General features: G+C 47.6%; 1 protein-coding gene and 1 long non-coding RNA gene across 2 annotated transcripts; both read right to left on the minus strand.

Moving 5' to 3' along the window:
- Positions 1-26428: 26428 nt before the first annotated feature.
- Positions 26429-30583, minus strand: LOC144119277 (uncharacterized). Its single transcript, XM_077651944.1, has 2 exons — positions 30285-30583; positions 26429-26808 (listed from the first exon to the last, which is right to left on the minus strand). Exons 1-2 carry the CDS (start codon positions 30570-30572, stop codon positions 26557-26559), a joined length of 540 nt encoding a protein of 179 aa, XP_077508070.1. The 5' UTR covers positions 30573-30583; the 3' UTR covers positions 26429-26556.
- Positions 30584-42637: 12054 nt separating this feature from the next.
- Positions 42638-43613, minus strand: LOC144122005 (uncharacterized). The gene is made up of 3 exons (XR_013312773.1): positions 43514-43613; positions 42923-43302; positions 42638-42715 (listed from the first exon to the last, which is right to left on the minus strand). It is a non-coding gene; the product is annotated as an uncharacterized LOC144122005 (long non-coding RNA).
- Between the last annotated feature and the right edge of the window lie 28476 nt (positions 43614-72089).

A 72089-nucleotide genomic window follows, 5' to 3' on the forward strand; every position in this document is an offset into this window, starting at 1 on the left:
CCGCGAAAAGCTCCTTGTAGCTCCAGACTTGTCCATAGTAGCTCCAATACACGCTCGAGACAGCCGTGCTATGTAAGCCAACACGACCACGAGGCTATGACGTGGTATCACATGGCCTTACGACACCCCCATCGGATGTCATCACATGGGTTCACATCACCCCTTTGGATGTTAAGGTCAAAGTTCAACCTAAATGTCACAAAATGTCAAAGGTTAAAAGTTAGAGGTCAGAAGTTAGTCAGAGAACAAAGGTCAAAGAACAATGGTCAAAGCTTAGAGGTCAAATAAAGTTCAGGGGTGAAGGGTTCGACCCCATAACTGTACCACATATGGTCATGCACGGCTAACGTAGTTGGGCTAAAGGTCGATCAATGTCACTCTCCCGCCTACTCTACTACTGCTTTATTGAAGCTTTTGCTTCAATAATCCCTGTACTGTCTTTGAACAAGTCATACGTACCTTTCGAGTTGAGCTCCCATTCGGAACTGAGACGCACGTGCCACCAGACCTGAGTTGCGCCGCGCCGTGTTCAGGACAGCAAACGCGTTTGGGTCCGAGTGATCGAGGAACTTAACGCTAACCAGGTTGTAGTTGCTGGCAATGCCTCTGGACAAGTGCTTCGGGAACAGGTCCGCCATCCGCTGTTCTACAGTCACACCGAGTCTTCTGATGTTATCACTAAATCTGATAACATCGGCCAGTTCTTCAATGTCTTCCGCCTCCTCGATGTGCGAGTCTATGCGCAGCTTTGAGATGCTCTGGTTTCTTGAGAGCGCCTGGATGGTGGCTTTCCAGCATAAGTTTGTGTTGTTCGCAGCCTTATCGGTTGCACTCACAAATAGACGCAGCGTCTTAAGCGTGGTTGTTGCTTCGATGAGGCTGGCGATGGGAGACAAAGGATCCATCTCACTGGGATGCGGAGAGATGCTCAGTGTTAATGACGTCACATGATTTACAGCAGAGACCGCGGCTGTCAGCTTAAGTTGTTCAGCATTGTCTTCGCAATGAGCCTTTATGTCGACGAAGCTCTTGCACCGAATGAGGCTGAAGTCGTTACCGTAGAGGGAAAGATCGAATGGAGGGTTGAAGGTAACTCTCTCTTCTGCTCCACTTTGGCTAATTACCATGCAGAACTCGTTCAAGTCCGACACGGACATTTCAACCCAACCTATGGTGATCTTTTTGAGTCTCTGCTTCAACGATAACACTTCAAAGCACTGAAACCACTGCAGTGGCTGCCAGATCTGAAACGGCAGCGTCATTTCTTCAAAAGTATCATTTCTTATCAGACTGGGAAGCCAGCTGTCACAATGTCCACCCCCATCGATGACACAATTGTAGGCAGGATGAATGTAGAAGCTGCGAAGCACGGTGTTTTTTGCGAACACACTGGCCATGAGGTCGAGCGCCTCATTATCTAGAAAAATTTCGTCCAGTTTCAGACTGAGGATGCTTTCGTTATCGCGTAACGCCCGCAAAACACCCTTCCCGCAGGCATTACGAAAGTCGCAGTCTCCGTCAAGGCTCAGCGTCGTTAGTGTGCCGGTGTTCTTGAGGTACTCGCAGAACTCGTCGCTGCAATCGTCGAAGGTCTGCTCCAAAAACGTGAAGTTTAGCGCAAGCTCTCTCAAAGAGCTATACCCGGCAATCGTAGCCAGAAGGTCCGTTGAGTCCATGTCGTAATTCCAGAGTCCGGGAACACGAAACGACTCCAGCGCGTTTGTTTTCTCCAGAGTTGACTCAAGCGCTCTCAGATGTGCGCCGCGGAACTCTGCGTCGGTTGTGTACTTAAAGTGCCTTAAATTCTTCAGCGACGGGATCACAGAGAAAAATGGCTTGAATGCATTGCAGTCGTGCGTGAAATCCAGGAGGGTGACACTCTGGATGTGCTCGTTGTCACGCAGGGCGTCGCAAAGGAGTGCGTCGTACTCCTTCAGTCTGCCAATGACGACGTCAACCGCTGTCAGGCAGTGATGTTTCTTGATTAGGATGTAGAGGAGCGTGGCTACCCTCAGCAGCCTCTCAAGATCGTCAAGTGAGGCGGACGGATCTACGAACGCTAACTTCAACTCAGGATGTGTTCGCGGTCGCTCGCGGAGTTCATAGCGGCCTTGGAGTAGTGCATCGTTCCATGCAGACAGGCGGTGAATGATTTGGCAAGCTCGGTATTTGGTTCCGGTGCACGGTAGTGTGCAGTCCAACACTTCACCTGTGAAGGGAGTCGTGAAGCCGCCGACGCATCCCAAACAAATTTGACACGCATGCAAAGTTGTCGTTGGGTTTAACGACAGCGGGTCCTGACTTGGGTCTCTCCTTCTAGCCATCTGACCTGCGAGAAATAAGCGTTCCGTGATGGCGTAGCGAAACTGCAGCTTGAGTTTTGAAGGCGTGTCGTGGATGCAAGCTGAATGTTTCTCAAAGAAGGCAGGTTGCGGTTAGGACACGCATGATTTAATATTTACGCTATTTATCTTCTCTTCTCGCAAATGACAAGTTTCCACACCTCGCAAGGAGATGGGTGCGCAAATGAAAAGGGCGCTTTCCTTGAAACTCCTTTCCTAGAATCGGCGCCATATACATAGAATGGTTAGTTAGTTCTACTGAGTGTCATCGCACAAAAACGACTAAGGCTATGGTACATATAATGATATCTGCGTCAATAAGACGCGTTCCTAAAGGAAAGCAGAGTCCCAGAACCGACTGCGTTCCAGAAATTTTCCTATAGTACGATTCTGAACCATATGGCCGAGTATTTCTCACTTAACAATTATCCGTCACAGCGAAATGCATACAAGCATTAACGGGATAAAACAATTGAGAGGACAGTTAAGCTCCGCCTTAAGGGTATGACGCGATAGCGTAGTGCGTTAGGCATCTCGTCCTGAGCAGTTTGGCACTTTTGAACGCAGTTTTTAATTTTTTTCTGTAGTTTCAATTCATTTATCGCTCAATTGCAATATTTTTTAATTATAATCATCAAGCAGTGACTTTTCATTCTGACACCTTTGAACGTTCCTTTTTTTAGTTTTGCATTAATTATTCAATTAATTACAATGGCTTCATTAACTCGTCATTGTCTATCACACCCCAATCAATCATCAATCACTAAAACCACAAATTACCATGAGATTTTTTTTTTACGCAGCAGCCGATTATTTCCGACACGAGGTGCCGGCTACGCCGAAGGCGTTCGACCGAACGAGCTATATACGTTGTTGCGTAAAATGCCTCATATATTGGCATGCTCGGTCAATACGATGGTGGATCGATACAAGAAGCTCGAAGTCGGATTGAGGAAGACTGAACGAAATCGCGACGCCAAACAAACCGCGACATTTTGTAGCTTAAAGCCCCCTAACTCTAAGTGTGCTATTATAAGCCCGATATTTTACTGACATGATCCACTAAATGTCCACTGAAAGTGATCTTAAAGCTGCCAGAATTGGCCTTATCGAAGAACGAAAAAAAAATTGCGAAATAAGCCCTGGGGAGCGAGAAAGGGGTCGAAAAGGGGCGTGTGCGCGCCAAATTTTTCAGGACTGCAACTCAATCGACCAAGCATCTTGACATAACGAAAATATTAAGATCAATAAGGATAGCGGTCGCTGCAATTATCTGATGCGCTGTTTAGGAATGTGTACATCTTATTTTGTTTCGATTGAATTATTTCAGCAGCAAGCTACCAATGGTCAAACGCGACATCGTGGTGCAGTTAACGGCTGGAAGAAAAAGTATTGGCTTCATTGCCAACTTTTAAGCTCCGCAGGGACATGTCTGTATTTTCGTTTTTTGATAAGGTTCCAACGTAAAACAAAGGAAAAGAATGACTGCCGATTGGAGGGACCAATACATGAAAGCACTAAAAAACATCAAGCAACGCTGCGGGAAGTAAGTTTCTTGGTCGCACTAAAGGCATACACCACAGAACAGTATACAGAGAATGAATGTAAAAAACAAGAAACAGGTTTCTTTTAACCTAAACTGCGCTCTCTTTCTACGAAATGTTACTTGTACAGGACATTCCGACTATGTAACAAGGTCTGTGAGGTCTAGGTTGCAATCACGTCCAAACGCTCGTGGTCACGTACTGCGAATCAAACCGAATAGCATGTCTACGATGCAGGGATGAAGAAAAAGAGCAACAACAATGAAACTAAATATGAGAACACATTTGGAAAATGCACAAAACTGTTGAAATCAAGTAACCAGGCTGCACGCAGCACATGCGTGTAAAACTGCCTAGCCTGTACCTGGCCATGGATCAGAGTTTTGCAAGAATCTAGTGCTTGCCATATTGATAGGTTCATAAATATTGTGTTGTTAGCAGTGGAATCCACTTCGTGTTCATTCTCTGCAGTACTTCGTAATATTAGGATTTCGGATAGACGCCTCAGTTTTCCTTCAGCCCAGACGCATTTTGCCACAGTGACAGCACTAACTTAAGCGGCAGTGTTAAGGGACCTGTTCAGCGGAAGAGGCAGGGCCATCCCATCGGCGGTGTCCGGCATTGTTGTGTCGCGAGACTCTAAATTGGTTGAAAAGGTTTCAGGTCACACGAGCAGCGGCGGAATTGAAAACTGACTAAAACCATACATAAACCCGCCTTTTTCACAAGATGTCCGCCCTCTGCCGAGTGGGCGAGAACTTGTTGAAAACCACGCACATAGCGCGTACCAAGGGGGCTATAATTTGAACGCAACGGCTGCGACGCGCAGCGCAGCTTTTCTAATCGGGTGAAGAAAGGCGGCTAGGGAGCGCTCGTACAAAGCAAAACCGGTTCAGAAGCGAAAGCGGATGGCTTTGGCCAGCGCATGCGCAGAGCGGCATGTGAAAAAGGCGGATTGAGATTACAAGGTCGCAACGTGACTCGAACGTGATTGACGCGCGTAATTATATGCAGTACAAATTTGCGCTCTAAAGAAAATTGGGGTAATAAGTGAAGGATTGAACCTCTGACCCCCCACCCAAAAAAATTAGTAAAAAGCCCATCCTGCCTCGCCCTCGGCGTATCGCAATTTCCCCCTTCCTCGCCGTCTATCACTTGTGGAAATCTGTTCCCACTGTGCGCGCAGAAAGAATGCAAAAAGGAAACAAGTCTGAAGCGATGCGAGCCAACGCGCTCCTCCGTTTGCTGCAAATATTGAAAGCACGTGCGGTCATACTTGCGATGGAGCGTGCCTGCAATTTCAGGAGTGTTTAGAAGTTTAAGAACAGTTCCTGCAGTTTCAAAAGCGGAATGACCCTTTAAGTATCATTTTGGCTTGCAAAGCAGCCAAACGACTTTCTAACGCAAGCGGCAGGAAAGCACGAGACGGCTGCCTCCAGAGTGCAGGAAAGCCAAAGGACCGTGACCGGCCCTCACTGCCACAGGCTCGACTGTTTCATTTAATACCGTTTTTATAGCTGTGCACGTCGGCAGGGCTCCTCGAGATTTTCAACGTAAATGGAGCACGTAGGTCAGTAAAGCAGCGACACACAACGATCGCTTAAACAGCAGCAGAAGGGAAAACGGCAGCGGTGGGCGGTCAGCACGGAAACACAGGAGACCAGAGCCGTAGGTAACTCAGTGCGCCGAAATGCCATGTCCGATATACGAGGCCTCACATTAGCGTTGCTGAACACTTCAACATGCAAGTTCGCGTGCGCGCTGTGAATAGTACAGAGGTGAGAATAAGCTTGTCTACAGTAACCAAGCGATCCGATGCGGAGCGAATAAATGTCTCGAAAAACTTTGTAGCGCAGCAGATGGAAACACACAGTACAGAAACGAACACCATGGGCGCTTTTGTTTTTTTTGCGTTTTTGTCTGCTGATGCGCTACAGTGTTTTTCAAGTCTGTGATCCAACAAGCCCACAAAGCCACACTACTGAAGAAACAAATGCGCAGCTACTTCGCTAGGCGTAAGCTGCTTATACCTGCAAGGTATGTCATGTCTATTCGGCTGTTCTCGACCGCCGCTATTATCAGTGACTATCAGCACCTGCACTAAAAAGTCTGCTAATTTCCAGCGCGAAGCACCGCCCCAGTGCTCTAGACAAGTGGGCTGGCACCTGTACAAGATTCTAAAATATAGCACAGAAGACAGTTTAATAAAATGACGCGTAGAACTCCTTCAAAGAGCGTGATGAATGGGGAGCCGAGAAACTGCTTCGGAAAAGTGTACGCACCGAGGAACAGCCAGAGGCTGAACAGGTTGCTCAGTTTTCACGGAAAACTGAACAAACGAAGGAATAGCGGTGCAGTCTGAACGAGAAGCGCCCAATGCCCATGGCAAACGCGTCAGTTCAGCCGCTACCACTGCTACGCGCGACACAAATAGCGAAGCTGAGGTCACACGACGGAGAGAATGTAGCAGCGTTTAAATACGTGTCTCGGGCCCTTTTGTCCACCGTCACTGTGCAGCAACCAGCCTACATAAGCCCTCTTACGCAGTACGCGGCGGGACACGTAGTGTGAAGAAGACCGACAGAAATTACGCTCAGCACGAGAAGCGTTAAGTCAAGCAAAGTCTGTTAACTGGTTTAAGAGGTTTAACGTCCCAAAGCGACTCAGGCTATGAGGGATGCCGTAGTGAAGGGCTGCGGAAATTTCGATCGCCTGGGGTTCTTTTACGTGCACTGACATCGCACAGCACACGGGCCTCTAGAACTTCGCCTCCATCGAAATTCGACCACCACGGCCGGGATCGAACCCGCATCATTCGGGCCGGCAGCCGAGCGCCATAACCACTCAGCCACCGCGGCGGCTAGTCTGACCATCTGCCTAAGGGAAATGATGGCTGGCAGTTTTTAGCTCTACCTAGGGCGACTAGTGAGGCAGCCGTTAGTATATTTTTACTCTTTCCTTGCAGCGGCTTTATTTTTTCACGGCTCATGTAGTAAGGTAACAGGGCCCACACATTCATAACCCGCTAAGGAAGACACAAGCGGACTCCCTGCAAAAATAGTGCCGTAAAGGAAGTACTCACAGCAGAAGGAACGGTACGAGGCCTTCGGCTGGTTTCCTGCTCCACGGTCTCTCGAGCAAAGAAAACTTTCCCTGCGTCCGTCGTCACAGCCTTCTTTCGTGCTATGCCCCGTATCATCACGTGATATCCCTCCGAGCGAGCCAATTTTAAACTGTAACCAAAAAATGACGTCTGATTTTCTTTTTTTCATTCGGGCACAGTTTTTCTCAGTTCGGCCCTGCGGAACAGCAGCTAGTGTAATCGCGCCATGCTGACACAGGCTAGGAAAGGAGGAAAGGGAAAATATTGATTATGGCATAGCTCTGTTAGGCCAGGATATAAGTAGCGTAAGCGCGGCGACGTCTGGTTCGGAAGAGTAATATGAAAGGCGCGCATTCACTGCATGCGCCTTTATTCACGGTTAAACCATGAGCCGTCGTGGCGGAGTGGTAGCGCCTCCGCCTCAAACGCCAAAGGTCGTGGTTCGGTTCCCAGCCTCGATACAAAGCTTTTTTTATGCAGTGAGTGTGCGGGGGCGAGGGAGGACCAAGTGGTCGGTCATGTGGTGCGGCGGAACAGCTGCCGGCGGCACGGCACCGTAGCTGGCCAGGTGGTTCGTCACGCGGTTGGTCACGTGACCGGTCACGTGGCTAGTCACGTGGTGTGGCTTGATGCGCTGACCGGCGAGTCGCGGCGGCTCCGGCGCGCCAGCTGTGCGCCGTGTGAGGTTACCGCTCCTCGCGCATGCGCAGCCCGGCTCTCCAGGAGCCGAAGATGCTGAACCTCGCCCAGCGCAGCTTACGCTACGAAAGTAAATAACGATAAGGTAGCTTTGTATATCTACAGTTCGCCTCCCGCGGACGAGCCAGTTTCATTTACAGGGAACGACCAATATGCGATGAACATCGCCATGATGGTCGACTGCGCCGAAATGCGTGCCGGTCGCCCATTTCGTGGCGGTCAGTAACTACCGCATAGTACGGCTGCGCCTCCCATTCTACCGCAAGTGTCCTAAGAGTAGTAAGTTTGATAAATGACAATTTTAAAGACGGTGACTGCGCCCTTTTCATTTCTCTGGAAATGATTTCTCTCTATTTTTTCAGTCCTTCCTTGATTCCTTTCAAAGATAATTTCACCATCGGAAGCCCGAGACACCAGGAGAAAAAGAACACATGACAACGCTGGACTAACAACTGCAGCTTAATCGAGAAACGGCCAACTTAGGACAGCAGAAGACGCATTCGTATCAGACACACTAAAAAAAACTAAGAAACAAACGCATAAGTGGCAATTCACCAATGAGTGGATACACGCTCCATATCTGGCAAACAACAAAAGGCACATACTTTGCCTGTCAAACTTGCACACGCACACTTTTGCTTAGGTAATTAAATTCCTTGCTAGTGAGATATAAAGACGGTGCACTGACGCATGTGTCACTGCTTTCAACCTAATATGGTAGGCTTCCTGGATTTACCTCTCCTCCCTGTTTTTTTCCTTTTCCGATGCCTGACATGTTGTTAAAAGTCGGAGCACAATCTTTACAACTCCTGCACTGACGTGTTAGATAATGTGCTCCGGCCAGCGCCTGAATATGATGCGTCTTAGGTGCATCGAAGTTTTACCTCTGAGGTTGTACATCATCGCAGGCACGGCTCTCTCTCTGTTACATATATACTGCACATGATTATTCCATGTTACATGCTCAGCAAATATTATTCCAAGATATTTAACTGAAGGCGCCAACGGTATGACTATAAATGTGCACAGATCACAATGCGAGCCATGTAAAAAAAGTGGCTCATTTAGGGCATTCGCTTGTGCGGGTTTCTAAAACAGGGAAGCTTCGTTTTTTTGTCGATTTGAATATATTGAATTTTGAGCAAGCCAGTCTATCACCTTGCACATACCCTGCTGCAACTTTTGCTCCCAGATTGAAGATCAGTGAATTCTATTGCTAGTGCTGCATCATCTGCATACTGAAAAATTCTTGAGGTGAATTTCATAAAACCGACTTCAGAGACGTACATATTGAATAGTAATTGGCCCAGTGTACTTTCTTGAGGAACACCAAATTTGATCGCCTGAAATTCACTGTGTTTTTTCATCAATTCTTACACACTGTGATCTTTCTGTGAAATATTCCTTGAAGAATAGATGAAATCGTCCCTTGAAACCCATGTTCTCTAACTTTCTCAACATTAATGCGTGATCAATAGCATCAAATGCTTTTGATAGGTCTATAAATAGTGCTAATTTAACGTGATTGTTTTCTATTGCGGTGTTAATGTAATCCAAGAATTCTTCTATGAGCGCAGTTGTATTCCGGTCCCTTGTGAAGCCATATTGTGCTGGGTTTTTCAAAGAATATTTCTCGCAGAAAGACTGCATAACGAATGCCACGTGTTTTTCCAAAATATGTGCATAAGTAAATGTAATAGAAATTGGTCTGTATCTTGTGCAGTCATTTTCCTTTCCGCTTTTATACACAGGCCCCACTATTGTGATTTTCAATTCTCTGAGCACTAATCCGGTTTCTAGTATGCCGTCTAGTATTTTGAGAATCACGCCTTTTAATACGCTAAAGTTGCAGTACAGATCGCGAACACGGATCTTATCAAAGCCTGGTGTCTTGAACAACTTAATTCCACTTATTATGTTCCACAGCTCCGCCTCTGTTAACTCGGGAAGGCAAGCTGTTTGTGCGCATGTACATATCGGCTTATATTCTAGACGTTTTTTGCCATGAGCAACACGCAGCTTATCTGTCGCGTGAATGAATGTGTCGTTAAACAGTTTACACAAGGACTGTGTTCTTCCTTGGGAAAGTTTTTTTTTTTCAATCGTCTCCTCAATCGTAGCCTGTTTGATTTGGCCCATTCAACTGTTTGCTAATTGAGTTGAGTTTGTTGAGATGTTGAATGCTAGAGGCGGGGTTAGCCTTGCTTTATCTGCCGGCAATTGCTCCACCGTAGCGTCCCATCTATATTAATAATGTCCTAAAGCCTGTCGCATCTACCCCGCTACGCGCACAATCTCTTATAATAGCACACATTCTCTCCCGCAATCACCATCTATGCACACAATCAACCCATACAGCCCACATCACAGTCCACTCCAGAAGTCGCCATCTATGCACATATTCAGCCACAGTAGAACATAGACCATTGGAGTGCCACAATCCATACACACATTCACTCACAGTATAACATAGTCCGCTCCGGAAGACGCACACATTCAGTCAAAGTAGACCATAGTCCGTTCCTGCTGTAACCATTTAGAAACAAGATCCGTGTCCTGTAGAAATGTTAAAAGAATGCCTGCAGCCTCCCTTCTGCATGTCTGGTTTCCACTCGGGTAGACATTGTCCTGAACTGTGCTGTGAAGGGTTCCTGTCTTCTTGAAGGAAGCGAACATCACATACCTTTCCGCATTGTACTATGGACAGTACATAATATAACGTTCGATATCCCCGCACACACCGCATAAAGAGCGGAACGGAGACGATGCTATGCCCGTCTTATGCATCCAGGCCGGAGTGCGAGCAGAGGCCGTGCGAATTCGATGTAGTAGAGTGGCCTGGCATCTTCTCAGTCCCTTCGTAACACACGGCTCGTGGGGCGCTCTCCACAGGGTACGGAAATGATCGAGCATCGTTTTCCTGTAGAGACTTTTCCCATCTTGATATACTTTTTTTGATGGAATCCTTGAGAGAGCTTTATGGGCGAGATTGTCTGCCACCTCATTACCGTTGACTCCTATGTGAGAGGGCACTCATTGAAAATATAGAGTAAAGCCTCTGCTGTGCAGATTCTACACCAAGCGCAGTGAGCTTATAGATAAGGCATCATTACGGAATCCGCGCCGTAACCTTTGAAGGGCAGATTTTGAATCAGTTAGGATGACAACCGGTGTAGCCGAACAAGACCCTAACTTCCGTAAAGCCGCCTCAATAGCTACACTTTCAGCCGTTGTGGAGGATACGACAGCAGCAAAGCGTACGGACCACTTACAGTCGAAAGAAGAAATGTAAAAAGCCGCTGGGCTAGCTTGTTTGACCTTGTCCACAGAACCATCCGTGATAAATTTGAAGATTGAAAAACTAGAAAATTTGAAGATGGCTGGCACACTCGGTTTCCAATTGTTCAAGTACAAGCGAACGCGTTGCTGTCAAAGGAGAGCTGCGCTTTGCGCTCACATGGGGAAGTGTGACCTTAAAGTCGGGGGTCGGAGAAGACCAGGGGGATTTCAACCTTTTTCTTTGCCTTCGGACATTAAGGCCTTAAGAACTAAGAGTATTGAGTGCCAAGTAAGCCTTCGACTCTTATCTCTTGCAGAGCCGCTGGAGAAGAGATCGCCCAGTTACTGTCTCTCCTAGGCGGCCAAGATGCATTAGTAGTCTCTGAGCGGCGACAAGGCTAAGAGGTTTCGAAAGAGACTCATGAAGTACTGCCTTATTCGCAGCCGCCTGAGGAACTACAATGGCTCTTCTTAGGCGCTTTCTTTGGACAACTTCGAGACGATCAAGTTGTGATGCCGAGAGGGAAATTAAAGGTAGTTGATACATTATGCGACTGGCCACCAGCGCTTCATGAAGTTTGACCATTGAAGAAGGATGGTTTCCCCATTGCTCACGTGCAATTCTACGGATCACATTGATACGCGAAGACATAGATGAAACAATCGCGTCTACAGCTTTTCGCCACTGTAGACGGGAGTCAATAATGACGCCCAGGAAACGCATGTGGTTGAATAGACGGATGCTAGAGTGAGCGAGGTCTATCTTAAACCGTGATTGACGTCTCCTTACACCTGGAAACAGAATAAAGCCGGATTTTTCTAATGACAGAGAGAATCCCACACCTTGAAGGTAAGCTTGTGCCGACGGTGGAGCCTGTAGAGCTATCAGGGTTAATCGCTTGTGTTGGTAGCCAGTAATCCAAATAGAGATGTCGGCAGCATATATCGACATACGCACTTGCCTGCAACTTTTTTCACCGAATCGGGAAGGCCAGCCATTACGACGTTGAGGAGCGTGGAGGAAAGAACACTTCCTTGAGGCACACCTCGTGATAGAACCCTTTTGGTGCTTAACGTATTCCCTAACCGTACACGAACCGCGCGATCACTTATAAACTTATAAATGAATCTTAACATACAGCCCTGAATGCCCATCCATTGCAAGCTGTATAGAATTGAGCTCTGAAGCACGTTGTCGTAAGTTTTCGCGACGTGAAGAAAAATGGCTAAGGTGGAAAGGCCGAAAGCTCTCTGGTGTTCAATGTGATTCACTAATTTAAGACGCTATCTTGGGCACTAAGACCTCGGCGGAATCCTGTCATTCTTGTTAGCAGTGCCTTGCTGTCCTCAAGCCACCATGATAAGCGTTCATTTACCAGCTTCTCCATCAACTTAGCTACACAGGAGATCAATGACACAGGGCGATACGAGGCAAGGTCTGTCATGTCTTTGCCAGACTTCAGTACTGGAACTACATGCGCCACCTTCCATGAGGGAGGAACATCGCCAGTCTCCCAAACTCGATTGATGAAGTTGAGGAGCTCCTTCCTGAGTTGCAAGGGCAGATTATTCAGCATTTGATTGGTAATGCCGTCGGGACCTGGTGCACACCGGCGCCGCAGGCCACTGAGCGCAGTCTGAAGCTCACGAAGCGTGAACGGGACGTCCATGATAGACCTGGAGGAAGCAGATGGTGTATATATATCTATTCCAGAATCAGCACGTACGAGTGCGTCTGCAAGTTCCTCTGCCAAGCATGCAATAGGGTTTTCCTTGCGTATTGCAAGAGCTTCAAAAGGCATCAAAGGGCGAAATTCTCCAGCAAGGCTGCCAATAACTCGCCATATTCTCATCATCGGTGAGAACACAGTCAGACTAGCGCAGAATGAGGCCCATTGCGACCTGTACAGCTTGTTCTTGTGTCGTCTAATGGCAGAATTCAGCCTATTTAAGGTCGTCTTGAGTTCCTTGTCGTCTTTCTTCCGCACGAGTTGGCGCTCCGCTCTTCTTGCTGCGCAAACGTTCCTGAGTTTTAAATCCGGTGCCGGAAAATGATCACGTAACTTTACTGCCGTAGTTGCTGCTAGCTTACTAAAAATCACTTTGTCAAGAACATCACCAGAAAGATGTTCTAGGTGCTCTCTGTACTTGCCCCAGTTGACCACATTGCTAATTTTAGGATCATGCATACGAAAGTCGGCAGCAAACATGAAAATCGGATAGTGATCACTTCCCATGCGGTCAGGCGCTGTTGACCACCTCACGCGGACGTCAGCTGAATGCAGTGTCAGGTCTATAGCGGTCGCTGAGGCTGGAGGCCGGAAGAAAGTTGGGCTTCCGTCATTGGCAACACACATGTCCAAACTGTCAATAACGTCTACGAGTTTGCATGCACGGGAATCCGTGTTCCTCTCACCCCAGACGGCATGATGGGCGTTGAAATCACCGCAGATGATTTGAGGAGCTGGGCAGCGGTCGCAGAGCTGCTGTAGAAACAAATCCAATGCTACCTTTTTCCGCGGGGACACAAACACGGATGCAATAGAAAGGGTTCGGGAGCCGCTACCTCAATGTCATCCGTGCAAAGATAGGCAACGCTTAGAGAAACATGTGGAATTTCTCTTCTTATGTAAAGCGCAGCACTTCCTGCAGGAAATGACTTTATGCTGCAGGTTTTATGGGCGACATACCCAGTCAAACTTCTCCCGCTTGGCAGGCCAGCTTCTGACAAGGCCAATACTGGAACGCAAGTCTCTTTCAAGAATAGTTTTAGTTCAGCTAACCGACTTAAAATCCCAGCGCAGTTCCACTGCAATATAAACGGCACTGATCGGTGCATGCGATATCCACGAGCTTTAACCCCATCCATATTAGATCGCAAGGAAGTTCGCTCCGAAGGTGGTAAATAGGGACTCAAAAGAAAGCACTAGCTGTAGGAAGTTCTTCAGGTTACCAGGCGCCATCGCTGGAACATGTGAACGCAGGGCTCCAAACAAAACATGAAGAAGGTAAGACATACCTTGATTCTAGAGCCCGTTATTTTGCGCAACGCACTCACTTACAATATCGAAAAAATATGCGGACCGGTACACACTCTTGGACGCAGTAGCTGGTTTTTTTTGTCACTTCTGCATATGAGAGTCCCCCTTGCTGTCGAGTCTGGCAGTGATCCGTTCGCTCAGGAACATGGGCACTTTTTGCTCGAGGTCGCACAACCGACTCGCACGCAGTGGCCCTTGGCGTCCTGCTGGACTCAGGTCTATTAGGGACATTGTTGGGTAACGCAACAACATTGAAACAGGCGTCTCAGTCGGTTGGGTTTTGAAACCAGCAATAAAGGATATTCGACGCTGCAGAGCACTCACACGGAAGGGGCAGCCTTTGAAACTCGCTGGATGATCACCACAGCAATTGGCGCAAGATAAATCGGCCGTGCAGGTTTTAAAGTCGTGGTCACCTCCGCACCGTTACCGCGTCGGTCCTTTGTGCAAACTTTTCCACGTGCCCAAACCGTTGGCATCTAAAACACCGTGGGGGAGCTTCAGTGAAATCTGCAACTGCGTGTTTTGTGAATCCCAGATCAAATTTTTCGGGGCGCTCTAAGTTGGGAGCAAATGTCAACATGACGCACAAGTCGTTTCACGTGCAGTACACCTTGTGGTTTCAGATAATCAAGTAGGTCGCGTTCTGAATACCACTTTGGTACACCCTTAATAACACAGGTGTTCTTCATTTAGGAATGGGGCAACCGCACGTTAACTATGATGCCAAAACCCTGAGAGCTCTGCAGGAGCTTGTCAACCTGCTCTTCCGTCGAGACATCCTGCTGAAGAGCCCCGTGCATGGTGAACCGACTACGAATCGGAGCTGATCCCAGCAGAGATTGAAAGGCTGCGAAAAGTAAGATGAGATTCTTCTCTCTTAAATCAACCCCTTTCTCTGTGGGCTCAACCATTGCCGGTTCGTTCGTTGCTTGCGATGTCTCACCAACTTGAAACCCTCGTTGTCCACATCAGCCATATCAGCCACTGACTCGTCACCGTCCACGATCGTTGACTCATCCCCACTGAGCAATGAGGTCTCGCTGGACGGGTGATCGTCTCCATGTTCTGGTCGCTCCACAGCCCGGGAAGCCATGGCCGCCTCTTTCGAGCCAGCCTCCTTAGATTGTCGTGGTCCCTTTAGGCTTGCCGGCGCCGGAGCAGCCGTACTCTTCCCATAGAGACAGTACAGCCTTGAAGATGCTGCCGTCCTCGAATATTCTAATAAATCTAGGTAAATTAGGCATAGTTAGGTAAAGAAACAGTGCTGCGGCGACAGTAGATCAAACAACGTCTTCGCCTTCCTCTTCCTTCCTGTTTCCTAATTTCTATGTTCTTTTTTCATCGTGCCGGTTCTGTGCAACCTGCTCGGATAAGTATCTTCTTTTAGCCAGTCGTAGTTTGGCTGTTACAAGATTTCGCAATGAGCGAAATTCTTGCCTATGTACGGTGCTTTCTGGGTGCTTTCTACCGTTCTGCCAAGCTTTATCCTTTAAGTAACATAACTCCATGATTTCCTGCGTTATCCAGTGGTTGTCTGGTTTTCTTTGTTTAATTTTTACTGGTTTATATGATGTCGCGTATATTAGGTGGAGCTTTGCAAGAAATTTATTGTATAACGTCATGTGATCTAGAGATAACCATGCCAACATTGTCTCCTTTCTCGGTGCAGGGTGACGACTTCGTTATCTTATGCTGTCTACTTTCACTAACGCAGAAAATTACTGAACCAGCTAGAATATCATTTAATGTATCAAACACTCTTGGTCAGATAGATCCTTACCACTAAGCTGATTTTGTATCCGGTATCTCCACCTAGTATTGCTGATCATTAACTACCTTCGTCCATTAATTACGTTCCAAAGTAAAAAGTAAAATACGCTCCTGTAACATAGGCGGTTTTATAGCAATAAATAACGAACTATGCGTATTCATGGAGTCGTTTTTTGCAAACTTTTATGTTCGTTCCAATCAGTCCAACTTGGATATTTTTGTCGCTGAGGTTTACCGTATAACAAACATCTTCCAGTTTGCAACATCGCCTCTAACTGGCACGTGTCATTGTACAACAAGCATGTCTTCAAAAGCTATCAAATAAGAAAAGACGATTTTATCGCGCCTCAAGACTATTAGCAACTAATTCGCGCTACGCTGCTTCCAAAGCTGCCTCCAAAACAAACATAACGGCCGTAAGAAATGCCAAAGGCTACTTCTTATTTAATTCTTTCCCGGTCATGCTACAAACAATTCATAGAAAATCTGGCGTGCCATTAATCCTATAGCTAGCAATTCTATCGGTTTGTAAAGATTGTGGGGTGATTCAATTCATGATTTCGGGGCTACAGTATAAATGAAGCTTTCGTTAACAATTTTTAATCATGCATCCATGCCATCTTCATGACATACGTCATCATGAGTACTTGGTGATCCCTCCAGTAGCTGTTTCCTAAGCTGGTGTTGGTCGCCTAATTAATGCTTCAAAATATAACTCTTGCCCATTATAAAATTCTCTTAATGCTAATTTCGTATAAAAAATCCTTGTGCCCAATTGATCAGGTACTCAAACGCATATCTTGAGCAGTCACTGAACGCAGGCACACTTCCTGAAAAGTGTAAAGTTAAGAAGATAGTTCCACCTCACAAATCTGGGAACAAGACTTCTCCTATTAATTATCTCCCCATATATCTAAATAGTATATGTTGCAAACTGCTTGAGCATATCATATTCATCACATTTATCAGCTTTCTAGAGGGCATTTCGTTATTCTCGTTTGTACAACATGGTTTCCGCAAAGAATATTCATATTATACTCAACTAATGCCTTTCACAGATAGTTAAGACTTTTAAGAAGCATTTCATAAGTTTTTTCATCATTTGCTTCTTCATAAATTACATCACTTAATTACTGATTATAACTTGTTCAAATTCATTGATTTCTTTCTAATTAGTCACCTCGAATTTGTCTCCCCTTGCGGTTTCAACTCAACATTTGTTAATCCACTTTCTTGTGTTTCACGAGGTGATGTTCTCAGACGGTTACTGTTCCTAATTTATATCAGTGATCTTCCTTCTTATATGACGTCTAACATAACTTTACTCGCCGATGGCTCGTTTTTCGTGAGATCGAAAGCTACAATAATAAAAATATCCGACAGCTCGACCTTGGAAGTCGCTGTCGCGTTGCAACTTCATGCGTAAGTTCTGCGTGTGCTTCGGCGCAAGTACTCCGGCTTCACACATATCGTGCATGCCCAAAGTGGAACAGATTTCTCGCTGTTTAGCACCTCCTTAGCTGAGCTCAGAGATCCGTCACTGGCCCAGGCGACCAGACTTTCGCCGGAGACACAGGTCGGCACGAGAAACCAGCTAGCATAGCTTTCCCTCTGCAGTATGGCCACGTGAGAATGACTACAGTAGAGTGGAATCTAGACATTGCTATAGATAAGATAGACGTTCACAACCGAAACGACTGCACCAGCAGGCAACCATATTACGGAGGGCGCACTGGTCGCTGTCCTGAACTCCGCAACAGCCACGCTTCCTAAAATAGACCTGACAAGAGCTCCTGCCAGTATTCCCGTAATCTCTCCACTTTTTCTCACACTTAAAAATTGCATTTTCATACGCACGAATTCTGGATAAAAGAATTTTTTAACAGGAAGCAGTTTATGAACGCCATTTTTTTTTCATGCTCGGTTTCACTATAACAATCAACGTAACCGCGGATCTCTCGTCGGCAAGCTTGCATTTTTTGCCTATTAACGTTTTTGCTATCGTCAAACGCGTACCCCATTTGTTTTCTATGGCAGTCTTAACAGCTCGACGCGAGCAATGTAAACGCTACAAAAGAAAAGCTGAGAAATAGTCATCAGAATATATCTGGACTTTTGACTTAACAGTCACAATCCACACTTACTTTTACAGGATAATAGTGTGAAGAGGGACATGTAGTAATTACTGGATGCCAGTGCATGTTTCTTTAAAACAATTATTCCTATGTTCACAGACAGCATATGCCTGCATAATGGACGCGTCATGAATCCAATATGCTCAACCCTTGACATTGCATAATGATAATTCGGTCTATTAAGGTTAGCCATGCGTGTTTAGAGACGTTAATCTCAAAAAGATTTCATTTGCAAAAACGCTCATGATGCCAACAACGTGTCTTCATAAATGCTTCACCAGAGGTCCACTTATTATCAAGTCGATAGCAACATGGTGTTCGTTTCCTGTTACAAACAGAAAGCGACTCCAGGATCCGGTAACATTGTCATTATAGTTTGCACTGCGTCGTAAAGCGGTCGAATGCGCGTTCGATGCGAACATTTTTCCAGCCACGTCCCCAACCCACAAGCCTCCAACAGAGTGCGTTTTACGAGCTTCACGGCGAAGTAAGAGTACGGGAGCACTGTCTATAAGCATGGGCGAGGCGCGTGAGTCATGGGACCAGAACGAGGCTTCATGGCGCCTAAAATCCCTGATACCAGTGCAACGCCAGCCTACGTTAAATGCCGACGATAGGTACAAGGTAAACCAGCGGGAAGCCGAGCTCCTTGACCGTATACACGTCGAACACTGTGGTGGCCCTTGCAACTATTCAACTGCGGCGTCAGCTCTTCTTCACTGCCATCTATGCAGAAAGTTCGCAACGCGCCGTCATCCTTGGCGAGCGTATATTCGAGAACGATTTTTTCACCTCCCTCGAGGCTTGGCTGCCAGTCGATGTTCACGTCTTGCACTTTGCGTCGTGCTTCAGAGACACTTTAAACGGCGTGTACCTAATGGAACCTAACGTCCTCGTGACATTCCTGGATGACGGAATCCTGTGGACAAGCGACATTCCCCTCGTAATTATCCGTGACTTCTAGCACTATCTGGACCCGAGTCATCCATATTGCAAGATCATAGCCTCGTTTCAAGAGAGTCGACAGCAAAAAGCGCCGTCTACATCAAGACTTCTAGAGGTAGCGGAGAAACTGGACATCTGCAACCTTCATGATCTTGAATCAAACCTTAAACGTCTGCGGACACCAGTGAACCTGGTTTGCTGCCTCGGAATGTCTGCAAGGCCTTACGCGAAGGATGTCGTCATCGAGGTCCGCCTCGTTCGTCTGCGTCACCACTCTCTGGACACAGGCAAGCTTCCCTGCCTCGACGAACGCAAACTCCAGTCAGTCGGTGCAACGCTACGATAGTGTGGCATCTTGACCGCGCGCCGACAAGCCCAGGAGATAGTCGCCGGCAGAACTGTGAGACATCTTATCACACTACAAGGGGCAACTTATTGAGGCCAAGGCTAAGGCTGTCGTAGAGGGCGTGCAAGGCCGGTCGGTCGCCTTAGTGTCTGCTGTAGCTTCTCAGATCGCGTTGAAAGATGATATCCGCGCTCAGAAGGCTGTGGCGCTCATTGGCGATCCCAGAAACGTTGCTATCGACTCGCCTGCCGTCCTTGTAGCCACCATGGCAGACGTGCCTACTCTGGTAGGCTACTTCTGGGCGCAGTAATGCTTTGCGATGTGCCTGCCGGTGTTCATTGCGATGAACTGTTCCGGAATAATAATAATAATAATTGGTTTTGGGGGAAAGGAAATGGCGCCGTATCTGTCTCATATATCGTTGGACACCTGGACCGCGCCGTAAGGGAAGAGATAAAGGAGGGAGTGAAAGAAGAAAGGAAGAAAAGGTGCCGTAGTGGAGGGCTCCGGAATAATTTCGACCACCTGGGGATCTTTAACGTGCACTGACATCGCACAGCACACGGGCGCCTTAGCGTTTTTCCTCCATAAAAACGCAGCCGCCGGGGTCGGGTTCGAACCCGGGAACTCCGGATCAGTAGTCGAGCGCCCTAACCACTGAGCCACCGCGGCGGGGCCTGTTCAGGAACGCCCATCGTAAGATTACCGTGGCCACCGAACCCGAGTGGATGAGTTGGGAGCAAGCTCTACAGCTTTACGATGACGTGGAGGAAGTTCTTCAGCTCGTGAACGGCTAAAATCCTGATACTCTGGATGCCCGTTTTCTCTTTCTCGATGCATGTCTATTCGGTAGTCTTGCTTGGCCTAGTATCGAATTCCTTGACGGGCATAATCTGCCGCAGCGCTGTAGCATTTGTGACATATATGAACGATGGAAAAAAGATTTTTATATAGGTCGAATGTATTAACCTTCGTGAATGTTGTACCCCTTATGAGTGGTTAACGAGGTAGAAACCTTCGCTGCTTCCTGAGAGCTGACAAGAATTTACTGGCATTAGTAACGCCCCGTGAGGTGTATACGTATTTCTCGAGGCTCACTCTTAGGCGCCTGCCTACAGGTTTCGTGAGACCTCCGCCCGCGCGAGACATACACGCTAACTTTCTGGACAGTGCGGCCTGGGCGTCTAAGCAGTTTCTGTAGTTACACTAAGCGAACCGTACACTATAAACGGAAATACGCCTATATGAGAGTAAAGAGAGAGTAAACTGTCCTCTACTGCACTCTCTTTTATAAAACAGAGTGCGCTAAAGGACAGCTAGCTTTCTTCCTTTTTAGTCATTTCTTTTTAGAGTGTAGCCACGAATGGAGCCTCGGCGCCCCTTGCACCATTCTCTGCATGCTTTATTCCGACCCTGGACTGCAGCGAGATGTGCGACCCACTGAAAGCGTAGCCCAGCCAGTGGATTAGTTAAACAGTAACAATTTTGCAATATATTTTACACCGAAAAGTTCATTTTTAAATTCGCCAGCAATGAGCTTGACATCTTTGCTGGAAGCAAATGGTTTCTCCACCGCCCACCCCCAACCTGGCCCATCTCAACAGGGATGTCGCCATGACCTGCTCGGACCCGAAGGAGCAGTTTTGGATGATCCAACGGGCGAAAGCAATCGGGGAGGCCAGCTGTGCCCTGTACTGAGAAAAGCGACCAGACCGGGCGTCACGAACACCTGAGACCAATAAAGGTTTTAATCATCATTATTACTCGACACTACGGTGACAGCTGGCGCGCCTCAAGGACCTCAGGTGAATCCCGTGGGCCGCTGGACACTTCAGATATAAGTGTAATGGCTAGTAAATATAGCCCATCTGGTTTTAGGGGACGCCGGCTTTTGATGCTACTTGCTTTAAAAAACGATGCAAGGTTAGTGGCAGCAATGCATGCAGTTTGCGTGACTGGCTCGGAAAATGCGCGCTACTGGCGGCGTGATCCATGATCCGCTACCGCGATCGCCTGCCGCAGGGCACCACTACGTACGCACCGATTTGTCCCGACGTGGCAGGCGCGAACGCGGCTGACTAGGGAGCCTTCATGTGCTTTTTTTAGGGTGGGGAGAGCCTTTCCGATTGTCGATGCCGTCGCCCGCTAAATCGCCTCCTAAAATCACTGTTGCCAACATCACGCATGTCGCCATTTTGTTTCACACGTCCGTCCGTCCGCATAGCGAATATCGTCGTCGGCCGCACCTGTCGCAGCACACGCACTCAGCAGCCGCTTGCGCTTTCTTCATTTGGCACTACCGTCGGCTTTCTGCGGTACCCACGTCCTGAAAACAAGTGGACCGGAGAAGAGGTGGAAAGCCACAATGCTCCAGAGCGCACGGATCTGGGTCGGCTAGGCCTTCTCTTGAGCAGCTGATTACACAAACTGCTGTGCCTGTGCGCTTCGAATTTGCCGAAGAAATGGCCGGTTGTTGTGTACTGCTGTGTACCAACAGCGGCCGGAAAGGCGCGTGGATGTTTCGTTTTCCGACGAGCCATTCCCGCAAAGAGCGGCGGCTGGCCCAGATCAAGCGACCTGAAGCGAGTGCACCCTGAACATGGACAATGCGAAAAAATATATTTATCACGGTATTATGCAGCATATTAGAAACACTGAAGCCCTGTGCTATGAGGTGAAGTGTAAAGCCCAAACAGTGCGTGTTACTTTTGCAAGCAATCAATTTTCTAGTAAGATTTTAAGGGAGAGTACCACACCTTCATTTCCGTGGAGGGTTGAGTGCTCGTCCCCTCAACCAGTGAAGTGATATGTTTTTAGTTATGCAGTTCATTAATAAAAGACATCCACCCCATGTAAACAAATATTTACTAGCCATCAGCATGCAAGCCTCCTTGCCAACGAAGCTTACATGCTGATGGGTGCACTCTGAATACTAACACACGTATTATGATCGCACCTTGAGCCTAGACAATGTGAAAGCATGTAAGGTGCCTTGGCAACAGAAATATGCCTTCTTTGGGAACTATCCACACGGTGAAGGCTGCAACAGGCGTTAGTGTGGAACCCAAATAGCTGAAAAATATGAAAAAAAGATTGCCTTGATAGCTTCCTCTAGGCAAAATATGCTCTTCCAGGCTAATGCAACTGTGAGCGAACATATTTCTTCTCCCTGATACAGTTAGTTTGTTCGACACCACTTCCATAGCTCCACGAAGGAATACAATGCCAATGACATTTTTTCTGTCCTCACGAGGACAAGTCAAGAATGTGCTTTTCTGTGCTTTCCTTGTACTTCGTGCTGCTATAAATGAGGATAAGCGTGGCTTTTCTTGCTATTAGGCCTGAAACACGTTTTTTTTTAATTATGGACCAAAAAGCAGGCCAAATCTTCGTCCGAGCCTAGGCATTTGCTAAACTACGGCCCACTGGCTTCACTGACACATAAACGTTTACATTATTGTCAATGTGTCACTTTGTTCTTGTTTTCCATGCTAAGACAGAGCCAGTCTGATTCATGCATCAGCATGTAGGTTCTCCTAGAGAAAGTACACAGCTCCACTAGCAGTTTATCAAAGCTGTAAGAATGGTGAAAAAGCTTGCTTTATTTTATTTATAACAATATTTTCCTGTGAATCATGAGCCTACTAGCCGGTCAAGTGATTGTGTTAGTAGCCCTGGTGGTAAAAAAAAAAACAGCATCCCTGGAAGCTCTTAGGATGCTTGCGACGCCTAGATGGAGTTTTTATTCTGAAGAATAAACCTGTAAGAAGGAAAAACAACCTTGCTAGCCACGCTGCCACATGAAAAGCAGCTTCAGTGGAAGTTTTCAAGGCTTCATCATGTAGAACAGGATTTTGTCTTCAGTTTTGAAATAAGAATGTTACAAAATTCACAAGGTACCCTGTAATGAAATGGGCAGGATTTATGCAGTTAATTAGTAAATGAGAAATTGAAACAACCCCGGGAGATCAGTTCCTTTTTGCCCTCTTCACAGACACCGACAAGTCCAGTGCACGGGCATCATTTTTAGATTTCTGGTAGCGTCATTTAGTGAACAATGCTGTGCAAACAGCACATTGGCATGCATCTTTGTCGCATAGAAGTATAAAAAATAAAACACACAAAAAAGTTTATTTCTTCTAACCTCGACGATATTTCATACGTCCAGAGGTTTTGTCCTGTATTACCGATTAATGGGTCTGTGTTAAGTATGTATTTCCCTACATGCACATTTCCCATAAGAAAAACACATCACAACACATGACTTTAAAAAGCTGGGCCTTAGACTATGCCCAGGAAGATTTCCTGGTTAACTCCCCTCTAAGGCTAGATAAACACTTGGAAAACGTCCGTGTGTAAATTACCTTGGTTTTATTTCGTTCCCTAAGAGGATGCCATCAACATAGCAACAATGCAACCTTGTGATCCCGCTGGGTGAGGTCGACATCCGGCCACAACCTAATATTTCTTGTACTCTCCAGAATGAAACCCAAAACAACGAGAAAAGGCCGTGATCCGCCAAAAAGACACCACCCCAAAATGCACTATCCACTCACGATTACTAAAAACAAACACACACAAACAGTCTGCCCGGAAACTTGTGCACACCTTTACACAAAGCAGCGCTCAAAAACTGCCACTTATTGTGAACGGCCACTGTGCTTAGAAACGCCCGATACTGCAGTTGCTCGTCTGCAGCGGCTACTACTACGAGCAAACGGGCGGCACCTACGCACCAACACACACCGGCGTTGCCTCACTCACATCACCTCAACGATAATGAGTCACTTTTATGATACGAATACTGCCTGATGTTCATGACAAAATGCATGAAACTACCTTGCCGAGCGCAAAGTCGTCAGCCACCCAGGCGATGATACAGGGTAGTAACCGAGGCGATACGACGACCCCGGCGCTTGCTAGCCTGTTCGCTGCACATTACACAACACAGAAGACGGCACACGCCGAAGGAGAAAGCTTCACCGCAGATAGTTTGTGCAGTATTCATGATAAATAACATTAAATGCAAGAAGCGGTCTTGGAGATGCCGGCAGCGGCAGTAGTGTGAAACAAAATGGCGGCCTGCCAAATTTAGCGGCCGCTGGTCGCTCAATGTGACTCACTACCGAGCAGGTGTTGTTAGCCTACCAAATCTGGCGGCTGATAGTAGCAACATTGTCACAGATAGCCCCAATCTAAAAAAAGCACGTAAAGGCTCCCTACGGCTGACAAGAATGTGGCGCCATCTAGTGCCCCCATGGCATACTGCGAAACCGCAGAGGCACCGCAGAAGCGGAACACGGTAACAGATCACAGATCGCGCTATGCTATAACTCTCTAATATTCCACCGTACGTTGAGGGCGACGTCGCATGGTGCGGGGAAGTAAATCGAAGGCTCCGAGAGTGGTACAAATATTTGCTGTCGACAGAACACATTAGACAGTCTTAGGCAGCCGTTAAGCCAAGAGTGTCGTTTTGAACAGCTGTGCGTGGCGCTGTAAGCGAGCAGAACCGCGCCTTTGGCTACGCCGTTCAGCGAGGTATGTCTCCTTTTACGAAGTACATACCCACGCACTTCATTCCTCTCAATGGAAACGCGGATACGGATGTCCAGGACAGGAACTGTCGAAACGGTGCAACTTAGAGGCCTACTCAACCGTTTCAGTCGTTCGTCTGTTTTATGGGGCGGCCGGCACTGAGCTAACTTTGAAGCACGAAGACATTACCGAGAGAAAATATCTGTGTTATTGTACCGGATGCTCTTTCATGCCCTACAGGGCCGTGCGAAATAATTCAGGGCTTGAAACTTTATTTGCTGTGAAAGAGGCTACCTTGATACACGTGTGTTTAAAGGGCACAGGAGAGAACCTGCCATGAGCGCTCCACCCTATTCTTATAATTCTAGTTATTTCGCTCTCCTCATTCGGATCTGCAGTCACTACCTGCTTTAAGTAGACGTCTTCATTTACTTACCACTTTCAGCACCTCGCTACCAATTGTAAACTGCTCTTCCCTTCCGAGACGAACACTAGTTTGGTTTTCTGCGCGTTAAGTTTTAGACCCACCGTTCTGCTCTGCCTGTCTAACTCATTGATCACGCTTTGCAGATCAGATCCTGAGTGACTCAGCAAAGCAGTATCATCAGCGAGTCGCTTATTGCTAAGATATTTTTCATTACTTCTTATCCCACAGCCTTACAATATTTCACAGCTGGCTTACTAGTGAATGTGATGTGCGATAAAGCTAGACATGCACCTGCTTTTACGCCCTTCAGCAGAACCAAAGAACAGGGTGTTTACATCCAGGTGGTTTTGAAGCATGCTGTACGTAATGACGTCAGGACAAGATGCAAGTGCACTTCTAACTTCTCCGATTCTCATATAAAATGCGAAAGCATTTCGAAGCTGGCCCAGAGCAAAATATTAGAAGTAGGCCCACCCCAATGAATTTAGGCGGATTACTGGAAATTAAGGTGAATTAAGATTGCATTAGTGAGAATTAGCGGGTGGATTAATGTGTAAGAGTGAGTCGGGTTGGCATAGCCTCGTATGATCAATCCAAATAGTAGTACTCGAACACACAGATCCCTCTATATAAATCGGGGAATTTCGTTACGAAGAAACTTGGTGTTTTTTACTTAACGATAGCCGAAACGCTATCACATTGAAAAAGTGGCTGTGGTTCAACTCACCTGAGCCAGGATATACAGAGCGAGAGCACTGTTAATTATGGTTGGACACTTTATAGCTTTGGCTAATGCATATTTTTCTAGACTTCAGCGAAAGCAAATCACGTCATCCATCACGTGCCACAAGTGCAAGAGCGAGCGTCCAGGGCGGCGGTCGGCGCAGCGGCGGACGTGACTGCCAAGCGCAAGAGCGAATCACGTGACACATCACATGCTAAAACTGGCGAGCAGGAGCGGCCGAGCAGCAGCCAGCGCAGCGTTGGAAGTGGCGGCCAAGCGCGCATCTATGGCGTCGATGGCACCTGTCACGCGGGCGATTTTGCACATGCGGCGCGCCTCCCATTAGAGGAGAAATCAAAAAGCCAGGTGACCTTCACGATCGGCATGGAAGGAGTAGAGCTTTTCGCTCTAAAACAACCTTGGCTGCTGGGGCCATACAATGTTGACCCCGTTCAGTGATGCCACGAGCGCAAAAAAAAAATTGTTATTTTATGTACTTCTGTTCTGTTAAACACAATGAGAACAGTTGTTTCTGAGGCAGGTCCGCCATTTATTCCACCGTGACGACGTGCTCCCGTGAGGGGCATTGTGAGTGCATCGACTGCACACAGCAACTGTCTCATCAGTCAGCCATCACGCAGTCGTCACGGCCGTACTTCGTCACTTCAAGATTGAGTGCTTCTCGGTCCAACGGCGCGCCGTGGACTTGAAAAGGGCGGGGTCTTTCTTGTAGACAAGCGCCGCTTTGGGGTCGATAGGGTGGTCCATGTCCGGGGCCCGCAAGAGGGAGCCGATGGAAAGCATCACGTCCGATATGGACACTGCCGGGGACCACTGCGACGTGAGGATGTCCAGGCAAACGGGGGCTCCGCCAATAAGGTTTGGATGGTAGATCTTGGTGACGAACTTCACCTGCGAAGCATGACAGCAGTGAGGCCTCTTGGCTATATTCACCTACTTCACATGTAATTTTGGGGTTGTGGCGCCATTTTGTGACCAGGGTACACAGTGTAAGAAGCGACGGTGCCTTGCATATTTGGCCCAAAGTGAATTCCGGGTGGCTAGACTGCACTTCCAGTCAGGTTTGAGTACTGTGCCATCGTCTGCTGTGGTCGCCGTCTTCGGACATTTGAGCAATAGAGTAAAAGCGACGACAACGCCCTTCTTGAAGACCCCCCCTACAACGCAATCGAGTGACCGTGCTTGGAATGACATTCTCAGCTCGTTACAGGGGAAACACCACTGGCCGTGGTGCCCTAACTGCTTAATTTTTTTCATGCGCATTTTTTTCTGCAGCTACAATATACGTAAGTTATTAATTACATATCCAGAAGTATACAAATAGAGTGCGAAATCTGAAGCAGCTAGAGACTACCGCGGTAGCTTGCAGAAGCGAGGTGCCTTTCTGTGAGGTCGGGCTTCTATAAAAGAGCCACACTCCCCTCTCTGCATTTCCACGAAGCCTCTTTAAGACTGAGACGGAGCCCGCGACCGCAGATGTCACATTCTTCAGAACAGTCACACCATTAAGCCACGCAATCCCCCTGGCCTACAGGCAACCGTGGGTAACTCCCACTAGCCAAACTCAGGTTAACGCGAAACCATCCGTTTGGGACGTATGGCGATAACGGGGACATAGGTTAACGATGGAGCTGAGCAGCAGAAAAAATTCAACTTGTTGGAACCTTGCCACGACGGCTCGAAACAGGTTTTTGCGCCGCAGCGGCAGGAATTGCAATGATTTTCGCCTCCCTGTGAAACAGGATTTATGCATCTTCTGTACCGCTGTTGCCGTAGGCGGCGGGTTCTACCAAGGAACCTCACGGAGGTCAAATTTCGATGGAGGCGAAATTCTAGATGTCCTTGTACTGTGCGATGTAAGTGCACGCTAAATAACCGTATAGGTGGTTGAAATTTCTGAAGCCCTCCACTACGGTGTCCCTCATAGCTTGAGTATCTTTGGGACGTTAAACCCCGATAAACCATAATCTTTTCGTAGCAGCTTCCGTCGGTAGTGGCGGCGCTAATGAGGCAAGCGGGAATAGCCGTGCGTTGAACATGGTTACAGCTGCTTCACCTGCGTCCACAGTATAAACTAAATAACGGGTGCTTTAAACTCTGTCAAAACTTCCCAGTAATTGAAAATTGGAAATAGAAAACCTCTTTAAGCCAAAAAATAATTACGAAGGGCACTTACGATTGAAGGTGGAAGCATTATTTTCAAATTATATTCTTTTCCTTCTTTTCTAATGAAACGCCTGCTCATTAGCACGTATTCGTAATGCAACGAATATACTAGATTCACCTTTATTATCCGAAAAGGAACGCGGTTTTGTAGTCAGAAGGTCGCGTGGCCGCCTCGCACTCTGAGTTCAATTCCCCGCACCTTCGGTAGAAATTCTTGCTTTGCTGATGAGGTCGTTGTGAGTTTTCTCAACCCCTTTTCCTAGACGTCGACGGGTTTTGTTGCTAATAGGTCAGATAAGACTGTCACCTTAAAACTGTTAGCCGCACTGGCTGTCAGTTATCACTGTGAAAAGTATCCCAATTATGTAGCTAATTTAAGATAACGCACTACTGAACAGTTTATAATTAGCACAGTCCGGTGACTCAATGGTGAGTTCCAACAAATGGTCAAAACGATGAATAATAATAATTGCTTTTTTGGGGAAAGGAAATGGCGCAGTATCTGTCTCATATATCTTTGGAAACCTGAACCGCGCCGTAAGGGAAGGGATAAAGGAGGGAGTGAAAGAAGAAAGGAAGAATAGGTGCCGTAGTGGAGGGCTCCGGAATAATTTCGACCACCTGGGGATCTTTAACGTGCGCTGACATCGCACAGCACACGGGCGCCTTAGCGTTTTTCCTCCATAAAAACGCAGCCGCCGCGGTCGGGTTCGGAAACGATGCTACTGATGTTTTTCAAATGAACAAAAAAAAATTGGTGGTGGTTTAGCTCTGGTTAAACCAGGTGTGACGCAATAGCTACAGCTGGCCGATTGGAATTTGCTCCATTCAGTTGCAAAGTCAGTCTTTCGCCGCTCCGCTTTGCAGGGCGTTTTTTTTTTTCATCTTCGTCCTCATCTCACTCGCCACGGCGCATGCGCACAGCTGTGGCAGCTCGGTTTCGCCGTCGCGCCGCGCCGCCGGCAGCAGCGGCTGCTCCGCACCACGTGGCTGGTCAGGTGACCAACACGTCACGAACCACGTGACGAGCCACGGCGCCGCGGAGCCGGCAGACGTGACCAACCACGTAACACCGTGGCGGCGCACCCACGGGGAGGCAGCGCAGCCACAGGGTGGCGGCGCCGCCACGCTGAAGGCTCGAAACGCTACCGTAATGTAGCTAGAGCTACAAAAAATCGTTCTATAAAGACTTGCAGCGCGAGGAATTTCGGTGTTATTTTTTTCCGCACTAACGCGAAATTAAAAGTTCGATGCAAACGCAACGTCCGTTAGTAACGTTTTGCAGTGTCTATGGCTTGAACTCTACCTGCCTGCGTCATTATTGAACGTCATGCACGTTATTGAACGCGATAGCGATAACGGTCCATTAAGCTCAAAAGCCCGGTGTCATTATTGTCGTCGGCGGCGTCGGCATCGGCTTGAGGGGAAAAGTAGGTGCTCCACGTTCCACCTATGTCCTGTGACCTTGTGACGTCGTCACCACATGGCCACCGAATTGTGAGCAAACTGCCATCTTGGCAGGTGGCAGTTAATTTATTGATCAGAGAGAGCAACCCGAGTCTCACAAGCCACACCGGTGGCTGTGTTTCAAACAGCCGCCTGCCGTGGCAGTGCCGCCGGCAGTTGGCGGCCTATCTCCAAATTCATGTAACTGAAACTACTGTGCCAACTTTCTCTCCTCGTCCCCTGGTACCGTGCAAACAGTGGACTTCCTGTGTTGCATTCTAACATCTTCTAATGTTTACCTGCTTGACTTGCTTGTTGCAAAGCAAGTCAAGCAAGTCCTGATTTTCTTGCGTATTGCAACCGCAGACGATAGTGCACTTCGAGTTATCGTTTTGCTCTCGCCCAACCTTGTGCTAGCCGTCCCGGTCAATTCAGATGGTAGAGTGATTGTCCCGGTGAATCGGTCGCCCCGGGTTCGAACCCTGGACCAGGAGGAATTTTTCTTCTTCCACAAAGTTTTTGTGCAAGCTGCACAGCTTTCCTTTGTAGCCGCATGGCTGCTGCGCTTGATTGGATACTAATGAGTAATTATATCCTTAATTACAAATATACTCAACCTTCACGATGTCCTCTAATTATTGAACCAAGAAATCGAGGAACGCGCAGAATACCTTTGGACTTAGGCTTAGCAGCATACACGTCACGCTCTCGGAAGGGTCCCGCTCAAAGCGGTGCTCGTATAGTGTATATACTACCTTGGGCGGTTTGAAGGGGTAGTCGTCGGGGAAGCGGATCTCGAGCTCGAAAGCTCCTCCCTCGTACGGCGTGTCCGCTGGCCCCAGCAGAGTGGCAGTCCACCGGAACGGGTTGCTCACGCCCACGGGCCCTGCCGACCAGTTGGCCAGCGGCCGAAAACGCAGCTCCTCGAGGTCGCGGGCGATGCGCGCCAATGCCACGGGCGACGCGGCCTTCGGCAGAGGCCCCGCTTGGTCGCCGAAAAACTGGCTCACCTGGCGAGCCCTTCCCCCCAACCCGGCAGCCATCCCTAGTCGGAACTGACCTTCGTCTTCCTCAACCTCTTCTCTAATGCTCGCGCGATCCCCTTCTGTCAAAAAATTAGCTGCGGTTTAAGTACTGCTGAACCTGGTTACAGAGCGAAAGCTGTGGTCTAGACGCGGCTTGGCGTTGTAATTTGGCATCCCACCGCTGCCATCAATGTTGTGATTTTGAGGTGGTCCCGTAGCGCTCGTCATCCGTTTTGTGACAGAGCGTCGCCAGCTCTCAAGTCAGTGGCGAAGACTCCGATTGAGACGTCGGTGACAATAACAAAAGGGATTTTATACACTTTGCACACGTCATTATACAGGACAAGATCGGCATGGGGGCCTAGAGCTAACATAAAACGCGACTGTTCTCGCACGGCGACGTCCGGCGAGTCTACAACGCGTCATACATCTCACTCAGCTGGTGAGGGGCACTCGGCTGACGGTGGGTCGGTCTCTCTTTAGGTTGGGCTCGGTGGATCGGAGGGGCTCTCCAGGCGGCAGCATTTGGGCTTATAAAGCACCGAGAAACGGTTGTCTCTCAAACGGTCCTATACAAAGCCAGCAATTGACGACCGTCCGAGATGTCCAACCAGCGACCGCGCTGGCCACCCGCGGTGACTTCCACTGGAAAAGGGGAACCGGTGCCTGGCTGTCTAGCAATTTGCGGCACATTTGGACATGTCGCTCGCCGATGCTTCTTGAGAGCTTAGCTTGTTAAAGGAGCGTTAGGGCGTCGTTGCCTTGTGGCGCAGCACCGGGCTTTTCCAAGGGAGTTCGACGGACGGAGAAATTTTACATCTTGTAGATTTGAAATCCGGACTGGTTGTCCGGGCACAACAGCATCATCCCCGCCTTCAGATAAAGCGCCGGGAAGACGAGCTGCTTCCACGTGGCTCGGATGCCAGCCGTGCATGTTCGTCAGGTTGTTGCGTTGTGTGTGTGTGTGTGTGTGTGCGTGTGCGTGTGCGTGTGTGTGTGTGTGTGTGTGTGTGTGTGTGTGTGTGTGTGTGTGTGTGTGTGTGTGTGTGTGTGTGTGTGTGTGTGTGTGTGTGTGTGTGTGTGTGTGTGTGTGTGTTATGCCTTTTTCCCCTTCTCTCTTCCTCCTTTTACTCCCCTAATTCCTCTTCCCTAGTGCAGGGTAGCCAACCGGAACCCCTTCTGGTTAACATCCCTGCCTTTCCCTGCTCCTCTTTATCTCTCTGTCTATCTTTCAAGTTCACGTCCAATGTTTGGGCGCCAGGTAGGTTCACGTGCCGAGGTCCCACTCGCAGGGCCAGGGTCGCTGCTCACCGCGTTGTCGCCAAGGCACCTCGACCAGTTTCGTTCAGGTCGTTCCGAAGCCTTTGCTTCTCGCCACTGGTCATGGTTCGTCGTTCTGCAGCTTGCAAATCCGACCGGAAAGAGGGAACACCCAACACAAGCAACGCCCTCTGTCTCCCATCAAACACCAGACAAGGCCATAATCTAAATCAACCAAATTAAATTGCTATCCCCTTTTTTGCTCTCTCTGTAAGATGTGCAGGTTGACAATCTGGTACACAAGGCTCAAACAAAAATTTCGCAAATCAACGACACACCAAAATAACAGGAACAAATAATAATCAGTAATAATTATGAAAATAAGAATGGTCCTCTTGAAATCAATTGGATCGAAAACACACTACTAAGGAAGCAAATGAAGTCATTAATTTTTTCCCCATGCTACTTCCTGTTCGCAAATATCACAGCTGACCATGCGTTCTTGCTTTCCGTTCTGCGTAGCAGCATATTCTACGACAACAGTTGTAATGCGACAAACTTGCACCAAAAATAGTGCCCAGGCAGGAGCATACGCTAATACTTAATGCGGGTGAAATGGTAGCATCTCTGGAAGCTTACGCCACCTACCTACGTTACAGTGGCACACAGAGGCTTCGCTAGCTTTTCCGTGTGTGCGGACACTAGCGCCTAACAATTGCTGCAAGTAACTTCACTTGCACAACCACATAGCAAAGCTCCCATGAGCAACCCAAAGTATACACGAGGCTTTCATGCGAGTGACTACGCCACGATTGCCAATGAGTTCCTTCGCTATACTTTCGCGCGTCAGCGCATGCTTTCAAAATGAACAACGCAGCTAAAATTATGCACAAGTGCCCACTGGAACACAACTTGCATCGAACATCAAGATAAGCGATGCGATGAAAAGAACCAAACATAACAAGGAAATCACGCTGGCGAGATTACCGCTCTGAACGAACTGATTTCTGCTACAGTGCTCGTTTGTACTCTGAACTGTGGAGCACTTAGGTTACATGATGAGCACACACCTTTAGGCCACATCATTACGGCAAGGAAACAGGAGAAGTACAAAATGCACTAGGCAAGGGAGTCAAAACCTGGTTTGCCCTCATCTTTCTACCGCTGAGAAAAAAAATTGAAAAGCAGGCAGTACATACAGGAAGCACTTATTACTGGAATCCCGTATGCTTTAGTCGCGCCCACCGCGGTCGCGATCGCAAGACCGCTCTACCAGCCGACTCTTCACAAAAGTTGAGAGGCTGATTAGTTCCGCCTCTCCCGGACATGTGCCCAAAACCAGGGAAGCGCTTGGCAAGTTTAAGCTGAGAGGGGCGATTCTTCCTCCCTTGGTTCCCTGCAGATGTCGCAAAGGGGGGTTACGTACCCTCCACTCGCACACGCTCTGTGGCGCCCTTTTGTCTGGCGACCGCACGCCCTTTTCTGTAGCCCACTGAGCTCATCACTTGTTCCAGGACTACTCCTACGGTGCTCCAACAGTGACGGAAGTGGCTTCGGCACTGCAAAGGGACAACTAGTCAAACTGGCTTTCATGCGACGCCTCAAACTTCTTGAGAGCCGCGGTGTAATTTTTGGCCAGTGACGTGGTTGGCTAGCCCGTAAACGTACAAGCGTTTGGATCCGCACTTTTTTCTTTTTATCGCGCCTGTCCAAATTAGTTTTCTTTGCGCACCGTCGCCTTTTCGAAGCTGCCTTGCTGCCCGCCCTCGCCGCAGCATGAGAACTTAACCCATTAATACCCAAAAGCTTGTTACGTTCGCGATTTTACTTGCGTGCAAATCACATTGAGCTCTGCGGTCAATGCCAGGTAAAAGCTTTTCAGAAAATTCGGACACATCTGCGATTTTCTCTGAGCTCGGATCTTTACTTTCTGGTGATCTGTCGCGGGCCGCTGCGCATCTGCCGTCATCTGTCCGCAACAAGCCTTTCTTGATTGCCTAACCAGTTTCGTTGTGATGAGACTTTCCCCAGCCTATCTGACCCTGAGCTGCCCTAGCCTCGATCTTCTCTTTCAAAGCAGCATGGCTCTGAGGGTTTGAAATTTCCTGATGACGCAATTCTTGGTTGCTAGCGTGCGCAACTAAACCATCGTTAGTTTCTTTGTTACGGTTAGCGTGGTTGCAACATTTTGCCTCTGCTTTTGAGACGCTATCAGATCCAGCTTCGTTTATGTCCTCTCCAGTCTCAGTGAGCGAGACGACTGTGATTTCCCCGATGTCCGATGTTGTGGCTACCTTATCCGTATGTAGAGGGGTTTCCTCTGCTGGCGAATGCGGCGCGTCTCCCACTTATACAGCAGCAGCTATATACATCTGCCAAGGGCGGACTACCTTCCTGCACTGGCAGGGCTGCTCTACAGCTACGTTCTCTACCTCTTCGCCACGGTCGTCCGGACCTTCCACATTATCAAGCCATTCTAAAACGTCGGCTTTAAACTGGTACGCAAAATTGAAGCACGACTTCGACCTTCATAATTGTACTTTTCCTGGAGATCCAGCGGAGACAGCCGATACTTCCTCAATAAAATTCCTTTGAGCTCATCGTAGCTGTCTATGTTCCCGTCTAACAAATCTTTGACTACTTCCGACGTTTCGCTGGAAAGAAGGGTGACCAGCACCTGTGCTCAACCATTCCGTTCAATGCGCTTTTTCTTGCAGATGCTCTCAAAATCCGCCAGATAATTTGCCATATCATCGGCGATCACGAAGGGCCGCAGCCTGTCGCTTGAGTTCTGACGGTTAGTCTCAAGCAGAACGGATAACGTTTCATCCCACTCGAAACTCATCCGCTGCGCTTCAAGCTCCAACTCCAACAGTTTCATTCTACGAGCATGCTGCAGTCTTTCTGCCTCTGCTCGAGCAAAGCGTTTTTCTGATTCCTCGCGACGTTCCTTCTCTTTCTTTTCCTCCTCTTTGACATAAGCCCAGGCCTCTTCGGCTTCCTCAGCCGTTACGTCCTCAGTCATCATGACCTCACACACTCTCCTGTTTACCCTCTCAGCATCCCCTGGTTTTCGAAACACTCTCACTAGGCTTGAAACAAACAAGGTAAACACAATCCAACACCAAATCCTTCTCTAAGCTACTATAACCTTTGTATGAGAAAGTCTGGTGTTTAAAGTAAACTTCAGGGACTCACCGCGCCGAGGTAGCTGATGCCGGTCAATCCTGTTGCTGCCATCTGATGTTGTGATTGGTGATCCTACCGCCCGCACCAATGTTGTGATTTGGCGATCCCACCGCTGCAACGAATGTTGCGACTTTGAGGTGGTCCCGTAGCGCTCGTCACCCGTTTTGTGACAGAGCGTTGCCAGCTCTTAAGTCGGTTGCGAAGACTCCGAATAAGACCTCGGTGACAATAACAAAAGGGATTTTATACACTCTGTAGAGGTCATTATACAGGACAAGATCGGCACAGGGGCCGAGAGCTAACAGGAAACGCAACTGCTCTCGCACGACGACGTCCGGCGAGGCTGCAACGCGTCATACATCTCACTCCACTGGTGAGGGGCACTCGGTTCACGGTAGGTCGGTCTCTCTGTAGGTCGGGCTCGGTGGATCGGAGGTGCTCTCCAGGCGGCAGCGTTTGGGCTTATAAAGCCCCGAGAAACGGTTGTCACTCAAACTGTTCAGTACAACGCCAACACTTGACGGCCGTCCGAGAATTCCAAGCAGCGACCGCGCTGGCCACTCGCTTCAAGATTGCCGTACGCGGTGACTTCCAGGGTTAAAGGGGAACCGGCGCATGGCTGTCTAGCAATTTGCTGCACGTTTGGACACGTCGCTCGCCGATGCTCCACCAGAGGGCGCCGCTGCCTGGCGGCGCATAAAGCCCCTTGATGTTTTGAAACTAGCGACACTCTCCTCCTTCGCGGCGCATTCCTCCTCGTTTCTCCTCGCCCGCCAGCCGCCCGCGCTGCACCAACACCCTCTAAATACTTTCTTCAGGCCTCTCCAGGCCCTCCTTTCCACACGCGCTACGTCACGCCAAGTGTCCGGTCAGGCTGCTCACCAAGCGCGGCTCCGCTCCGCTCGGTTGTCTCCCTCGATGTGCTCGCGCTTGCCCGGGCAAGCACAGACACGAACGCAGTCTTGCAGTGAGCGTCTAGCTGCTGCTTGAGTCTTTCAGCCTGGCGTTGGGTGCATTTCCGTTCGCTCCTCGCACGGCTGTGTCTGTTTCGTGTGGCCGTTTCTTGTGTGGCGTGCGTACCTGTGCTAGCGCACGAATGGGAAACTGATTGCCTGCCGTGTAGCGAGTGCAACTTCGTGAAACATGGGCCGGTGCTGTGTTCCCGGGTGCCGCGGGAACTACCAGAATGGTCCCAAAGTACGTGTTTATTGCTTCCCAAGAGACGAAGTACGAAGAAAAGCCTGGTTGCGAGCCATTCCACGGAAGGATTTCACACCTACAGAGCATTCGAGGGTAAGACTCTGAAATATTGCTTAATAGGCGCTGGTAATTATCTTAGTTGTGAGCTGTCGCTCCCGGAAAGGCATGCTGTCTTTGTAGGCAATGATATCACTTCTTACACTTATGTATGAATTGTCCAGGAAGCATTTAGTTCTGTGGATGTGCATAAGGCTTGTGTAAAAGCTGTGTAAATATGTAAAAGCTGTTCACTATTCAGACTCTTTTTACTTAGTGTTTTAGGCAATGGAGAGTCATGGCGAATGGCCTTGCTTCATTTTCTCGTGCAGGTGTGTGAACTGCACTTCCACGCAGGCGACTTCATTACGACGTTGTCACACCAAGATGAACTGACAGGGAAAATAATAGAGGTGAAGCGTGACAGGCTACAGTTGAAGATTGATGCTGCGCCTTCTGTTTTTCCAAACTGCCCAAAATACTTGTCCTCAACGCCTGGACGGAGTGAATCGCCAGAGACGAAAAAAGCAAGAAGGGAAAACGCTGCTTTGCAGGAGGCTATGAGGAAGTCACTTCAGTCTAATGAGCTTGAACAGAAAAGAAACAAAGTTTCATCTTACGAGGAGTTCAAATCTAAGTTGCCTGGAATCTGCAACACGAAATTCTGGACCGTTTCTGTCGATGAGCAGTGCGTTAGGTTCCTTCTCATCGAGAATGATCCTTCACCTAATGTGAAATGCGCCTTGGTAGTTCTCCCTGATCTGTCACTTTCTGTTTTCTTGAATGGAGTGAAGCTTCTGTCGCTTCCTTCAGGCAGGATTCTGCCAGCTCAAGTATGCGACACCTCCAGCCTGTCCTTGCTGCTAGAAGAACTCGAGATAGGCTTGCATAATATACCTGAGGTGACGAAAGAGTCGAAACATACTAAAGTATTGCAGTTTGTCGGTTCACTGCTTGCAGACCTCATTGAGGACAGTGATACGACGAAAGAACAGTCTTCTTTGCTGAAATTTCTGGTTGAGCAGATAGAGCTTCTCCTCGCGAAACAGCATGTGTATAGCGCAGAGCTGCTGGTATTCGCCAGTATTTTGAATTCAATTTCTCCTCACGCATATCACTTCACAAGAGCTGCATCAAGAATCATTCTGCCCCATCCTTCCACACTGCGCCGTGTTTGCTCAAATTACAAAGCTGACCCTCTTGTGGAGCAAAATCAACCGCACTGTCTCTCCTACATCCGAGAACGAGTCAAATCAATGAAAGACCACGAGAAGACAGTGACCCTGATGATCGATGAGATCCACATAAAACCATACTTCGACTACAAAGGGGGCACAATAGTAGGATCGTCGGTTCATTCAACGGAACCAGCAACAACAGCCCATGTGTTCATGGTACAATCACTCCTTTCTGCAAACAAGGACGTCATTCACATATTACCTGTGAGCAAACTGAGCGCAGAAATTTTGCACGAGCATGCTAAGAACATAATCATTAATGTTGAGAAAATGGGGCTCAAAATTATCGCTGTGATAACGGACAACAATGCTCTGAACCGCAAGATGATGTCGTTATTTGCTACAAGTCCTCAGGTGAGCATTGTCTATCCCCATCCAGCCGATAACGCTCGCCCTCTTTTCTACGTGGTCGATCCTGTGCATCTCTTGAAGTGCATTAGGAACAATTGGATTAACCAGAAAAACCCTGGAACATGCCTCTATTTCCCTGAAATGGACTTGAGTGGAGCAATGCCTGAAGGGCCTCCTCGTATGAAAGCTGCTTCTTTCGCAGCTGTGCGGCAGCTTTATTCTTCAGAGAAGACGTCGCTTGTGAAGGCTGCTTACAGACTGAACGCAAAAGCCGTGAATCCAACCTCAATGGAGCGGCAAAATGTAAAGCTCGCTCTCGACGTCATTAATCAGTTTGTTTCAAATGCCCTCAGGACACATGGTTCCGCGTTCAAGATTCCTCAAGCTGAGTCGACTGCTCTTTTCATTGACGTTATCCTCACATGGTGGCAAATAGTCAATGTTAAGACCCCTTGCAAAGGCCAGAGGCTAAGGGACAGCATGCAAGACCCTGTAAGGTCTGTTGATGACACACAGTTAGCTTTCCTGAGCGGCGTTGTGGACTGGTTGGACGCTTGGGCAAGAATAAACATCACCAGTGGCTCGCTGACGAAAGAGACTCACAGTGCTTTGCGACTGACATGCTATTCTCTGGTAGAACTCTCGCGCTACTGCTTAGAAGAACTTCACTTCAAGTACGTACTGCTGGGCAAATTTCAGACGGATGCGCTAGAAGACCGGTTCGGCCGTTACCGCCAGCTGGCAGGATCACAGTACCACATTTCCGTGCGTCAGCTCTACGAATGTGAGAAGAAGCTTCGTCTTCAAAAACTTTTGACATTTCCACGCGAGGAAACAGAGTTTGAAGACGTAAGTGAGGATCTTGTCCCATGCAACTTTTCTGTGGCTTTCAGCGACGACGATATTACACACGCCCACTCTGACATGGATGCTATTGTCTACATTGCAGGATACGCTGCTCATGCTGCTTTAAAGAAGCTTTCATGTTCTGCTTGCTTCAGCACATTGGTGATTGAAAATCGAGAGATCGAAGCGGAAAATACTGCCATGATAGCTAACCTGTCGAGAGGAGGGCTGAAGTTTCCCCAGCCATGCACAGTTCACATGGTACTGATGACTAAACTAGTTGCAGAGAAGTTGTCTTTTGGAGCAACCGCGGAAGATTTTCTCTCCTGTAGAAATCAACGTGGTGTCGTGATTTCACAGACGATTTCCCTCCTGGACGAACACGACATTGAGACATGTGAAAATGGCCACACTGCACAAACTCTCCTGCGCTTGGTAGTACGCGTTGCAACCAACGTTGTTCTAAACAACTTTTGCAAACTAAGAAATGATGCCATACAAGACAATGCGCAGCAGAAGGCCGCAGCCCGGAAAGCAGCAACGCTTAAGAAGAAGTAAGTTTTATTCCCAAGCAATAAAAATGCTTTGCGCACACTTCATTGCTGGTGTCTCGTCGTTTTTTATTGTAAGGGTCAGATTAGCTGTACAAATACTCAACAGCGCAACATTATTGTGAGTGTCATTATTGCTGTGTGTGAAAGCTTTAAGCAAAACACAATACAGAATAAAACTAACACAATGCGCAGTAGACGGTGTTTTTTTTTTCAATGTTCACGAACTTCTACTTTAACAACTAGATATACGCATGTGCGGTCTGTGCGGATGGATTTTACCGCACGGCAGACATCATGTACGTGATAGAACCTAATAATTAGATGATTAATTGAAATTAACTAATCAATTTTTTATTATAATGACCAATAATGCGAAATTGGCGGCCGTATGCTAAATTGTTTATTATAAAAAACTGTATTAGCAGCTCGAACTTTCTTGACAATAAGGTGTTCTGCAATAAAAAAAATATATAAAGCAGATAAAATGATAGCCTAAGGCGCGCACAAACTAGCGAATTTCTTTTCTGCAGCAACGACAAAAATGAAAATGAAGGAATCACTTATAAGGCAGCTACGTACGGCAGTACCCGAATAGTGCAGACGGGCGCGGCGCGCTGAAATCGCGGAGCGCGGGGCCTGCACGGTCCCTTGGCGTGACGTCACGCGGCCGGTGGAGAGGCCTTAGCATTGAGAGGGTGTTGGCTGCACACGGCACTCTTTTTCACCCAAGCGCCCGCCGGCCAGCCGCGCCTTTGAACGCTGGCGTGCTTTTTAAGCACCGTTTACAGCTTCGGTAGTGAAAGTAATTCTCATAAACGGTTACCCAAGCGATTAGAATGCTGAGAAAAAATTCTGTGGATTTTTTTTCTTTTTTTAAGGCACTTAATTTCTAAATATTTCCCAGAAGAAAACATTCTTCTGCGGGTGTCATTTACGAAAACCGTCTCTGAAAGGAGATGTGATGTTTTGCGGCGTGTAATCAACTAAGTAGTGCTCCAGGCATAAGTTAATGCGTATTAAGCTTATCAGTGCAAGACATCTAACGGTTTGCTAGTGTTTATGGCGGCGTACAATAAATTAGTTGTAAGTGCTGTGCAAGACGATGTGTTTAGTTTCCTGATGTGAACGCAGGTGCATGCAGTGAGATGTGCGGCGCAGAAGTGATGGACTTAAAAAAACTTACAAAACTGACAGTTCAAAACACAACACAAAAAGCAAGCACAATTGTACAAAAGCAATATCACGCTATGAATGAATCGGTTTTAGTGCGGCTGAAAAATGACCAACACGGTACCAAGCATGAACTGCTTACGATTTCCAGACATGTAATGAAGCCGATGCTACGTGGTGCAAGGGCCAGCACATTATTTGGAGCCGAAACTCTCCAGTAAAAGGAAGTTCAACGCACGGAACGCAGTTTTCTTTAACGTTTATTGTCTCTCCTTCACCCTTTGTGGACGTTCTGAAGTTTTTTTTTCTTGGTGCACTTTACCATTGAGCCCCTTCAGTTTTATGTTACAGTAAATTGAAAGCGGATTGAAATAAAAAAAAGTCTTTTCTGTTGTGAACAAAATTTATTTCGACATGAAAAGCGAAATCCTCACGTTAGATATTAACTACACAGTGGCTGTAAAATTTTAAAATTTATCCCAGGCAGTGGCTTGCTGCTTATGAAAGATATTTGTTTTAAAAGTATCACATAAAGGTCCTTTGCTTCGCAAGCAATGAAGCGTCTACACATCATTTAATGCTTGAATCAGCAACGCGCATGCCAATGCTTTTACGGGCACATTTGGAACTCTCAATAGAAGATCTTTTAGCCGTTTCACTTTTCACTAAAATTTCCATGCGCAGTTTGCCGAATATTTTAACAATGTCTTCAAGTAAGTTATGGCAAGAAGGAAAGCATGTCTGCGAAGTTACGCTTTGGGTAATGGCTTTTTGCACCTCCGACTCATGTACAGAATTACGGATTAGCTTTTCCTTATTAGTGCGGAAGTAGTTCTCTGCTATTTTTATCACTTCAATCACCCCTTGCGATGGAGTGGTCAAAGACTGCTGGTGCTTTGAAAAGTTTTTGAGCTCTATCAGCGTCGTAGAGCTGTCTCGTTCAATCAGAGAATTATAGCAATTCTCACACTGTACTCGCTTCACAAGTTTTGAAGCAACGTAGCCTGCTAGGTACGTTAATGACTGCTCTATTTCAGGGCTCAGGTCAAGAATATCATCGGGCGCTGTAATAGCATCTGTGTCGCTTCTTGCTTCACTTGTGTCGCGTAAATGTAGTAGTAAATAACCTTCCTCCGCGGAGTAGCTTCCTGATTTGCTAGGCTTCAAAAATTGACCTAGTGTTGCGTTCCTTAAGCTACATTTAAACTCATATAGTCTCGGGATGGGGTTTTTGGCGCGTAATGTAGAGAAAAAGTTTTCAAGCCCATCCTGGCCTAACCTGCTCAGGAACACATAATGAAAGTTGTACGTTGTGAGAAGGACGTCTTGTACTTCTAGTGCTGTTATTGTCGCTAGTATAATTCCCGATTGTACAGGCTTCCAGACAGCATTTTTTTCACGTCCAATTTGAATTTTAGAGAAGAGCTCGATTATCATTTCCAAAAATGCTACACTGGGGTCACACTCCTCTTGAACTGCGTGGCTAAAAGCTAGCTTTGTTGTTCGTGACGTGATCAGGCGAAACCACCTGAACACGGTTTCGATAAACCATGCAGTAGTAAGAGCGTTTCTCGGAATTTTTCCTTTGTCTTGAAGCAAGCGCAAGCCTGAAGCTGTGTCATTATGGAAAATGGAAAAAGCTGGGCCTACCTTCATTTTATCGTAGTGGCTTGGATCAAGACAGGAAGCATTTAGGTGCGGGGCAAGTTTTATATCATCCGTTTCATCGTGCCTTGCAAGTGCTTTAATGAACTCAAAATTCACGACATTAGTTGGCAAGTTATGTTTTTGCACAACTTCTTCGGGAAGGTAGATGAGGTGCCCTTTAGTCAAATGATTTCTAAGATTTTTTAACAAGTGAGGTACATCGGCCATGAACCAAAGCTTTCTCTGCGCGTCACATGGATGGCGACAGCTAGTCCGCGCCCTGCTGTGCTTTCCTGAAATAATTCCGAAAAGTTTCCAAAGTGCCTGATTCGAACTGCCCATATCAGACACCACGACATGAATGCTGAGTCCGATAGACTCGCATTGGGCAATCAAATCAACTAATTCACGTTTCAAGCTTGCAGCATGAATGGAGTTCCCAGTTGGAATTATATCCTATTGTTTGCTTCCATCTAGTTGATAAACCACCTATCATGAATACCAAACCGTGTGTAGCTAAGCAATCATCAGGTAACGATCCATCCTATAACGGCAGTGTGGGTGCACCAACGACTTCGCGAACCCTATGATCATACACAAGACCTGACGCGATTTGCATTTCGTCAAGCATAATAACAGCATGGCGCTCCTCCGGCTTCATGAGATTGACCTGCAGAATACAAATCAACATTAATAACGGCTAAAGGTTGATACGCACTAGTAATGCTAAGATGGAAAAAAATATGGACAGAGAAAACGATGGGACAGTAAAAAAGCGGGAATAGCTACACCCATACTTAGAGAGCAAATCAGGAAAATGAGATCGTACTGTAGAAAAATCGACAAAAAGCTCTGTTAGCAAAAAATTCACAGTTACCTTCATCTTTAACGGTTCCAAAATATCAGTTAGAATTCCAGGTCGAAACTTCGCATGCTCGATGTGTCTTTGCAGTGTGCGCTCAGAAGGCAGTGGGTAACCATAATCTCGGAGCAGATTGTAGCCTCGCGTCCCGCATGCAAGCCGTAGTCTCAGCGACTTCACCAGAGTGTCAGCTTCCCACCGTGAACTATTACTGGACAACCGCTCCATTGAGGACATTTGATCATCATTGAAGAGGTGCTTGATTTTCTTCTGTAGCTGCTCCTTCTCCGCTTCGCACTTCAGGTATCTCCTTTTAGCAATTTGTAGTTTTCTGTTAGCATCCTTTTGGGCGCGTTCCAAATCTGATATGCGTTCCAGGAGTGCTTGCTGGGATGCTAAAAAAGAAAGCCGATTTCAAAAACTGAAATTTAAGTCCTACACTCACGAAAGTCTAAGAAAAAACATTCAGGGTTTCTAATGAGGCGCGAAAGCTCTGCTTTCTTTGGCGCATATTAGTAAAGTAGTAGAAGTCGCATGGCAGCACAATGTATTCTAAATTGCTGTATGTTACAAGCTACACTATAATGAACAAAAAGCAGCATTTACCATTCACTGAACTCTGCTCGTGGGGCGTGCATGGTACCTCTTGATGTACTTCGGATGGGGCTGTAAAAAAAAAACATAATGTTCTGAACATGTACTACGGGCTATATTGAAGTATGGGTATGAAGGCAGCAAAAAGCAGCATTTACCATTCACTGAACTCTGCTCGTGGGGCGTGCATGGTACCTCTTGATGTACTTCGGATGGGGCTGTACAAAAAAAATAAACATAATGTTCTGAACATGTACTACGGGCTATATTGAAGTATGGGTACGAAGGCAGCAAAAAGCAGCATTTACCATTCACTGAACTCGGCTCGTGGGGCGTGTATGGTACCTCTTGATGTACTTCGGATGGGGCTGTACAAAAAAAAATAAACATAATGTTATGAACATGTACTACGGGCTATATTGAAGTATGGGTACGAAGGCAGCAAAAAGCAGCATTTACCATTCACTGAACTCGGCTCGTGGGGCGTGTATGGTACCTCTTGATGTACTTCGGATGGGGCTGTACAAAAAAAAATAAACATAATGTTATGAACATGTACTACGGGCTATATTGAAGTATGAGTACGAAGGCAGCAAAAAGCAGCATTTACCATTCACTGAACTCGGCTCGTGGGGCGTGTATGGTACCTCTTGATGTACTTCGGATGGGGCTGTACAAAAAAAAATAAACATAATGTTCTGAACATGTACTACGGGCTATATTGAAGTATGGGTACGAAGGCAGCAAAAAGCAGCATTTACCATTCACTGAACTCGGCTCGTGGGGCGTGTATGGTACCTCTTGATGTACTTCGGATGGGGCTGTACAAAAAAAAATAAACATAATGTTCTGAACATGTACTACGGGCTATATTGAAGTATGGGTACGAAGGCAGCAAAAAGCAGCATTTACCATTCACTGAACTCGGCTCGTGGGGCGTGTATGGTACCTCTTGATGTACTTCGGATGGGGCTGTACAAAAAAAAATAAACATAATGTTCTGAACATGTACTACGGGCTATATTGAAGTATGGGTACGAAGGCAGCAAAAAGCAGCATTTACCATTCACTGAACTCGGCTCGTGGGGCGTGTATGGTACCTCTTGATGTACTTCGGATGGGGCTGTACAAAAAAAAATAAACATAATGTTATGAACATGTACTACGGGCTATATTGAAGTATGGGTACGAAGGCAGCAAAAAGCAGCATTTACCATTCACTGAACTCGGCTCGTGGGGCGTGTATGGTACCTCTTGATGTACTTCGGATGGGGCTGTACAAAAAAAAATAAACATAATGTTCTGAACATGTACTACGGGCTATATTGAAGTATGGGTACGAAGGCAGCAAAAAGCAGCATTTACCATTCACTGAACTCGGCTCGTGGGGCGTGTATGGTACCTCTTGATGTACTTCGGATGGGGCTGTACAAAAAAAAATAAACATAATGTTCTGAACATGTACTACGGGCTATATTGAAGTATGGGTACGAAGGCAGCAAAAAGCAGCATTTACCATTCACTGAACTCGGCTCGTGGGGCGTGTATGGTACCTCTTGATGTACTTCGGATGGGGCTGTACAAAAAAAAATAAACATAATGTTATGAACATGTACTACGGGCTATATTGAAGTATGGGTACGAAGGCAGCAAAAAGCAGCATTTACCATTCACTGAACTCGGCTCGTGGGGCGTGTATGGTACCTCTTGATGTACTTCGGATGGGGCTGTACAAAAAAAAATAAACATAATGTTCTGAACATGTACTACGGGCTATATTGAAGTATGGGTACGAAGGCAGCAAAAAGCAGCATTTACCATTCACTGAACTCGGCTCGTGGGGCGTGTATGGTACCTCTTGATGTACTTCGGATGGGGCTGTACAAAAAAAAATAAACATAATGTTATGAACATGTACTACGGGCTATATTGAAGTATGAGTACGAAGGCAGCCGCTTACAGCAGGATTTACTTGTAGCGGTGAACTTTACTGCTGACTCACTGAAGTCTGCTGAGACTGCTGCTGGGGTACCGAGTGCTGCATGAAAAATCACACTATCATCTGATACAAGAAAAATATTAAAACCTAACTCACCATTGGTTAAATCTGGTTCATGGCGCGCATTTGGTAGCTCAAGGCACTCTTTAGATGGGGCTGAGAGAGGTATGAAACTAATGTAGAAACTGACTATCGGAGCCAAATTCAGCAGGAAATAAAAAAAGATGCTTACAAAAGCGATCCCTCGAAGATGGAACAGGCCCTATTGCTGCGACACTGCATGCAGCGGGCAAGGATGTCCTGGCTGAAGGCGCTGCATGAAAGATCAGAGAGAGGTGGTTTATGAATAGTAAGGATTGCTAATACATTTCGCCAAACGTTATTTCCGCGCCGCATCAGGTAGCAGCGAGAATTGAGAAGTAAAATTATTGCAGGAATGTACGAAATTCAGACGCAATTAAAACGGGTACGACTTACAAAAGACTTCATTGGGATTTATGGCGGGTATCGAGGCATGGAATGTAGCGGGCAGCAAAGCGGAGGTACAAGAGACTGCACGAAAAATCATTTCCTTCATATCACGCGCTCAAAAAAAATGAAAAATTGACGTTTACCATTGGTTAAATCAGGCTCATGGCGCGCCTCAGATAGCTCGGAGCTCCCTCCATCTGCTGCTAATGAACATTGGTTGTAAGAACGCATGACCACACACTAAATTCATGCGCCATCACAAAGAACATCGCTTACAGAGTTTTTCATTCGAAGAAGAGCCAGACTCTGCTCTGGAGACATTGCAGGAATCAGGCAAACCCGCACTGTTTAAACTTGCTGCAGAAAAAAAATAAGGCGATGAGCTACATCGCTAAGTGACAGAACTGATACGAATAAATGGACAAAGAAAGAAAAAACCAGCAATTATCACTCACTTCTGTTTTCCCGAGGGTCAATTCTTAGTCGGAGCGGTTTCCTTGGTTTTACAGCAGGTCTGTGCGAGAAAAGCTTCGGAACCGCATTTGGCTTCAGCTTCTTTTTCCCATATTTTTGCAATATGAGTGGTTCAAACTGATCGTCACTGAAATGTGCCTAGAATGAAAAGCGAAGATTAGGTCTTTCATGAAGGATGAATCAATTTCCGTCAAATGACGCGGCTAAAAATTTATATAGTTAAACAGCAATACCAACTATTTATTCGCATAACCATCCCTGTAATATTACGAAAGGTACTGAGAGCCCATCGCAGCTAGAACTCCGTATTCGCGTCGAAATAAAAGCTGTTAAGAAATATCTAAGGGTAAGACGCGAGATGCCACGGCTGAACGAAAAATTACAAGAAACCGATAAAAATAACAATTTATGATGTATTTAATTTGAAATCAGTCATCGCAAACTGATTTCACGAAATGAAATAATTCAAAACGAAGATATATATAAAGCGATCTAAATAAATAAGAATAAATGACACCTAATTAAGATGTTAAGCAGAAAATTGAAAGGATAATTAGGGGATCGTTATTATACAACGAAAGGAGCGAGCAGTCTACGATTCCAAGGTGGACGCATGGGGATGTTTTGTTTGTAATGTTTATAGTTTTTTACATTGAGCTGAATCAGTCTTGTAATGATTTGATTGAGAAAGAAATTAAAGTAAAGCGGAAAGAAAGACAACGGGCCGATGGCGGGATGGCGCCATCGGCCCGTTGTTTTTTCTTCCACTTTACTTTAATTTCTTTCTCAATCAAATCATTACAAGACTGATTCAGCTCAATGTAAACTACTATAAACATTACAAACAAAACATCCCCATGCGTCCACCTTGGAATCGTAGACTGCTCCCCCCTTTCGTTGTACCCAATTAAGGTGATTATACAATACCCGAACGTAGTTCACTGGCTACTTCAGCTCATATCTCGTGATTCCAGATTAAGGAACACTCCTTCCGTAAATTTACTAAAAGAATATTTCTGCATGGATTACACCTCGTCTAGTAAACTTGGGAAAAGCGAGAAAGTGAAAGAGGTGCCTTACCTCGCACACAACGCTGCTTCTTGTCGGCACGAAGTTTTTTCTCCCGATATAATGAAGCCATTGCTTCGTCTTCAAGCGATCCCGCTTTCCTTGAGGTACCATGAAAACTGCGTAGCCATCCTCAGGCCGGTTTGAACAGTTATATGCGCAACACTGTGGCATTTGGCGAGCGCGCCGCAAAGAAAAACAACGTGCGCAAGGTCTCCTTTGCTTGAGTGGGTGAAAAATGGCGCGCGAAGAACGAAAAGCTTCACAAAGAATGCAAAAAGCGCGCGTGTAACCATGGCGACCCCGGGGACAGCCAGAGTGACCAATTAGCGCGAAGCGGAACGCGCCGCGCGTCTGCGCGCGGCGTCGCGCAGAGGGTGCCCGCGCGGTGATCTGAATCCGAGTAGGTGGCGAGGAGGTGAGGAGAGGAGGTGATGCGGCGGCGGCAAAGTACAAAGCGTCGCGGTACTTTCTCTTTATCGAGGGACTTTAGCGGCGCAGCAACTTAGCTTGTCAAGGGAGCGTTAGGGCGCTGTTGCCTTTCGACGCAGCACCGGCCTTGTACAAGGGCGTTAGCAGGGAAAAATTTGCATCTTGTAGATTTAGAATCCGGGCAGGTTGTCCGGGCACAACAGCGTCTGTAAAGTTGAGTGCGTTCCGTACAATGGAAAGGCAGCACGCCCACCCTGCAGCCCTGGCAGGTGGCAGTTAAATTAATGGTTGATTGCGAGAGCTTGGTCACCCAATGAACGCGGCGGCCTATATATTTGCCCCGGTTGACGCCACAACGACAGTTTTCATCACACTTCACACGATTGTCGCGTGGCTAATCTACCGCCCTCTACCAGCGAATCGAAAGGTCAAAGTTCGAAGGTCAAGATTCAGGTGGTGTGACACCATCATAGACCACATGTGGTAAGGCCTATAGCCACACTTGACCTCTGGCTCACTTGAAGATCAGCCGGCAACTCTCGGCGAAATCAGCTTTACGTAGCGTAGTGAACCTCTCGCTTCAAAATCATGCTTCCCTCCTCTCAATATTCGCAGAGCCTTAACTAGCGGTGTTTTCTGCCGGGTCGTTTCGCAGCTTTCAATGTGAAGGTGTTTATAATTCTCACAAGATGAAAAGTTCTCCACCGAATCTGTCATCGGCATTTGTCCCCAGACCGTGTCACCGGAAGACGCGTGACGTCATAGTCGTGGCGACATAAGTGTGGTAAAGGTTATAAAATTGATGCCGATGTAGAGAGAGTAAACTTTATTGTTCCAATTGAGAGGTTTGGTTGCGTGCCCGGAGACTGCCGATGTAGAGTGTAGTAATGATACTTAATCTCAGTCCCAGTCCTGTACCAGCTGCGGCCACAGTATCCCTGTAAACTTCTTAATCTCGTCCGCCGACCTAACTTTCTGCCGCCCCCTGCTGCGCCTGCCTTCTCTTGGCATCCACTCCGTTACCATTAAGAACCAGCGGTTATCTAGCCTTCGCATTACATGCCCTGCCCAAGACCATTCCTTCCGCTTGATTTCGACTAGGATGTCAAGAACCCGCGTTTGTTCCTTCACACACTCTGCCGCTTACGGTCTCTTAACGTTGCACCTATCATTTTTCTTTCCATAGCTGGCTGCATTGTCCTTAACTTAAGCTGAACCCTTTCCGTAAGCCTCCACGTTTCTGCCCCGTAGGTGAGTACCGGCATGATACAGCTGTTGTGTTCTTTTCTCTTAAGAGATACGGGTAAACTGCCATTCATGTTCTAAGAGAACCTGCCATATGCGCTCCACCCCAATCTTATTCTTCTAGTTATTTCCCTCTCATGATCCGGATTAGTGGCCGCTACCTGCCCTACGCCAGCCGCCTCCTCTCTACATCAAAGCTCAATTACCCCATCACAGAACGACAGTGCTTAGCCCTAATGTGGGCAGCGGGGAAATTTCGCCCGTATTTATTCGGCCGCCCTTTCACGCTTGTCACAGAGCACCATGCGCTCCGCTCGCTCTCCCCTTTGTAAGACCCTACGGGTCGGCTACAGGTCGTTCGGCTTCAGAGTCCCAAGAGTACGGTCACATATTGGTCCATATGTATGGTCGGCTACACGCAGATGTCGACTGCCTCTCCCGTTGTCCCGTGTCCCGTCTGAAACAACTACCCGTAACTGCTCGCCGGCCTGTTCTCCCTCTCTGCCTTTGCTAACATTGACGAAGAACAGCGCCATTATCCAGAGCTCAGCGGCATCATCGACCACCTCCACTCCGCTTCATCTGACCCTTCGATGTAATAGTTCTCCGTGATAACATTTATACCACCGCAGCCTTGACCCTACTGGCCCCACCTCCTACTCGTTGTTCCCAAGCACTATCCCAGTGCTGTTCTTCAAGAACTACTGGACATATGCGTGTGTCACGAACTTAATATCGCGTACGTAGTAGATTCTTTTGACCTCACCTCTATTGCTCTGTATGCCGTTATGTTGGTCCATGTGATCTCTGCCAGCGCCGAAAACGACCTAACATTCTCCCAGCGGGCCTTTCCTAGTCCACTGACGTCCCACCCAAACCTCACTACAGCGTTGGACTGGACCTTCTGGATTCATTTCCTGATTCTACCTCCGGACATATATCAGTTGCGATTGCCACGGACTGTACTGCCCGATACGCAACCACGCGGGCACTTCTCACCAGTAGTGCTGATATTCGCGTATTGAGCTATGTGGCGGTAGTGGCAGAGAGATGTGCGCTGCATGCGTTGACGTGGACAACGTTGTGGCAGAAACACGGCAGTAGAATCCATGATTTGGGCCAGCATGAACTTTGGGACACAAACGAAGAGAGACACGTGGAATACGGAACACACTGCTGACTAACAACTTTAATGAAAAGGCGCGGAACGCGCGGAAATATATACAGTGGTAAAGGTGGAGAGAAGGATGGAAGAGAAGGCAAAGGGCATGGCGAAAGAAGGCCGCACCAAAAGCAAATGTAACAACAATCCTTAGAACAGATGACGAAACAGCCGTTACCGGGAAAGCGAAATCACTGAACCCCCCACAATCTTAGGCCGCGTTGCAAAACTGTGCGCACGTGATGGGAATTTGTTTGTGTCCCAAAGTTCATGCTGGCCCAAATCATGGATTCATACCAACTGGCCCAGAAAAATGCCATTTTACGGCAGTAGAAGAATGCACGTTGACATTTACAACGTGGCTGCAGAAACGCTGCACTGGAGCATAGGCCACCGGCGTACGTTGGGTAAATTGGCATTGCCGATGGAAAAGTTGAGGACGCGCATCACTTGCTGCCTGGGTCAGTGGAAACCTCAGTCGCGCTTTCAGGTACGTGGCGGTGGTGTCCGCATGGAAAAAACAACGCTTTCGCGCAATATTTCGCACTATAGCTAACTCCTTTCTTTAAAAGGGAGAGTGCTAGAGGACAGCTTACTCTCTTTTTAGTCCCATATAAGCGTGTTCTTATTTAGAGCGTAGTTCCACCAAGTACCAAACGGGCACAAACTTTCCCCTGGCAAAATGCTCGGATTCTCAGGGGTGAATTGTGTTGAGCAGTGCTAGGTTGGGTCAAGTTTTATGGTACATAAGCCGCTAAGGCTATTGTAAGTCAAGCACGAGGTTGAAGAAATGGTGACGTGCTTGGAAAAACGGGTATTTGACCCTTTCCCTCGAGCAGTCTGGAACTCGTTCCAGTGGAACTCTTCCGTTTCGGCTGCCCTTCGCATTTTGAATCAAATCAAGCTATGATCATCATTAAAATGTTTTACCGTTTGTCAGTCATCTCAGCCGTCAACAAGAACGTGCACCTCCCGACAGTTTTTTTTTTTCGTTCGAGAAGTGTGCCATGAGGCATAAGTTGAAAAAAGGAAGGGGGGAAGGAATGCACGGGATAGAAACTTAAAAGAAGGAGTGAAGAACCGTTGCGCTGAGGTAGTCGCAGAGGTTGCTAATGAAACGGTTGTCCATAGTCCACTTCACGTAGTCACTTTCGCTGTTCCACCGCAGGCCAACCTCCCTGAGGAGCCGTTTTCTGATAGCAGCCGTCTCTGGGCACGTCCACAACAAATGCCGCACATCACAAATGTCCGGTGCAGCGCTACACTGAGGGCGCCTGTCAGGTGCTGGCAGCTCTTTGGCACGCCACCGATGACGGACATATGGTGTCAGAGCCGCCCCTGCCCGAATCCGGCGCACGGATACCGCCTCGTGCCGAGTAAGACTACGGGGGAGAGGGTGCGAACACGGAGGAATTAGAGCACATGTTCGCTGGCGCAGAATTTCGGAATCGGAAACATGGGACAGGAACAACCCCCGACAGTTGTCGGAAAGGAAATTCTTTTTGTACTTCTGCTCCCTTTTTTCACAAAACGACTCTCACGCGGCGCATGCAAGCTCGAAACTGCGTCGAAATATGGAATAGTCGGAAAACCATTGCAGCTCAAATAAAAAAAATGCATGCGAGAAGCTTGCATTTTTTGCTCAACCAGAGCCAACGACTTTTGGGGCCGTGAAAAATGCCGAGAGCAAACATATTTGTATGTATACCTACGCAGGACACATAAAAGCGAAAACTGAAAAGTGTGCAGCGTGCGTGCGTGCCGGATTTAGACAAATGTGGGCCCTGGGCGAAGCGCGATCAAAGGGATCATTATTATTGTTATTATTATAAGGAAAACAAAACACGCTTGAAACGCGTGCTGTTGTAAACACCAACACATACGTTCATTTTGTGATTAATCTGCATTCTGTTTTCAGCAAATGCTAGGTTTTAAGGAAAGGTTTAGTGCACTGAAGACGAACAAGAACATAGAAAAAACAACACAGCTCAGATGTCGATCCTTCTGAAGCTAGACTTTATTTGCATCACTAAGTTTATTCCCGTGAGGAGACGCATGGTTGTATCCAAAAGATTCTTTATTAAAATTCAAGCATCAGACTGCAGTAATCGTTATACACGTTACTCTATAAATATGCAATAGTTACATACATTACTTGAGGTAATACACACACCATAAAATGCACTAGAATACAGATGAGAATTACCAACTGTAATTACAAACATTATTTGAAAATATTTTCGTTAAAGGTAAGAGGAAGCAAGGACGACACCAAATAAACATGGCACTATCAAAACCAACAAAAATACATTTCTTTATAAGCACGCTAAATATCACAAGAACAAACAAGAGACGAACAACGAAGATTTACATATCTTGATTTATACTGCTCAGCGTTTCAGTGGCAACGTGGAGGCTGGGAGGCGACACAACAAACTTATTGGAACTAGTCATGTATAGCGCGAGCAGTCCTCTTTTAAAATGGCATCTTTCGCGCCTTCGCTTTGGCGAAATCAGATATAGTCTGTTCGAAGGATAGATCGCGGAGGAGGTAACTTTAAGCGGGCATGATAGCAAGCGAGTTCACATTGTCGTCAAGGAGGCATGAACGAATGCGATTTTTTATCAGCGAAAACTTTAAAAACGATCGTTCGGTCTCACAGTTTGCCACGGGTATGCTTAAGTACATTCGCAAAGCAATAGAAAGGTTCGGAAACATATCAACAAGCTTTCTTTCGTGCAGGAACCTCATTATTCCCAGGGAACCCGTGTCCTGGCCCGCAGAGTTGTGCAGAAAGTTCGAAAACTGAACGATTTGAGTGGAAAATGCTGGCTCCAAATCATTTTTATACGTTTTCACCTACATCCCAGCGTGCTGTGTCAGAGAGGCCTCGCTCCCATCTTCTGTCAGCAATTTCATGAATCCGAAACCTTTCGCAAAGTTCAGTGCAGGCAGCCTTTCGCACTCGCGAAGCAGAGCCTAGACTGTCAAGTACAGCATTGTAGGTCTCTATGATAAACTTTTTTCTACCTTGTCGCGCACTATCGCTTTTTCCGTGTGGGTGCTTACTTAAAACGATGCGTTTGCCCTCATCCTGATAACATTGATTGGTACTTAACGTGAGTGCTCTCTCTTCGAAAGTATCAAAGCGCGGTCGTAAAGAATTAACAAAGTCTTCTAGAGAGCTCAGCAGGCCTAAAGCAGTTGAAATGTCTAGTCCTGGTTTCTGAAGTGCTACGCTCGTTATGTCAAAGCGCTCCAAGATTTCACTCCAGAAAATCGCCTTGAATGCAGTCTCTAGTTTTGTAATTTTCTTGAAGAGAGAGTGCGCTTCATTCCTAGTTTCACCGTTTTCTTCCTCGTTCTTTGATATAGCTTCAAGGCAACAGAAGACTGCATTGAAATTTTTCAGAATGGCTTTACATGATTCAGCCTGACTTGACCACCTGTTCTCAGACTTTTCAAAACAAGCTGCTGGCCAGTTCCACCCAAGCTGTTCAAAAGATACTTCCGTCGCTTAGGTGAGGCAGCAACGTACTCATACAGTATCTGAATTACAGTTAAAAGTTTGACTGCCTCATGGCAACTGTCAACGCTACACGCGCCAACTAATTTCAGTGAATGACCAGCACACGGGACGTAGACTGCCAATTCGTTCAAGTGTTGAGCTTGCAGTCTTTTGTATTTTCCTGATATATTACTCGCATTATCAGAAGCTTAGCCCCTACAATCATCAATTTAGAGGCCATTGGTCGTCAAAAGGGACATCACGGTATCGAAAAGATACAAGCCGGTATGCCATTCGATTGGAACAAATCCAAGAAAGCGTTCGTACACTTTCGCGTTTTAAAATTATAGTAAAACAACTGACAGCTGATCAACGTTGGTAATGTCTGGAGTCGAAACAACCATTAAAGAGAAGCATTGAAGTATTTTACGCATTTCACTTCGTCAACGAGACGTTCCATGACAGTCTTTGCCATATGCTCGATAAATTCATCATAAATGGTTTTTCACAGATACGATGGGTGACCTTTTCTTTTGTTCCCGTAGCGTTTGATGTGCTCCTCTAGAAAGGGATCAAGCTTGGCAAAGACATGAAGCACTCCCATATAATTGCCATTCCTCGGTGAACCAAAAATCTCCTCACTGCCCATAAACGCTAGGTTGCGCTCAGCTAGAATCTAAAGCACAACGACTACGCGCTTCAACACCTCTGTCCAGTAAGCGTCTAGTCAGTGGCAGATGCTTAACCAGCTCCTTGTCAATTGTGCTGCTCGAGTTAGAGCTGGCGAGCCGCGCTGCCACGCATTTCCGGTGCTCGTCGCTATTTTCATGTGCCCAAACCTTTTCTTCTACTCTTTTCCGTTCAGAAAAGCCGTGCGTGGTGAAAGCAGTGGGGTTGCTTGAAATCGAAAATAGTTTGCACATGAAACAGTAAACGGAACATTTGGACTTCGAGTACATTAACCAGTGTCACTCGTACGCCTCCTTATTTAAAGCAGTTCGCAAGAAAAGATGAGGTGACATATAGCGTTTCTGAGCTTTGTGCTGCCTTTCGGAAGACGAAAATTTTTTGTTCCATTTTGAAAATACAATGACCCTTTCTCAAGGCATATACTCCCAAAGCTGTCAGGAATAACGTCCGACCGCTTAACAGCGGCACTTCGAAGAATCTCGCAACGTACCTCTTGCTGAGGGGGTGTCTGTACTTCTCTGTTGCCGCAATGAGAAGCCTTCTCATTCGTCCTCTCGAGGCACACTTTGCGGATGGAAACATGATTATTTGAAGCCAAACTCGGCGGATAGTATGACCTACTTTTTCCGTCGAGCGCGCGCGAGGGGTGCGCAGCCACAATGCAGGAATGGGCCCTGCAGACAGGCATTTGTGTCCAGCTCTCCAACTTCTCCCTTCAGTCTTCCACAGTCCTAGCCCTAACAGTGAACATTCCATGTCCCACGGCACGCGGAAAAAAGCACGCGTGATGTCTTGTTTCCTTTCCTGCCTAGACTCTGCCATCAGACTCATTATCATCTACTTTCGGTCTCATTCTCCCCCGCCCAAATTACCATCACAATAAAGAAAAGTCGAACAGGATTCGCTGTTGTGCACTGCAGCCTATCCTTTCTTTGAGAATGAATGAATGAATGAATGAAAAACTTTATTGTATAAGGGTTATTTCTCGCAGCGTAGTTGGAGACCTCAGTCCAGGGCCCCAGCGGCCTTTGCAGTCTTGCGAGCCCTGTCGATCAGCTTGAGCTGCTGTTCAGGCTTCGAGCTGGAGAGCGCAGCCTCCCACTGCTCCGGTGTAGGTGTGTTGTTTATCGGCACTGCCTGCATTTTCTGACAGGCCCATGTGACGTGGTAAAGCGTTGCGTGTTCACCGCATAGCGGGCATTTGTTTTCATAAGTGGATGGATAGATTTTGCTGAGTAAACTCAGATTGGGGTATGTATTAGTCTGTAGTTGTCTCCAGGCAACCGACTGCTGTTTACTAAGGTCTTTGTGGGGAGGCGGGTAGGTCCTCCGGAGGGCTCGTTGGTGTTCTAAGATGGCTCCATACCGTCTAGTGACTGCGTCCAGTTCCCCGTCGGTGCGCGCCTCCCGGTTGGCGTATGCTCGGGCATTGGCGTCCGCACATTGGTTCCCTTTGACAACCTCAAGGCCTGGAGTCCACGTGATGAAGCATCTCGTAAAAGTGATTGTCCTCGCCTTGAGTATGTGAATGGCTGCAGTGGATATGCGTCCACTGCTGTATCTTCTGCACGCCTCTTGCGAGTCTGTAATGATGTGTGCATGGGGCTCGTCACTCTGCTGGGTGATGGCGAGTGCAATTGCTGCTTCCTCAGCCTCGAGTATGTCGTTGGTTTTTATCGAAGCGCAGTTGATCTCCCTGAGCTGGTGATTCACCACGCTGGCTACCGAGCCATATCGGTGTCTGTATGTTCTTGCGTCAACATATAATACGTCTTTTGCCCCGGCGAAGCTTCTTTCATGGAATTCAGATCTTGCCTTTCTTCTCGCCTTATGTATATCTAGATGCATGTTTTTTGGAATCGGACTGATCTCAATGATCCTCCTGATTTCATTTGGAACGCTCGCTGTGCTATTGATTTCTTTCAAAGCGTCCCTCATGCCCAGCAACCGCAGCGTGTTTCTGCCTGTTGCGGACAGCATCAGTCTTGTTTTCTGCGCGATAAGGTGGGCCTCGATATGTTCTTGTACTGTGTTGTTTATGCCCAGTTTAAGGAATTTCTCCGTCGAAGTGCTGACCGGCAGTCCGAGAGCGCATTTGTATGCTTTTCTAAGAATTGCCTCCAACTGCTCCTTTTCTTGCTCGAGCTTTGTTTGGTAGGGGACGCCGTATAAGATCGTACTGACCACGAGGGCCTGTACTAGCCTACATGTGTCTTCCTCCTTCATACCTCTTCTTCTGTTGGAAATTCTTGCAATCATCCTGGTGATCTGTGCTGTGGTATTTGCTAGCTGTCTGATCGTGTGATCAATACGACGGTTGCTTTGGACCCACATGCCGAGGATCCCAACTTTCGATACTTCTGGAACCTTCGTTTCCCCTATGTAAATATCTATGGAGTTTTGCAGATCATACCCTTGTCTGTATACTCTGAGCACCTCGGATTTTTCAGGGGAGCATGCAAGTCCACAGTGTCGGGCGTATGCGTTGACCGTGTGTGCCGCTCGCTGAAGAAGCTCTTGTTTTTCGCCTAAGGATCCCCTTGTCACCCAGATTGTGATATCATCTGCGTAGATGGCATGCCTGATTCCTTCAATTTCTTCGAGCGCCCTTGCTAAACCAATCATTGCAATATTAAAAAGCATAGGTGATAGCACAGAGCCTTGTGGTGTTCCTTTTTCTGGGGTGTTGAAGGTGTCAGTCCTGATGCCTCCTATTCCAATGATAGCGGTTCGGTTAGTCAGAAAGGCTTTCACATAGTTGAATATTCTCTGCCCACAACCCAGTTTGCTGAGCCCCTCCAGCACAGCCCTGTGACTGACGTTGTCGAAGGCCGCTTGAAGATCGAGAGCGAGCAAGATGTTTTCTCCATATTTTGGAACGGAAGTAAGCACCTCCTCCTTGATCTGCAGGAGAACGTCCTGTGTCGATAGGTATTTTCGAAATCCATAGTGTGCGGCATGAGTTCGTTGTCCTCAAGGTTGGTCTGCAACCTGTGATGCACAACTCTCTCGTACAGTTTTCCCAAGCATGATGTTAAGGAAATGGGTCTAAGATTGTCCAGGTTTGGAGTCTTTCCGGACTTCGGAATCATTACTATTTCCGCATGTCTCCAGTCGTCCGGGAGGGTCCCCTGTTCCCAGTGTTTATTGATGAACTCCGTGAATCTTTTGATTGAATTGTCATCCAGTTTCCTTATCATGGCATTGGTGATGCCATCCCTGCCTGGTGTTGTGTTCTTTGTGGTGGACATCACAGCGTGTCTGACTTCTTCTATGGTAAGGGGTTCGTTCAGAGCGGGATTCGTTTCGCCCGTGTATGCCAAGCTGCTGTCGGCGTATGTTGCATTGCCGATGTAACGCTGCTTGATGTTCTGTAGCATTTCCTCGTCAGTGCCTTGGAACTGGTGCGCGATCCTTTGGGTCGTCTTACGGGTTTCGGATTTTGTGGTGGTTGAGTCTATGAGAGCCCTTAGCAAGGCCCATGTCTTGGCCCAACCTAGAGTCCCCTGAAGTTCGTTGCACTTTTGGTTCCAGTCGCGCCTCGAGAGCTCCGTCGCATATTCTTCAGCTTGTCTGGTGACCTCAGCGATCTTACGCTTGAGCCGCCTATTATGCTTTTGCCTTTTCCACCTTTTTAGTAGGCCCCGTCTGGCGTCCCAAAGGTGTAAGAGATGTTTGTCCACCTCGGGTGTGTTGGTAGTGAGGGCCACCTTTCGGGTTAGTTTGCGCCAGTCTGTCTTCATTCTTGCGACCCAGCCTTCTATGTCGGTGATCTCAGCGTCTTCATGCTGTGCCCTGGATTTCCTATAGGCTTCCCAGTTTGTCAGTCTAGCCTGGCCATGTTGTCGCCTGATCGGGAGGGTTTCTATATGGATGCGCAGTATGCAGTGGTCACTGCCTAGAGTTTCGCCGTCGTTTTCCCATCTTGCGTGCCTTACCCCTTTGACAAATGATAAGTCTGGGCACGAATCTCGGTTGATGCTGTTCACCACTCGCGTGGGTTGGGTGTGGTCAGTGATGAGGGTGAGCCTTCTACGATCAGCTTCCCTGGCTAGATCCCTGCCTTTCGGGGTTTCCCGAACGTAGCCCCAACTTTAATGCCAGGCATTAAAGTCCCCCAGAATAACGATACCGTTCTTGCCTGCTGCTTCTTCTGCTTTGCCTAGCAGGTAGCTGAAATTGGCTTTCCTCTGGCTTGGCGGGCTGTACACGTTAAGTAGGAAGGTGCTTTCTTGGCTTCTCTTTTGGGTAATGATTTCTATAAGGACGTGGTCAATGTCCGTTCCGTCGATGTCGTGTCTGATTGCGGTGACTGCTTTTGCAACCAGCGTGGCGACCTTGCTTTGCCCCTGCCCCTCGTAGACGGAGTACCCCGCGAGAGTGAGTGAGCAGCCGGTTTCCTGTAGGGCGATTATGTCTGGCGGAGAGGTGCAATTTGTGATGTGTTGTTTAAGAAGACCCTGCTTTCGGCGGATCTCACGGCAGTTCCACTGCCATATTTCAAGGGTTTCCAACTTGACCGAGCGTTTACGGTTGCTCGCCATACTGGGATGGCCTGTTATAGGGTTTTCCTCTGGATTTCATGGCTGTGAATTGTACTAGACGCTCTCTATCCCTGCGCGTCTCGTCTTGGATGTTGGAGATGAGGTTGCTAAGATTTGCCAGTGCATTGTTAACAGCAACCATGGCAGTTGTAAATTCCTGGCGCCCTATAGTTGTCGCCTGAGTTTCGTCTGTTTGCGGGTTAGTGCTGTTCTGCCTTGTTCTTTGCGCATTTAGTTCGTCTATCAGATCGTTTAGTTTCTGTCTCAGCTCGGCGTTTTCTGCCCTGAGCGTCTGAATTATTTGTCTTAGCTCTTGAACGTCCTCGTTAGCTTCCCCATTAGCGTTGTTGCCTATCACTGTTTTCTGTGTGTGTTTTTTGGAGCAGTGGGAGAGGTGGGGAAAAGATGCTCTTTCCAGCTCACCCTGGTTGCTTCCTCCTTTTTTGGTGCGGTCTTCTTCTGCTCCTGCTTCTTTTTGGTTTCTGGATCCTCCCGGGTCCTGGACGCCGATCTCGACTTTGATCCTGATCTCGATGCCGATCTGGACTTGGATCTCGAACTGGAGTCCTCGCTGAACCAGCGTTTCCGGGCCCGGCCGCGTCCGCCGTTGTCTCCGCCGCCTGGTTCCTCTTTTTTTCTCGTCCGTGGTTTCGGTTTCCTGAGGCGTTCCTTGCACTCCTTTGCCCCCGTAGGATGCGCTTCCGTGCATAGCACACACCTGGGCTCGCAGGAGTGTCCGTCCTCGATCACTGGCTCGGTGCATTTAGAGCAGACGACAACGTCAGGTGTCGGGCATACGCCCGCCCTATGTCCGGCCTTTAAGCATGTATAACACACTTGCCACGATGATCGATAGAGGTAGCAACGTATCTCGCCGCCGTAGTAATAGACGTAGCTCGGAACGATCTTTTCCTCAAAGGTAATGACCGCGCTTTGGGATTTGCCAAGCATTCTTGCATAAAGTATTTTGACTCCTTGGGTACGTACCCGGAGATGCGATAGTAGTTCAGTTGGCGTGGTTCCGGCGTCCACTCCATGAATGACACCTTTGCACGAATTGTCCGGCGCGGCCACGTAAGCTGTCACTGCATAGTTCTTTGCAGCAAAGCGTAGACTTGAAATACACTGCACAGCACTGGCAGTCTCCATGCTTGGCGTGCTGAGTATAGCGATGTTGGATCCGTTGTGCAGCCGTATAAGGAAGCTGCCTTCGTTGCAGATGTCTGGTTTTCCGCATGCTTTGGTTATAGCCCGGGCCATCTGATGCGTGCTCAGTTCGCTGATATTGAGTCCATTCTTCGGTCTAAGGATGACTTTGAACTCGTTTTTTGGCAAGCGAGGTAGCTTCTCTCGCCGAACGGGATTCCACTTGAGTTTGGGTTGGCTCAGCGCTGAATTGTCCGCCGCGTCTGTCCCGGCCTCTGGAACGGCAACCAGTCTCGAGTTCTGGTATTTGGCAGTGAACCATCCCCCGTTGTCGATTGTTCTCTTCTGCGAGAGGTCCGTAGCGTTGTCGGTATCGTGGTCGGTAGCGTTGTCGGTAGCGTTGTTGGTAGCGTTGTCGTCGCTGTGAAGATTCTCTTCGAGCGGTGTCGTGGCTCCAGCCGACGCCGCCGCGTCAGCGCCCGTCATCCTCACGGGTGCGGCGTGAGCTGTAGCAGCGTTCCTTCGGGCCGACGGCTCGACGCCGCCTAGGCTTAGCGCGGCGTTCTCTGCCTTGGATTTTCCGACGGGCAGAAAATGGCGAAATCTGGACTCACGGATGTAAAGCGGGTATCCACGGATTCCGCTTGATCAGTAGAAAGCGATGGAGTACTCCATTTTCTACTGCGTTGATGTTTGCCGGGTGTAAGGAGTCGTCGAGGCAGGAGCACTTGCGAAGGGCGTTCTCTTCGTCTGGCCCCCTAGCGGCCTTTTCCTTTCTTTGAGAAGGACAGGGGCGGAACTCTGAGAGGCGGAGGGTGGCGTGGTGGGGACGAGGGGCAATGGAGATTTAGGTCCTCATTCCACATTACATGCTTTAGGTGTTTCGCCCTTGCCCCTCCTCTCCAGACTGCACTGGACAGACAGACTGACAGGAAACCACGAAACCCCTTCCAAGCAAACTCACCTCGCTTCGTAAGAAAAAGAACCCCGCCGGGGTGGCGGGGGATTCCTGTTTTTGCACCTTGTCAAGCTCTCTCCAAATGAACAGGCTAAATGTATGCTGTTACATTAGGCAGGAGGCCTCCTCTCCTCCTTCTGGTTTTCTCCCTTCATGCATGTCACACGAAGTTCCGTTGCCCATGGCTCCATATACTAAGCAGGTTAGAATAAATGGGCCTCCTTCTCCTACTGTTCGAGGTGAGACCCTGGGCTGCAGCCCCCTTAGCACCCCTCCCCCCTTAATTCAGCGCTGAGTTTTGGCCAGAGTAGACGAGGACTTTGGTCTATTTCGACCAGCTGTGTGTGCTTCAACATGCGCTGGAGTCACAAATAGCAGAAAAGAGATTCTACACTTAACCTTTATCAAAATGCGGGTGCCTCGGCCAGGATGCGATCATGCTAGCTCCTGCGCAGCAACCGTGCTCTGTAGCCAACTGAACCACCGCAGCGGGTATGGTCGTACTTCGCAGGACAGGCTTACACAGATCATCACACAGTGCGCCAGGGCATATGAATGATCATCCTTTGCGCGTTCCACCCCTGCGTTTCCTTGCGTAATATTTATAACAACTAACTTTATTAGATCGACTCCCCAAACCTTGAATTACACATTTCTGCGTACCTTTGCATTGTGTTCAATAGCTGGATTTTAAGCGTAAGTATTGTTAGCTTGGTGTCAGAAATGGCACAACAAGCGCTTTTGTCACTGACGCGAGATGGTGGGACACCTGGCATAGTGTGCATTCACCTGCGTGTTCTTCACCATTGGATATTATTGGATACTGGATTTATTGGATATTGGAAACCCCGAAGAATATCTGATACGGGTCCCAATAGGACTTAGTTTTGGCAATGTGACGGAGTGCTTGACGGTTGCTTAACTTCCGCCACCGGTTGACCCGGTATTGCACTGCCTCCGGGATTGGCCTGGGTCAATATTTCGCGCGTCTTTTCTATCCTGTCTTTCTATCACATCTTTGAACTCTCTTACTATCTGCACGTAGTAGCGATTGTGGCTCGGCTTGAGCCAGTGGGCAGGCCTGTGCACTTTCCTTTTCTGTCCTCCTGGCAACAACAGACAGACAGACTTCACCATACTTACCTGGTGCCGGGTTTACCGTCACCAGTGCCGTTACTCTCCAAGTTTTTGTCGCGATCTTCAGCTTCAAGGCAGACTCTGGTTTCCGCCCGCCGGGCCGTCCAGGAGTTCCGCCCAAAGTTCAACCGCCCGTGCAACATAGCCTCGTGCCGTGGGAGCCAGGGCTCCGCCCTGCCACGCGATTGCGTTCGCTGCACCGCCGCCAAACGCGCACTGCTTCATCCTCAGTGTGCCTAAAGACAGCACTATCGACGACATCATCGATGCCTTGGAAGTTGTTACCGGCCCCGCAGGGGTGAAGTCCCTCCAGCACATGGGAAGAGTGAAGTTTGGCGTTGCGGCTGCTTCGGACAGCGCAGCATCAAAGATTTAGAACAGGAAAGACATTCTTCTTAACGGAGATCGGTACCTGTAGTAAGTGCTGGACCCGGAATTATTCACGTCTCTGTCTTTCGAGTACCATTATGGGTGGCTGACGCTTCTATCGCGGCAGCCTTATCAGCGTAGAGTAACGTACAACAAGTCCATGAACCTGTTTTCAAGGGCCGGCATGGAATCGGCACAGGCATAACAGTGGCGAAGATTGAAATGAAAACCCCGTTTCCAAACTTTATCTCGGTCGAAGGTCACATTGTTACGTGTGACTACCGCGGTGTGCAAAAGTTGTGTTGTAGATGCCGCCTTGCCGGCCACATCGCACGGGATTGCCAAACCCCCACTGCTCGAGGTGCGACGTTTTCGGGCACGCCACCAAGGGGTGTGAAGAGCTGTGTCGAAGATGTGCCGGTGTCTCCGCCACTGTCGACTGTGTACGACCATGATCTTTCGCGGCAGCAGCGGCTGCTGATATGCAGGTTGTATCCACCCCTGTTACAGATGCACCAGTTGAAACCACTGGTGTCACCACTTCGCGCACTTTTTCGGGCGCTCCCGGACACCATTAGAGCGTGTGGGTGTAGCGGTCTCGGTCACAAAGGAGATGTCCTCGACACAGCGTGGCAAGCTCAGCCGGAGACCAGCGACCAAGTGACAAAGGGGTTGGTCGTTTGTTGCCCAGCTTTCGCCGGTCGCAAGCCAGAGAATGGGTCAGAGCCAAAGGTTCACAAAACAGAACAATGTTTATACAGCGAAGAGACGATACAAAGGAGTTCACTATCACTCGTGCGAGCAGATACAGATTTGCAAATACAAAGCAACTCATGCAAAGTAACAATCGACAGAGATTACAATTCAACAAAGTCTTTGCACGTACAGTGCACTAACACAGAGAGACAATCAAACAAGACAATTTGTTCACCGGGCACTGCGACAGTCCGACGACCTGAGGAGCTCGGCGGGACCGTCGCGCAGGTTGGCGCACGTTGCCTCGCTGGTACGGGCTGGGCGAGTGGTGTTCTCACGGGAGTCGAGCGGGCTCCCTTCTCTGAAGCTTATGGTACCTTCGACTGGTCGCTTCAGAGCGCTCTGTAGCGCTCTGTGAGGGGAACGCACATTCGGCTGGTCGCAATCTGGCGCTCTGACCACGTTCGGCTGGCTCTCGCTCACCGGTCGCCTCTCGCTCAGAGCTGCTCGAGACGCTCCGGCTTTTTTCTCGGAGCGACTGGGCGCTCCCGCAGAGTTGTGGTCACGTGACAGATATTCGCCCTATTTCGACGGCCACCGGTTATTCTGCATCGCCGAATGCGAAGGCGCCAATAGTTCCGTTTCGTTCTGGAAGTTGGTCCTTCCTACGCGATTTTTGTGCCGTAATATATCATGGCAAAGCGAAAGCAGATTGCGACATTTGGCACCCCGTCAAAGCTTCTTCTGGACTTAGGAGATAGCAGTGACTCCGCTAGTTCAGACGAAGAGTGTGGAGCTTACGAGCTTATGTTCGTCAAACTCTTCGGTGTTCCGAAAAAAATACCGAAAGTAACAAACTACTTGGAGACAGTAGTGCGGCTTTACTCCGAGGAAGAGGTAAGAAAAAGATACGTCAACATTATGAAAGCGGCTGTCTATAAATGCCTGTTCTGAACCGGTTTCGCAGGAATTTTCGTCTCCCTGAGAAGACATGCCGTGAGCTAATCGAGAGATTCGCGGGGTCTCGGTTTTACCCCTCGGACAGAACACACGGTGGCTCTGCGGTGAAAACTGCAGAAGAGCACATTCTCTCCTTTCTTTGGTGAACAGTCTTTTGTTTATTCTGTATACTGAATCGAGAAAAAAATATGTTCTTGGGGTACGTTTCCCGTGCTGTTTTGTACACACCAAGTCGATCGGCCGCATGACTATTCTTTAAAGCGATAAAAAAATACTGTATATCCGTATTTTGCAGCCAATCTTTTTGGTAGAATGACAGAATTGCACTTAAGGGTGTCCTCCATTCATCACTTGAAATTTTGTTTTCAATTTTGTTCATTTAAAAATTTTTTTTACATGTTTTTCCTTATTTTATTGTTTGTAGTTTATTATTTATTTTATTTTTCTTATAATAAGTAAGCCTTCTATGCATTTACATCGTTTTTCATTGAATTAGTCACAAAACCTGCTCCAAACAAAGCATTTATTTTCATTATTAAGTTTAATTAATTGCAATTCAGCAACCGAACTTTTTTCATTTTCAGGAACTACTCACGCACTGCCTAACACGATCAAACTTTTGCACATTTATCTCCACAGAATGACATAATCGTGCTGACAGAATTTGCGCACAATTCTTGCTGACGCAACATAACCATAAAAAGCTTTCACATTAATAATTATTTAAACTAGACGACTGATGTCGACTGACTATTCCCGAACTATATTGCAATCAAGGGTATCACTAGGAAATAATAAAAAAGATGCCAAAGAAGCTTCACTGTATATAACCACTCTTTTTGCACCGGTATAGACATAATCCCATTCATTGCCTGACAAGTATGTGATTTCTGCTGGAACTAAAGAGTTTTTGCTGCCGCCACCGCCTTTCCGTCATATATTCTTTCTCATTCTTGTAGCAGGCAGGCGATTGTTGAGGCTGATAATACGGCATGTCAACCACGCCTATTCAAAACTTGCACAGGTTTCCTAGAAGGCGACAGTGGGAAAAATAAGGATTTCCTTACAACTCTTTATCCGCCTCTTCGATCGTGCTTTATGGAGTACTTCAGTGTCTGGAGTGCAGCCAGGCACTTCAAAGTGCTCTGCAGGGACGAAGCACAGCGCATCTCCGCACACATATCTCTACGCTGATGCTCTATGAATGTACACTATTCTTATGTAATGATAATTTCCAGGTACGCTGGCAACAAGGTGTCAATGCGGCAAGTAGCCACCCTTTTCGACATGGCCGAATCAACAGTGCAAGTGGTAATCACAAGAGTGATGGAATTTCTGTGTGACATTGCCCCAGAAATCATTTACTTAGGAAGCGACAAAGAAGCTGTGGCTCTAGAATTTGAGAAAGTAAGCCCCTTGTACGATGTTACAATTCGTTAGGACTGGCGCTTGGTTGAGTTGCTATGCCAATTAGACAAGGACTGAAGGAAAAAGTGCCCGTCTATGTGTTTCTTCCTTTAGTCCTTGTCTAATTCGCAGTGTTCTTCCTGATGATGTTACAAGCTTTCTAGGGATTCTTTTTTCTAGGTCTGCCTAACAGTTGTGGGCAGGTAGCTGACGCAATTTCTTATTAGGTGTAAAGTCAAACTCTCAGCATTTATACAGTAGAGAAGAAAAAAGCATGGAAGTAGCATGCATATAATGTTACACAGAACTGTCATCTTATGCATCTAATGCGTTTCAGATTGCTGGCTTTCCGAAAGTGGCTGGCTGCATTGACAGCACCTATGTTTGTATGCGATATCCGGACAACAAGGTTAAGTCTACCTATGTAAAGAGACATGACCAGGTGTCACTGACAATGCAAGGAATTTGCGACTCAAGGTGCAGATTTCTGGACGTTCTCACTGGAACACCCAGCAAAATACACGATGCCAGAGTCCTCAGGCTGTCTACAGTGCAGGAAGAATTGCCAGTGGTTTGCGAAAATAAGTACCACATCTTAGGCGATGCAGCATATCCAATAAGGGAATATATTATCACACCTTCCAGGAATTATGGCACCATAACTTGGGCAATGATTTCGTTCAACTACCGCTATGCTGCAACTCGAGTGAAAATTGAAAACGCATTTGGAATGCTAAAGCAATGATTTCGGCAGCTGCGGTTTGTGGAATTTTACACTGTGGACGAGATAACCCAGCTCATCCTCAGTTGCTGTGTCCTTCATAACATTTGCCTGAACGCTGGCGACTGTGATGTGCCAAGTGATGACGATATGGATGAAAGGCATTGCAGGCACAAACAAGGAGACTCGGCAACAGACCAGCACACACAGCAAACTGCTCGTGAAAGTGCCCTTCAGGGGCTTGGAGAACTGAAAGGGAAGCTCTGGCACAGCTCTTTTAAGCTGCAATGATGTTGAGAACAAACGATTGCATTGCCAAAACTTTTATCGCACTTTTAATTGCTCAAACTTTTATTGCACTTTTATGAACACATGTTGTGACTTTCAACAGGTATTAACAAAGCATTCTTGACTACAGCACTCTTTGACAAGGAATATTCTTGAATAAATATGCTCTTTCAATCAAGAACAATTTCTTATTTTGAGTTAAAAATATCCTTCAGCACTGCCATTTTCTCCGCATGAGCTTTGAGTAGTGCCTGGTGCCTGTATACTTTTCTCTGTTCCCTTTCTTTGCGCCGAGCTTCTTTTTCATTGTTGATCTTTCGCATTTACTCAAAACTAATGCCATTTCCTGCATCCTAGATGTGCTCGGGCGCATCTTTCTGTCTGTGCGGTACCTTTTATTTTCTTTCTCCTCAAATGATGAACCAGAATCTACCGTAGGGTCATCAGATGATATATCATTGACGCTTTCCTCGATGCCATCAGAGCAGCTGACACTCGAAGGAGCTGCACTAGCAGTGTTTGAGATGGCCTTTTTGTACGAAACTTTTCCCACACCTCGCAGAACTTCAGGCTCAATGCTGTCATCAATTGCTCTCATAGCTGCAAATTCTTCTTCATACGACACTGCAAAGCGAGACTGTCGAGAAGTTCCATTATTTCTGTCCTCATTGCGTTTTCGTGTGGCCAGCGTCTTGAACCTTGTCTCACACTGGACTCCTGTGCGAATGACTCCAAGAACTCTCTATGTTTTGAGCAATCTCCTCATACATCATCTTCTTGCTGCGGAACCTTCTTTGAGGCCCCACCTGTGGCGTGTAGCGTACATAACAGTCCAGAAGCAGTTTTGTTTCACCTGTAGTCCATGGTCCTGTCACAAGATATGAATAAAAAAAATAGCACATTTGATGCTTGCAGTTAGCTTGCTCTACTATAGATGAAAAATACACATGCACTAATACTACTGCATGACAAATGTTATTACAGACATGCAGGGCTTTGCAAGAAGGTAAATGATTTCAAATCGGAGACTTGAGATTGCACCTGGCGGTATATATACATACCATAAGGTGAGGTCATGCTCCTGCTCGACTGCTCATTTTCAGGCACTGTGTGCAGCTGTACTTGATTTTTGCTTCCTTGGCTCTCTATTCAGGAACAGAAATTGAAAAAAATTTAAATTACTTCCTTACGCATGGATGATAGAGAGAAGGTAATTTATGCCTGCTGAGTCTGCCACAGAAACCGACAAAAAAATATTCACACTATGTAAATAGTGTTAAATCCAATAGCTGTCAAGAACAAAATAACCCACGTCCTCAGCGCTGTAAACAACTTTTCAATGCATATACTTTCCTGATGAGCCGACAACCGATGAAGTTCATTATGGTTTTGTTTCTGGTTTATGGGGGTTTACCATCCAAAGCGACTCAGGCTGTGAGGGACGCTGTGGTGGAGGGCTCCGGAAATTTCGACCACCTGGGGTTCTTTACCGAGCACTGACATCGTACAGTACACGGGCCTCTAGAATTTCGCCTCCATCAAAATTCTACCACCGAGGCCGAGATCGAACCCGCGTCCTTCGGGACAGCACGTGCCATAACCACTGAGCCACCGCGGAGGCTGCAGTTTATTATGACCCCGGTACTAAATTTTATGTGGGAACACATTACATTCTGGAATTTCGCTCTTGCTGACGATTCCACTGAATATTATGAAGTTTCGCTATGTAGACATACCGCTCCACGCTGCCCGAAAAAACCACCTGGGCCATTGTTGAATCGGGCAGAAGAGTACGTTTTATACTGGTCGACACTCCGCGTAATCATGCAACGATCAGGCTTTTGGCGGCTCAAGCCACCGTGCGGCCTCGGTACCCATACCTAGTTGTGCACGAAAAAGCCGCCGCTAGCCATCATTACTTCCTCTGACACATATGTACTATCGCACGGAGTACGACTTGTAACGGCTACCGGTGTTCCTGTAGTTTTCAGGCCCACTGAGCAAGGAGGAAGCCTATGGAAAGCCAACCCCAACATTGTGGCTTCGGCGGTTGTAGCATCGGCTCAAAAAAAAGTCCTCAGCCATCGCATTCATAAGGATGGGAGCCTGATGGTTACAGTATCGACGCTGCCCACCGCCAACCGTCTGCTCACGGTAAGTAAGCTAGCTGGAGTGGCTGTAGAGGCCCGAGTCCCATACTCTTACATGGCAAGCTATGGCAAAATACAAGATGTACCTGTCACCTACACAGACGAAGATCTGCAGGAATATCTACGTGACCAAGGTGTCCTCTCAGCAAGGAGGCTAACCGCCTACACTCCTGAGGATGGTGGAAAGATAAAAGAGGTACGCCGTCGCACAGTTATATTGCAATTCGCAAAAGATGCGCCGCTACCAAAACGAGTAACGCTGGGGTTCTGTAGTTACCCTGTAACTGAATACGTCGGAGCAGCAACTCAGTGCTATAAATGTCAGAGGCATGGCCACATATCAAGACACTGTAACGGCCCCGCGCGCTGCAAAGTGTGTGCTGGCCCCCACTCGCACAAAGAATGCACTTCGAGAGCGCAACCTAAATGCGCTAACTGCGGTGGCCCACACCCTGCTTCCTATGGAGGGTGTTATAAAAAGAAAGCAGCCACAGTTGCTCGCACGTCAGAGCAAACACAAGGGAAACACCCTAAGCGCCATGAACCACCACCTAACCCCGACGTGGTTTTCACGACTACGGCAGCTCTTTCCGAGAATCAGTCAACACAGCGTGGCAGAGCAGCTGACAAGACCTACGCAGATGCGGTAAAAAAGAAGCGTGAGAAGTCCGTTGGTTCTTCTCCTTCATCAAAGCTACTGCAACGCACTATACAAGACCCGACAAACAGCGTCGCTCGCTCTGACCCTAGGGCGCCACAACATGACAAGAAGATCAGCGGCAGGCAGCAAACCGGAAGGTCTGAACAAGATGTCACATGCCTACTGATTCCGATGCTGTTTGCAGCCATCAAGGCTCTTCCGTGCAAACCCCTCGTCAGGAGGACTCCCAGAAGTAGAAGCTGTCCTTGCAATGAAGCCGTTGGTGTCGGTCTCCTACGCTGCGCAGGGGCGTAATACCACACTTCAGTAATCATGGCTTCCACAGCGAGAACTTCACCGCAGCTGACAATCCACAACATATTTCGTACATGCACCATTTTCCAGTGGAACGCTCGCGGGCTACGTTCTAAACTCTCAGATTTCCGACAGCTCGTGCGAGCGTACCGCTTCCCCTTCATAGTCATCTGTGAATCACGCGTCGAGGAAACTTTCCGACTCAATGGATACTATTTCCATCATTCACAACGACCAGATAACGTCAACAGATTGCTGATTGGCTTTCGCAAGGATATCCCGGCCTCACCGGTTGATGTCCCGCCTCACAGCGACAATGAATACGTATGCGCTGTCACAGTTATTGCCGGACAACAGTACACTCTGATTGCAGTATATCTTGAGCCAGGCACGCCATTTGATGCTTTGAGACTTGAAGACTTGATAACAAGGACGCCCTCTCCGCATATTATTTGCGGAGACTTCAATGCTCATAATGAAATTTGGGGCAGCTCACATACATGTGCCCGAGGTGCCAAGCTTGCAAAACTTCTCTCCAAGCATTCAGTTCAGCCATTAAATGACGGCAGCATCACCTACCTCCGAGGCCCGACGACTACCAGCAGCATCGACGTGACATTTGTCACAAGTTCACTCGCCCACAACTTTGGCTGGTGCACTGATTTGGAGACACGTGGAAGCGACCATTACCCAATCCTCATATCGGCTTTTCATGTGCAGAGGAACCCAAAGAAATTCCTTATAAAATCTACAGACTGTGACGCATACAAGGACGCTGTAAGCAGAGGAGTTACTGCGGCAACTCGCAATGAGGAATTAGCATCGACAATTGCGTATTGCCTGAGGGCGAGCACACAAATTGCAGCTAAAAATGATAACCTACCTTCAAATGATGACACATTCCAAAGGCTTTGCGCTATACGCAGGCGAGCTGAAAGGAATGCTCTGCGCACAAAAAGCCTCGGTGACCTACGTGCATGCCGACGGGCACAGCGTCACATTCGACGCTACATGGATAAACTCAGTCGGCAAAAGTGGCGTGACTTTTGTTCTACGCTGGATGTGCGCAAACCAGTAACCAATATTTGGCGGATAGTTAGTGGTATGCGCACGCCACTTCAACAACTCCACCCCTTCGCTGCACTCTCCCTTCACGAACAAAAATCTATAAAAGAAGTCTCAGAAGAATACTGCAAGCTGCTGTCGGCAGGGTCAGGGCATTCGACACTCTCCGCAGATGGTCAAACAGGCATCCCAAAGGCGGCAGTGCCAGCGTTAGACCTGCCTTTCACTATGTAAGAACTATCCACAGCTATCGCGGAGACAAACAGGCACACGTCTCCGGGTCATGATGAGGTGACCTATGACGCCATGGCAAAGCTACCCCACACCTCCAGTCTTCGACTCCAGGAGTATTACAATTCTTCCTGGATGGCTGGTGAGGTCCCCACGGAATGGAAGCTGGCGAAAATCGTGCCCGTTTTGAAACCCTGTAAGCAGCCAACAAGCTTCGCATCATTCCGGCCCATTGCCCTACTGAGCTGCGTAGGTAAGCTCATGGAGCGCATGATCTGCAAGCGCATAACTTGGTTCCTAGAAAACCGAAATGAGTTCCCCCAAGAAATGAACGGGTTCCGTCAAAACAGGTCTGCGACTGACAATATCATCGCCCTCGTCTCATCAATTGAGGAGTACCTTCATGCTGGGTACATCCCAACAGCCGTTTTCCTAGACATCAAGGCCGCTTTTGACTCCGTCTTTCACCATGCAATTCCCGCAGCCTTTGGCAGTCTTGGCCTTGGAGGAAGGCTATACAAGTGGATTGGGCATTATTTAAAAGAACGACAAATTTTTATTGCCACTCCAAATGGTCCAACACGCTTTCACGCAGTGGAGAGGGGCGTACCACAGGGAGCGGTGCTCAGCCCTCTCCTGTTCAATATTGTCCTTATTCACATAAGAAGACACCTTCCGCGAGGGGTCCGCATAACAATTTATGCTGATGATATCTGCATCTGGACCGCGTCACGTTCGCGCTATATTACCCAGTAACGTCTTCAGAGAGCGCTATTGCACATTTCGATGTACCTGGCTTCCAGAGGTCTTCGTCTCTCGCCAGAAAAGAGTGTTGCAATGGCGTTTACAAGAAAAACGATGACCCGATATTCGCTGCTCCTAGGCGGACGGTCGCTGCCATATGTACGATC

This window comes from Amblyomma americanum, chromosome 2 (assembly GCF_052857255.1).
Source record: "Amblyomma americanum isolate KBUSLIRL-KWMA chromosome 2, ASM5285725v1, whole genome shotgun sequence".
In the NCBI taxonomy this organism is placed as follows: domain Eukaryota; kingdom Metazoa; phylum Arthropoda; class Arachnida; order Ixodida; family Ixodidae; genus Amblyomma; species Amblyomma americanum.

Coding starts and splice junctions, on each gene's coding strand:
- LOC144119277 (XM_077651944.1), bottom strand. CDS start 30,572: ATGGCTGCCGGGTTGGGGGGAAGGGCTCGCCAGGTGAGCCAGTTTTTC. Junction 26,809..30,284: donor ACCCCTTCAAACCGCCCAAG/GTAGTATATACA, acceptor CATGCTTCGCAG/GTGAAGTTCGTCACCAAGAT.